Source organism: Dendropsophus ebraccatus, chromosome 5 (assembly GCF_027789765.1).
Source record: "Dendropsophus ebraccatus isolate aDenEbr1 chromosome 5, aDenEbr1.pat, whole genome shotgun sequence".
Classification (NCBI taxonomy): domain Eukaryota; kingdom Metazoa; phylum Chordata; class Amphibia; order Anura; family Hylidae; genus Dendropsophus; species Dendropsophus ebraccatus.
The window spans coordinates 13,790,419-13,862,507 of record NC_091458.1 but is presented as its reverse complement, the minus strand read 5'-3'; the positions used below and the strand labels follow the sequence as shown (position 1 = coordinate 13,862,507).

At 46.0% G+C, this 72,089-nt stretch overlaps 2 protein-coding genes and 1 long non-coding RNA gene across 3 annotated transcripts in view; 1 reads left to right on the top strand and 2 right to left on the bottom strand.

The window, feature by feature from the left end:
• The window catches only part of LOC138793387 (uncharacterized), a 9,979-nt gene extending 8,112 nt beyond the window's left edge, over positions 1 to 1,867 (top strand). Inside the window, exons 2-3 of the long non-coding RNA XR_011363250.1 lie at positions 1,376 to 1,548; positions 1,672 to 1,867. This is a non-coding gene — a long non-coding RNA (uncharacterized lncRNA). The remainder of the gene's footprint in view (positions 1 to 1,375; positions 1,549 to 1,671) is intronic.
• The window catches only part of GDPD4 (glycerophosphodiester phosphodiesterase domain containing 4), a 57,095-nt gene extending 48,397 nt beyond the window's left edge, over positions 1 to 8,698 (bottom strand). The window contains exon 1 of the mRNA XM_069969538.1: positions 8,616 to 8,698. The gene's annotated coding sequence lies outside the window, so the exon portion shown is untranslated. The remainder of the gene's footprint in view (positions 1 to 8,615) is intronic.
• A 34,365-nt stretch (positions 8,699 to 43,063) lies between these two features.
• PAK1 (p21 (RAC1) activated kinase 1) lies at positions 43,064 to 65,077 on the bottom strand. Its single transcript, XM_069971943.1, has 15 exons — positions 65,012 to 65,077; positions 64,704 to 64,913; positions 60,666 to 60,766; positions 58,683 to 58,830; positions 57,636 to 57,673; positions 55,171 to 55,287; positions 53,263 to 53,437; positions 51,458 to 51,521; positions 48,242 to 48,290; positions 47,907 to 48,019; positions 47,275 to 47,392; positions 46,310 to 46,409; positions 46,010 to 46,206; positions 44,247 to 44,384; positions 43,064 to 43,392 (listed from the first exon to the last, which is right to left on the bottom strand). Exons 2-15 carry the CDS (start codon positions 64,888 to 64,890, stop codon positions 43,306 to 43,308), a joined length of 1,632 nt encoding a protein of 543 aa, XP_069828044.1. The 5' UTR covers positions 64,891 to 64,913; positions 65,012 to 65,077; the 3' UTR covers positions 43,064 to 43,305.
• Positions 65,078 to 72,089: the final 7,012 nt, after the last annotated feature.

The window sequence follows — 72,089 nt, the reverse complement described above, 5'->3', positions numbered from 1 at the left end:
CTGTGTGGGTGCACAGTTACAGCTGCACAGTCCTCTCTATCCCCTCCCTGCACTCATCTCTTTTATCATAGAGAGAACTGTGTGGTCATACAGTTACAGCTGCACAGTCCTCTCTATCCCCTCCCTGCACTCATATCTATGATCATAGAGAGAACTGTGTGGCAATACAGTTACAGCTGTACAGTCCTCTCAATCCCCTCCCTGGACTTGTCTCTATGATCATAGAGAGAGCTGTGTGGGTGTATAGTTACAGCTGCACAGTGCTCTCTATCCCCTCCCTGTACTCATCTTTACGATCATAGAGAGAACTGTGTGGCAATATAGTTACAGCTGCACAGTCCTCTCTACCTCCTCCCTGCAATCATCTCTATGATCATAGAGTGAACTGTGAGTTCAGCTGCACAGTCCTCAGAGCTGGAAAAACCCTCACAGCTGGAATCATCAATGAGAACAAAGAACCCAGCCGGCGGGAAGGAAGCACTATAGAGACTCTACTGTGTGGGCAGAACAGAAAAAATGTACATGGCCTCGAAGCACCACCTGGCATTACACCTTCTATCAAATATGATACATAGAATAAATGACAGGTTGCCATATGTAATTTGTAGAGTGTGTACATCCATTGTGGAGTGTGTGCAGATGAAAATCATGCACAGCTCTGATTTGAGGTGATACACCAGCCGTCACGTCCCAGCCGTATCAAACGTAACATATAATCATATCATTAAAAACTAGAATCTTGCTCTGTATCTAAGATTAAGGCTGGGCTAGGAAGGTTCCGCCCACAAACTAGCACAATTGACATGTATAGGTAGCAGTGTACAGTAATGGGCCTTCCCCACATGCACCTACAAATGTTTACAACGTTTACATGTGTCTAACATATAGCACAGTACATTGGCAATAAAACAGAATAAATGTAATAAGGCACACTAACAGCACTGCAACAATACCACAATGTATATGTCAGCAGCGGGATACTGCATACTCCCCCTCTGTAACTCTGGATGGCATGGCATCTGTACACGGACTAAAGAGATAAACAAGCGCATAGCTTAAACCTGTAAAACATTACAGGAAATAAGACACCAGGTTAAAAGAGTCTTTGAGCATTTTTAGAAAGGAATTTCCATGAATAGTCTCTTTAGTGAGGTAATAAGAGATAATATGGCCAGGAATACAACCTGCAGTATATAAACAGGTTTTATCTATGATATGAAACTTTAAAAAGAATCTAGCACCAACCTTACAGGTATTAGGCGCCATAGTGAATCCTGTGACTAGCTTGACAGTCCAATTTAGCAAAAAAAAAAAAAAAAAACACGTTAAACTAGTTATGGGAAGTGGAGTTCCAATCATGGGACATCTCTTACAGGGATAGTCCTAATCTACACGAGGACATTGCCAGGATATGGCTTCCTACATGACTTATTGATATGAAGGAGAGAACCTGTTCTCCTGTGTACAACCTAAGAAAGTCCCTTCAGAAGTACGAGGCTGGGCCATGGACTTATCACAGTGCCCCAAGTCATAGACGGGTTGCCCTCAGTAAGTACCGGACTTTCCTCATTCTTACAAAAACACTGGCAGCGTTTCCCATCGTTCACATGAGATGTATCTTGAAGTCGCCTCATGAACTTTTAATAATTTCCTTGTCATTGTCTTCACTAGGAGGTTGGAGTAAAATCTCCAAGAACAACATTAGACTGCAGAGAGCCACGCCCCCAAAGTGTGTCGGATGCCCTCTGCCCCTAATATGGAGGACCCCTCGTAACTCATCATTGACTTGTCTACATTGTCACCTCTCATCTTTGTAGACGTCTTGGCCATGAGAGTAATAACATACGGGACTCCTCTTCATGTGGCAATGCCCTGGCCCAGCTGGACCCCAGAAGCGGAGTCCTGGTTTGGGGAGCTGTATAATAGGGGCTCTTCTTCCCCTCTAGGTGAACTTTAGGTATATATTAAAGAAGTACTCTGGGGAAAATCTTTGTTCTTTAAATTAACTGGTGTCAGAAAGTCATATAGATTTGTAAATTACCTCAATTTAAAAATCTCAAGTCTTAGATACTTATCAGTATTATATAAATACTTATCAGCTGCTGTATGTCCTGCAGGAAGTGGTCTATTCTTTCCAGTCTGACACAGCGCTCTCTGCTGCCACCTCTGTCCGTGTCAGGAACTGTCCATAGCAGCAGCAAATTCCCATAGAAAACCTCTCCTGCTCTGGACAGTTCCTGACATAGACAGAGGTGGCAGCAGAGAGCACTGTGTCAGACTGGAAAGAATACACCACTTCCTGCAGGACATAAAGCAGCTGATAAGTAATAGTGGTATTTATGGCGGAGGTATACTGACATTATGGTGGTGGTATTTATAGCAGAGGTATACTGACATTATGGCGGTGGTATTTATGGCGGGGGTATACTGACATTATGGCGGTGGTATTTATAGCAGAGGTATACTGACATTATGGCGGTGGTATTTATAGCAGTGGTATACTGACATTATGGCGGTAGTATTTATAGCAGAGGTATACTGACATTATGGCGGTGGTATTTATAGCAGAGGTATACTGACATTATGGCGGTGGTATTTATGGCGGGGGTATACTGACATTATGGCGGTGGTATTTATGGCGGGGGTATACTGACATTATGGCGGTGGTATTTATGGTGGAAGTATACTGACATTATGGCGGTGGTATTTATAGCAGAGGTATACTGACATTATGGCGGTGATATTTATGGCGGGGGTATACTGACATTATGGCAGTGGTATTTATAGCAGAGGTATACTGACATTATGGCGGTGGTATTTATGGCGGGGGTATACTGACATTATGGCAGTGGTATTTATGGCGGAGGTATACTGACATTATGGCGGTAGTATTTATAGCAGAGGTATACTGACATTATGGCGGTGGTATTTATGGCGGAGGTATTCTGACATTATGTCAGTATTATTTATGGTATTTACATTTTGGGTAGTATATTAATTTATGGAGTATACTATAGTATATATAATCTATACTATATATGAATATAGATTATTCTCCACACTATATAGTGGTATTATTTATAGCTCTAAATATTGAGGTGCAGTATGATTATATTGACAATATAGGCTATTAGGTACATGTTATGGTGGCATTATACCGCTACATATTTGGGCAGTATATATGAATACAGTATAGATTATTATGGACACCTTATGTAGTATTATTTATGGCCTCAAATATTGAGGCGCTATATGATTATCTGGGCGGTATAGATTATTAGGTACATGATATGGTGGCATTATTTATGCCCTTACATATTTGGGCAGTATATGATTCCTATATGGTGGTTATTTATGTGTAACATGTATGTAGCGGTGTATGTAGAGCAATGAGACCAATACCAGTTCTCACCAGTATAAACCCCCCCCCCCAAGGTCTAAGATAAAAGAGGTAGAAAATATTTACCCAACGCAAACTTACAGTTAATATCTGGAAATGTGGCGGCATGGCAGTACTGCATGAAACCTCAAGCTGAATTCCGTATTGTATCAGTGCAAAGACGTCATAAAATTGGCGTAACATTGTAATAATATATTCTGTGCTTCGGTCACCCAGCCCCGCCTAACCCATACAGAATGCAAAAACTTCAGCCCTACAAGTTCTGTATCTCTGGGCTAATCCCTTCCCGCTCCTCATCACAATACATCTATCATCTACTCATAGCAAACAGTAACTGCTGATCACGGGTTGTCCTGCTGTGGTCTCTCTGCAGCACCGCCACAGGCCAAACAAAGCATTACACAATTTACATTCAAATCAATGAAATGTCTGCGTCATGAATGGACTTGTTAGGTCCTCCAGAGCCACAGACACTCTTAACAGCTATGCTCACTCTTAAAGGGGTACTTCAGGGAATTTTTTAACACAGTGCCAGGAGTAGGACCTCCACAGATAATCTATCTTAATGGTGCATTTACACAGACAGATTTATCTGACTGATTTTTGAAGCCAAAGCCAGGAACAGACTATAAACAGGGAACGGGTCATAAAGGAAAGACTGAGATTTCTCCTCTTTTCAAATCCATTCCTGGCTTTGGCTTCCAGAATCTGTCAGATAAATCTGCCTGTGTAAACGCACCATAAGACTAGTCCATCAATTTTGTAGTCTTAAAAAAAACCTTTAAGAAATCTACAGTATCTGTTAAAGGGGTACTCCAATGAAAATCTTTTCTTTCAAATCAATTGGTTTCACAAAGTTATGTAGATTTGTAAATTCCTTCTGTTTAAAAATCTCAAGTCTTTCAGTACTTATCAGCTACTGTATGTCATGCAGGAAGTGGTGTATTATCTCCAGTCTGACACAGTGCTCTCTGCTGTCCAGGTCAGGAACTGTCCAGAGCAGCAGCAAATTCCCATAAAAAAAAAAAAACTCTCCTGCTCTGGACAGTTCCCGACATGGACAGAGGTGGCAGACTAAAAAGAAAACACTAATTCCTGCAGGGCATACAGCAGCTGATAAACATGGGAAGACTGGAAATTTTTAAACAGAAGTAACATACAAATCCTAATAACTTTTAAAACCAGTTGATTTGAAAGAAAATATTTTCTTAAAGGGGTTTTCTAAGACTACAAAATTGATGGACTATTCTTGGGATAGGTTATCTGTGGGGGTCCTACTCCTGGCACTGTGTTATATATGGGATGAGAAGGACTTTATGCCCTCATGAATTCTTAAAAAAAACCATACTCCCTTAAAGGGGCTTCATCCTTTAGAAATCTGATCCTGTACCCTGCAAGGGTTTGGAGTTGACAGAGGACAGCAACGTGTACCTCCACAGAGAACTCATTCAAAGAATACAATACAGACAGCACATTGATTTAGTTGTGGACTATGTAGTACTTTATATGCCCTGCGGAGGCGCTGTAGGAGAATTGATGCATTTCCCTCAGGTTTACAGAACACACTATAAATGGGTTAATTTCCACAAAAAGATGACACCCCCTTTAAATGTCCATATCAGGCCCTATGCTAGACACCCACCATGTCTATCTGCTCCACTTGGTTGGGAGCCATATCTGTCAATATGAGTTCATCTGATTTGAGGGAAACCTTAAAGGAGTTATCCAGGATTAAAAAAAAAAAAATGTTGCTGCTTTTTTTTCAAAAACAATGCCACCCCTGTGCTCAGGTTGTGTGCTGTATTACAGCTAGGTCCCATATACTTTAATGGGACTGAGCTGCAATACCACACACAACCTGAGGACAAGAGTGGCACTGTTTCTGGAAGGAAGAAGGAAGCATGCTTCTTTCTAATCGTGGACAATAACTTTAACGTCTAGGGCCGACAGTTATGAAGGTGGAGAGAGGAGTGTATATATAGGAGTTCACTACTATCACTGGGTCATGTATAAAGGTGGATAAGAAGAGTCTTACTGTCCTATATATCTCAGCTCATGTCTGCGGCTTCACATGCAAAATGCTCCAAAGAGTCATGCAAAGCACCATGTTCTTATTATACACTTTGCATAGAAATAGATCCATTGCGCTCAACTTGTCTGACTCTCCAGAGTAAGGCCGGGTTCACACACCGTAAGACACCAACCGTTACGGCCGGGTCAAAGAACGGCTGGTGACAGTGAAGATCATCATGGCCGGTAGAGCAGTACCGGCCGTATGATCTTTGTTTGTGTTGAATTGGGATGCGGTTGCATTTGTGTGCGCCTGCATCCCAATGCACCATAGCACACAATGGAGAGTGCGGACGGACTATTCAATGAATAGCAGCCGCACAAAGCTGACATGTCAGTTTTTTGTGTGGCTGCTAGGGATCCCGGCTGGAGTGTATACTATGTATATACACTGCGGCCAGGATTCCCTCTGACTGCAGTACATTACAACTTTTGTATTAAACATGGCCGTTGTTGCAAATCAGCAAAAGGGCCGTGATTAATACAAAAGTTACGTTGTGAGAACTTGGCCCAATGGCGTAAATGGGGAGAATTTATACTATACCGCCAGTAGTGCTGTGAGGTGATTTTATACTACACTTTCAGTAGTCCTGTGAGGAGAATATATACAATACCGCCAGTAATGCTGTGAGGTGAATATATACTATACCGCCAGTAGTGCTGTGAGGTGATTTTATACTACACTTTCAGTAGTCCTGTGAGGAGAATATATACAATACCGCCAGTAATGCTGTGAGGTGAATATATACTATACCGCCAGTAGTCCTGTGAGGAGAATATATACAATATCGCCAGTAGTGCTGTGAGGTGAATATATACTATACTGCCAGTAGTCCTGTGAGGTGAATATATACTATACCGCCAGTAGTCCTGTGAGGTGAATATATACTATACCGCCAGTAGTCCTGTGAGGTGAATATATACTATACCGCCAGTAATGCTGTGAGGTGAATATAAACTATACCGCCAGTAGTGCTGTGAGGTGATTTTATACTACACTTTCAGTAGTCCTGTGAGGAGAATATATACAATACCGCCAGTAATGCTGTGAGGTGAATATATACTATACCGCCAGTAGTCCTGTGAGGAGAATATATACAATATCGCCAGTAGTGCTGTGAGGTGAATATATACTATACTGCCAGTAGTCCTGTGAGGTGAATATATACTATACCGCCAGTAGTCCTGTGAGGTGAATATATACTATACCGCCAGTAGTCCTGTGAGGTGAATATATACTATACCGCCAGTAGTCCTGTGAGGTGAATATATACTATACCGCCAGTAGTCCTGTGAGGTGAATATAAACTATACCGCCAGTAGTCCTGTGAGGAGAATATATACTATACCGCCAGTAGTCCTGTGAGGTGAATATATACTATACCGCCAGTAGTCCTGTGAGGTGAATATATACTATACCGCCAGTAGTCCTGTGAGGTGAATATATACTATATATACGGTACTATGGAAGACATCTATGGCCGGTACTATGGGAGACATCTATGGCCAGTACTATGGGAGACATCTATGGCCGGTACTATGGGAGACATCTATGGCCGGTACTATGGGAGACATCTATGGCCGGTACTATGGGAGACATCTATGGCCGGTACTATGGGAGACATCTATGGCCGGTACTATGGGAGACATCTATGGCCGGTACCATGGGAGACATCTATGGCCGGTACTATGGGAGACATCTATGGCCGGTACTATGGGAGACATCTATGGCCGGTACTATGGGAGACATCTATGGCCGGTACTATGGGAGACATCTATGGCCGGTACTATGGGAGACATCTATGGCCGGTACTATGGGAGACAACTATGGCCGGTACTATGGGAGACATCTATGGCCGGTACTATGGGAGACATCTATGGCCGGTACTATGGGAGACATCTATGGCCGGTACTATGGGAGACATCTATGGCCGGTACTATGGGAGACATCTATGGCCGGTACTATGGGAGACATCTATGGCCGGTACTATGGTTGGCATGAGTGGCTTATAGTCTGTAGACCCTGTGTGGCAGATGTTATGGGGCACATCTGGTGCAGGTACCCTAGGGGGCATCTGAGGTTGAGACACAGTCTGTTACTGCCCTCCTCCCAGAAACAATGGGGCTAATAAACCATCTAAAACAAAGCTGCGGCTAACCCGTAATCAGTTATAATGCTGCAGGGTCTTTATTAATGGGACATTCTAATGCAGATGATGTAAAGGCTAAATGACCCCCCCCCCCCCCCCCCCCCCCCCCATGGCACCACAAGACAAAGGAAGACCTCGGGGGCAGGCGCCATGTGCTACTCACATAGAACACTTATAGGAAGTCTCCCCCTCCCCCTTTGGGCCTCTTAGTGAGTATTGATGGACCCCCGGACATAGATCCCTAGATTAGACAGGCCATATGGTGGGGGCGAATATCCTCCCTATATTCAGGGGTTTCATGTAATCGCACTGGGGATAGAGGTTGTGAACAGTCACTTTGTAAGGATTCCCCCATATATAACCAGATCACATGGTTTCCTGCAGCTGTAATCTGTGCTGGAACTCCACAAGAAGGGTTCCATTTCCCTGCAGCGCCCCCGCAGGTGTAATAAAGAATTACAGTGTGTATTGCAGTCAATGGTCAGTCCATGTAGTGTAGTCCCCCCAATTAAACAGTGATTTAAAGGGATTCTCCGGGATGTTAGAGCTCAGGACTTTTGTGTACATACATCTATATGTCTCTATGGATGGGACATATATAACTGTATATAACCTTAAAGAATGATGTTATATCTGTCACTATATATATATATATATATATCACACCGCAGCATTTGCCCGGTGTACCAGCTATGACTTGTAGTCCCCATTCAACTACCGCCACCAATTTCCATCGCATTCTGCAATCCCCATTGAAACCCCAGCTGCAATACAAGACATTGCCATGTGCGGCGCTGTATCTATCACATCCATATCTTTACCCTATCCTTTGTAGAGTGCAGAGAATAGGAGGATGCAGAATGAATGGGCCAGTAAGGGGTTAACTGTGAGAGGTAAAAGGAGACACAAAAGAGCGAGGACAAAAAGCAGCTGAGAGGAGACGTGCTATATCCACTCATTGTATATACCCCCCCAGTAATATCCATGCTCCTGACCTGCGCCCTGTGACTGTCCTCCGCTGGATCCCTCTGACCTTTGTCTGTCGGAGCCCTGAGAGTGACTGCTGCCTGGACTGTAATACTGGAGTGTAATATACAACAACACTGGCTGCTGGTCCGTCCCATAGAGGGAGGTGCCATAGCTGCTGCTCACAGGAGACCTCCTCGCTGTGCTCGGGCATAGTGCCCTCAGCCTGGCAATGGAGAGCCAAGCCCCCCGGCCTCGCCACTGACCTATATATAACATGACGGTTATTCCTAGAAATATATATCCTGTCTGATATCAGTAAAGATGGACGACCGCCGCCGCTGCTGCTGCAGAACAGCTTGTGTCCGAGTCTTCCACATCGTACAGAATAATTGGGACCATTCATACCAATTATACTGTATACGTTTCAATGACTTAAAGGGGTTGTCCATATCGTCTTATAAATAAAGTTAATTGAAAAGATCACAAAAGGCATATCCATGGACGGGGTCTGAGATCGGCCAAAAAGATGGTGGAGGCGTCTCTGCTGTATGATGGACACCAGGGGGGGGCCCGATGGACCTCATTAACTTTAATGGAGTCTGTCAGGTGGGCGTAAGGCGGACATAAACCAGACTGTTAGATGAGGGGGATCTGGGATGGAGCCTCGGATGTACGGATACATAGACGCTTATATATGCACGAGGGGAAAATCCATGGCTGGGACAATATGTATAATGGGGGTCTGACTACTGGGACCCCCTGCAATACCGTCACACCATGACCACGGACGTGGCTACTATGGTATCCAATGACTACAGGGGGCGGCTATCCCCCATGTAGGCACCCCCTGGTAGTTAGCCCTCCGAGTAAAAATTATCCTCAATGTAGGTAGTCCCCCTGTGTATGGTGTCCCACCCTGTAGGTATCCCCCCGGTAGTCGCCCCACACAGTACATAGTCCCCAGGTAGATAATCTCCCTGTAGGTAGCCCCCCTATGTAGGTATTCCCCCTGTAGGTAGTCCTCTGGTAGTTAGCTTCCCCTACCCCTGGCAAGTAAAAGCCCCACTGTTGTCCCACTGGTAGCTGCCTCCCCCACCCCATTAAAGAGTATCATGACTATAGGTAGTCCCCCCGTTAATTATTTCTCCCAGGTAGGTAATCCCCCATGTTGGTATTTCCTGCCTTTAGGTTGCCCCCCACCCCACCGGTAGTTGCACCCTGCTTGGCAAATAATATCCCCTTTGCAGGTAGTCCCCTTTGTTGTTGCACCCACCCTTGTTAGGAGTTTCCCTGATATAGGTAGCCCCCCCACCCCCATAAATAATATCCCCCATGTAGGCGTCCCTCTTTTTGAAGTGAAATGTAGCCGTCTCCTCTTCCTTTGAGCTGCCAGGGCACTGGTGGAAAGAGCGGCCACTTGTCCCGGGGTGTGAGTGGTATATACCGCCCCCGGGTCCCAGTCACACACTCTTTATAAGGGTTGTAGATGCAGATCAACCACAAAGTCCCGGTTACCCTAACCACTTGGATGCTTTACTGAACAGTTCTTAAAGAGACAGTACACGGTTATGTGTAAGAGCAGGTATGACTACAGCAGCTTGTGCTTGAATATGACGGCCACTTGGGATATGTGAGGATAGCTTCGGATAGGTTAGGTCTTACTTGTAAGAGTCTCTTTAGTAGGTTTAAGTAGGAGACTTGCAGAGTAGCTGGGGGGCTAACAGGGGGACCTGTCTAGGCAGTTCAGAACTCTGTCGGCGTAACCTTAAAGTGTCGCTGTTGTTATAACTTTCATAATCTAAATCAACAGTAGATGTGATATAAAGCAAGTTTGCAATATACATTCATTATTTTTTATGTTGTTATCATGCTGTAAAACAAAGTTGTACTTACCAGAAATCCAGGTCCAGTCTCCTGAAGGCTGCTATATAACAGCTATACTTACTGTATCCAGGTCCAGTCTCCTGAAGGCTGCTATATAACAGCTATACTTACTGTATCTAGGTCCAGTCTCCTGAAGGCAGCTATATAAAAGCTATACTTACTGTATCCAGGTTCAGTCTCCTGAAGGCAGCTATATAACAGCTATACTTACTGTATCCAGGTCCAGTCTCCTGAAGGCAGCTAAATAACAGCTTTACTTACTGTATCCAGGTCCAGTCTCCTGAAGGCAGCTATATAAAAGCTATACTTACTGTATCCAGGTCCAGTCTCCTGAAGGCAGCTATATAACAGCTATACTTACTGTATCCAGGTCCAGTCTCCTGAAGGCAGCTATATAACAGCTATACTTACTGTATCCAGGTCCAGTCTCCTGGAATCAGATTTTCTGACTTGCGCTGGTAGAAAATAACAGACTAAATACAGGAATTCCGGCAAGTACAGAGAGTCACGAGAGTCACGGCTCAATGTGTCCATCAGGCACATGACTTTTTTCTGTGAGCGCTCAGACGGCCTGGGATACAGAGGACTTCCTGTTTTCTGACTGTTTCCTGTATTTTGAGTAAAAAGAAAACTGACAGAAAACAGGAAGTGCCGTGTTCTCCATGATAACTAAAACAATAAATAATGAATGTAAATTGAAAGTTTGCTTTATATCACATCTACTGTTACTACTGTTACATTTTGAAAGTTATAACGACAGGGACTCTTTTGGTGAAGGAACTGTGAGGCAACTCCACGTTCCATTGCTGGGAACTTTCTAGAACAAATCCCTGATAGGCCAGGTAGGGGGGACTGTAGGCAATAACCCTCTGCATGTAAAACATCACACAGAAACACCAATGTATTAACCCCTATTAGCTTTAAAGTGCTGCAAAAGAATAAGCTAATACTCAGTGGCGGCATCTTGTGGCCAAATAATAGTAAGACATCTTTAAAACATAACACAGAAGATATCAGTGTAACAGTGCTAGGAAGTACAAGGAACCTTCCAGAATATGGAAGGTACCACAGCACAGTAATGTCACATTGGTGACGGGCCATTACACCTATACTGAAAGAATAAAATGAACTAATAGGAAATGCCCTAATACCGATTGCTGAAGGATTTGATGAAAGTGGGATCACTGGTCAGACACTGATCTGCACTGGATGCGGAGATGGTGCTGGACGGGTATGTTACCTCCAGTAGGGGGCACCAAAGAACAAGCTAATTTGCATATATATTTTCACAGTGGAGCATTGCATGGCCTGTGTCAGTATGGCGCTCTCCTCAAGGAGAGAGGCCTCACCCTTCATCTTACCTTATACACAGTAATATTACATGTCCTTACATAATCCCAGCACACACCCTCACCCTCTGCCGGGTCTCGCTGCACTAAGTCCTTATAAAGGTTACTAGACGGTTACTATAACAACGAGCCGAAACATCCGGCTATAATATCTCCTAATATAATGTGTAGCCCTGATCTCTGGGGAAAATACAGATTACATAATACTCTTTGCTGCAAACAGTCCATCTTCAGCCCCACCCCCAATATTACTACCAACTTATTATTTCAGTAGAGTATACATCTATCCTGAAATACTCTGTGTTGCTATTATATACATGTTACAAATAGCCCATCCCCAACCAAAAACATCATGAGTTACCCCTTGTATGTAGGATCCCCTGCTGTGCCCCATATAGTAATAATGCCCCCTGTGCCATTCATAGAGTAATAATGCCCCCTGTTTGCCCTCCATATAATAATTATGTCTCCTGCCGTTTCCCTATAGTAAAAATGTCCTCCTGCATGGCACCCATAGTAATAATTTTCAGTGCATCCTCATGACAGCACCTACACATGGAGGATGTCACCTTTGACCCTATCAGGAACAGGAAACACAAAGAGGTTAAAAGGGCACTTCCCACAATTCCCCCCAGTGTTTTTCCTGTTCCTGACAGGATCAAGGAACACAGAGGTTACCTGTGATCCTGTGTGGTCACGGGTCCTGGGACGGGGCTTGTGGAACGGCCTAAGGGTCCTTCCCGGTATCAGCCTGTGTCGATCGTATCTTCTGGGTGCCTCCGGTCCCCGCTCCCCCTGCGGCGCTCCGGGAGTTTATGCGCTCCCCCTGGCGGTAGTGGAAACTTCTGCGCATGCGGGCGCCGATGCGTGCACGTGTTACGGGCGAACGTTGATGACGTCACGTGGACGCCGGGGGAAGTCCTCAGCTACCCGGAAGTGAGGAGGCGGCGCGGCACCGCGATTTCGGCGCCAAATTTGAATCTCTGCAGCTACAAGATAAGGTAAGTAAGATAAGATAAGGGAAGTAACCCACTGTGTCCTGCTGTGCTTTGTGATGGACGCTGCTGGGGAGCGTGGGGAGGCTGCAGAGAGAAGCCCACCAGCTGGTTCAGTGAGTAGAGATACAAAATACTCATTTAAGGGCGACATGATAGTTAGTCCTCCAGGGTGATTCCTATCATATTGGTTTCTCCTTCTCTTTATAGGGAGATATGGAGGCTCCAAAAAAATCAAGGGACAAAGAGAAATGCTGTGTGGGATGCGCTGCTGTACTACCTGAAGTATATACTAAAATGCTATGTAAAATCTGCCTTGCAAAACTGAACCCTCCTGCACAAGTATCTGTCTCAGAAGAATTAAAGGCCATAATACGCCGGGAAATCCAGGCCTCTATGGCCGGCTTGGTTCCTAATAACTCAGCTGTTACACCCCTGGCCCAGCCGGGGTCCCCCACTGTTTCAGATAGAGCTCCACCTGCTAAAAAACGTAAAGCATGGGCTATTTCAGACTCAGAGTCAGAATGTATAACCGAAAACAAAGATGATGATGATAATAATGATGATAATGTTGATGATGCGGTTATGGAGTCGTCTCAGGGTACTTCCCAGAAGGAACCAGGAAAATTCTGTTTCTCTTCTGAGGATACTGACACGTTAATTAAGGCGGTCAGATCTCTCATGGAATTAGATGATATTGAACAAACCCTTTCTGCGCAAGACGCAATGTTTGCCGGTTTAAAACCAAAAAAGAGAAAGGTTTTTGCAATACATCAAAACATTAAAGATCTAATTTTTTCTGAATGGAAAGAACCTGAGGAACGACTTCAAATTTCCAAGGAATTTAGATCGAGATTTGTTTTTGATGAAGCTGATTCTGAGTCATGGACTAATATACCTAAAATTGATGTACAGGTGGCCAAAGTTGTCAAAAAAACTGATTTACACTTTGAGGACGCTACTCAGTTAAAAGATTCTATGGACAGAAAGATGGAGGGTCTTCTACGCAAGTCCTGGGAAGCCTCCACGGCTATTCTAAACCCAAATATCGCTGCCACTAGTGTGGCTAGATCACTATATATATGGTTAGAACAGTTAGAAAATCATATGGCAGGCAAAACGTCAAAAGAAGAACTGTTATCTACCATGCCTTTACTTAAAATGGCTGCAGGGTTCTTGGCTGATGCTTCGGCAGAATCCGTGAGAATGGCAGCTAAATCAGCGGCCTTATCCAATGCCACCAGAAGAGCATTATGGGTGAAACATTGGCATGGGGATATTGCATCTAAAAATAAAGTCTGCCAAATTCCATTCCAGGGAAACCTTCTGTTCGGACCTGTACTGGAGGACATCCTAGAGAAGGCGGCTGACAGAAAGAAAGACTTTCCATACAAGAAGGCACAAAAGGATAAGAAACCTTTTCGTCCCTATACCCAGAAAAAGCAGGAGTATAAAGGAAAGGGAAAAAGTGGCAGATGGTCCTACCCTAAAGGAGGTAAGGGAAGAGGTTTCCTCCTCAACCCCCTCCTCCGAAAATAAAGATAAGTGACTGTGTTCAGGTGGGGGGACGACGTTCTCTCTTCACCACCAATTGGGAGAAAGTGACAAAAAATCGATTCATTCTAAACATCTTGAAAGAGGGGTATCTCATCGATTTCTCTACTCGTCCCCCCCCAAAAAAAAATTTCAGGTTACCCCATGTCAATCCCGCACTCTGAGGAATCGCTTAATGTAAGGGGTAGAAGATCTAATTCACCTAGGTGCAATTGTTCCAGTACCTCAGGAGAAAATCGGGTTGGGGCGTTATTCCAATCTATTCTCAGTCCCCAAACCCAACGGGACCTTCAGGACAATTATAAACTTAAAATACCTGAACAGATTCCTGAGGCCCAAAAAATTCAAGATGGAGACGATAAAAACAACTATTCCTCTGATACATCAGAACGCAGCCCTAGCAACAATAGACCTAAAGGACGCATACTTCCACGTCCCGATCCATACCTCTCACCAGAAATTCCTCAGATTTGCAGTGAAAACAGAGAACCAGACCCTACATTATCAATTCAGGTGCCTTCCATTCGGGATCTCATCCGCCCCATGGTTATTTACCAAAATTATGCTGGAGGTGGTGGCACATCTGAGACAACGGGATATAACCATAGTCCCCTACTTGGACGATCTACTTATTACTGCCCCCTCTCCTCTAATTCTAAATGCGCACATTCAGGTTGTGGTAGAATGCCTTCAGGACCTGGGGTGGATAGTAAATTTTGCCAAGTCAGATTTGATTCCCTCCTCCAGGAAGAAGTTCCTAGGAATGATCCTAGACTCTCGAGTCCAGGTGACATTTCTTCCAGAAGAGAAAGTATACTCTCTAACCTCAAAGGTAAGAGATTTCAGAAAGAAAACCATGACATCAATCAGAAACGCAATGTCCCTCTTTGGGCTGATGACATCCTGCATCCCTGCAGTGCCTTGGTGTCAACATCACTCCCGAACTCTACAAAAGAGCATTCTACAATGTTGGGACAGGTCTCCGTTGTCTCTGGACAAAAAGATGACAATCTCGCAAAAGGTGAAATCCTCTCTTATCTGGTGGATGACAGAGAAGAACCTTGTAATAGGAATTCGGTGGAATCAAGAACCAACCATTCAGATTACCACGGATGCCAGCCTATGGGTTTGGGGAGCACATCTCATGGGCCTCTATTTTCAGGGTCAGTGGAAAGAGAATCACAAACGTCAGTCATCAAACTACAGGGAATTGAGAGCAGTGCTAGAGGCGCTGAAGAGTGCCGAATCCTTCCTTATCCAGAAAAACATCAAAATATTTACAGACAATGCAACTGTGGTGGCATACCTGAGACATCAAGGAGGCACCAGATCATCCCAACTCCAATCCCTAGCAGAACAAATTTTCTCCTGGGCAGAAAAGAAAGTGTCATCCATCTCTGCGGTTCACCTCAAAGGGACAGAGAATGTGGTGGCAGACTACTTAAGTCGTCACCAGGTTCTTCCAGGAGAATGGTAATTGAATTCCCAGATATTCTCCATGTTAGTAGACAGGTGGGGCTATCCAGAAGTCGACCTATTTGCCTCCAGAGCAAACAGAAAGGTAAAAACATTCTGCTCTTTGAATCGCCTTGATCACCCCATGGCCCTGGATGCACTTCAACAAGAATGGAGTTTCAAGCTTGCGTATGCGTTTCCCCCTCTCCCGCTCATTCCAAAAGCTTAGCAGAAGATACGGTCAGGTCAGACCACAGTAATCTTCATAGCACTTCCTGCTCCCTCTTCAGGAAGATCTCTTGACCCAGGGCCCTCTACGTCATCAGAATCTAGCAAATCTACATTTAGCGGCTTGGCTTTTGAAAAGTCCCTCCTATCAGCCAAAGGCCTCTCGCCAAGAGTGGTAGAGACTCTCCTAAAAAACAAAAAAGAAGTCACCTCCTCCATCTATCTAAAACAATGGAAAAAATACCAATCATGGTGTGGTGACTTTCCTCCGGACATGCTACATCCAGATATCCCCAGGATCCTTGATTTTCTTTAAGACGGGCTGGACAAAGGCCTTTCTATCAACACGCTAAAAGTACAGGTTTCAGCGCTAGGTTGCATTTACGATACTCAAATCGCAGATCACAGATGGATCAGAAGGTTCTTTAAGGCTGTGGCAAGAATTAAACCAAACATCAAAAATCTCTCTCCCCCATGGGACTTAAATATAGTTTTATCTGGATTATCAAAGGAACCTTTTGAACCCCTAAATGAAGTCTCATTAAGATATCTCACACTCAAAACAGCTTTTTTGGTAGCCATTACCACAGCACGTAGGGTGGGAGAGATTCAAGCCTTAACAATCATGGAACCTTTCTGTACCATCTTAGATGATAGGATAGTATTTAAACTTAACCCAATGTTTCTTCCTAAAGTGGTTACAGATTTTCACAGATCGCAAGATATTGTGATACCATCCTTCTGTGACAACCCAAAAAATGAGAAAGAAGAAGCCTTTCACCGTCTTGATGTTAAACGAGCCATCTTACAGTACCTAGATACTACAAAAACCTGGAGAAAGGATGAAAACCTTCTTATACAGTTCCAAGGCCCAAACAAGGTCAAGAAAGCGACATAAACTTCCATTGCTCGATGGATTAAGATGGCAATCTGTGAGGCCTACACTTCTATGGGGAAGGATCCCCCTACAGGTATTAAAGCACACTCTACAAGAGCTACGGCAGCTTCATGGGCAGCAAGATCAGCAGCCTAAAGCAGCAACCTGGTCCTCGCCTCACACTTTCTACAGGCACGATCGGTTGCACATTGGCACTTCTCAGGATCTGGCTTTCGGGAGAAAGGTGCTCCAGGCAGTGGTCCCTCCCTAAAAGTCTAAGTTGGTATGTCTCCATGTGTAGGTGCTGTCATGAGGATGCACTGAAAAGGCGGAATTACGACTTACCGATAATTCACTTTTCATTAATCCTCATGACAGCACCCTTATATTTCCCTCCCTTTTTGGTGTATAATCCTGTATGGGTTCGTTATAATTACACTGAGGGGAATTGTGGGAAGTGCCCTTTTAACCTCTTTGTGTTTCCTGTTCCTGATAGGGTCAAAGGTGACATCCTCCATGTGTAGGTGCTGTCATGTGGATTAATGAAAAGTGAATTATCTGTAAGTCATAATTCCGCCTTTTCTCCTGCATTGCCCCCAAAGTAATAATGTCCGCCTGCATTGCCCCCATATATCCCCCTTCATTTTCCATATAGGAATAATGTCCTCCTGCATTTCCCCCATGGTAATAATGTCCCCCTGCATTTTTCATATAGTAATAATGTCCCTCTGCATTTCCCATATAGTAATAATGTCCTCCTGCATTTCCCATATAGTAGTAGTGTCCCCCTGCTCTCCCTCCATATGTCCCTCTGCATTTCCCATATAGTAATAATGTCCTCCTGCATTTCCCATATAGTAGTAGTGTCCCCCTGCACTCCCTCCATATGTCCCTCTGCATTTCCCATATAGTAATAATGTCCTCCTGCATTTCCCATATAGTAGTAGTGTCCCCCTGCACTCCCTCCATATGTCCCTCTGCATTTTCCATATAGTAATAACGTCCCCCTGCATTTCCCATATAGTAATAATGTCCTCCTGCATTTCCCATATAGTAATAACGTCCCCCTGCATTGCCCCAACACGTAAAAAAAAAAAATTATACTCACCTAATCCTGGCATGGAGCCGCCCTTCCTCTCTTCTGACCTCTCCTCTCATCCGTCCGGAGGGATCCCATTACTGCGCCTGCTGGGGGATCCCTCTGCTGAAAAGATCAAGAGAGGCAGATGTGGGAGGTGAGGGTGAGATCTGGAGGGAGGGGGCGGTGCCGAGGAGGGGGGGGGGCGTTGTACCGCCCTCAGGGAAGGGGGTGGAGGCTGCCGCAGGGGGTGGAGCGGGGGTGCCGACGATGATGCCGTGGGTCTGGGTGGCCGGGTGCTGTCAGGCGCCCCCTCGCCTTCGGCACCCCGTGTGGTGGACTGGCTCGCACGGTCATCGAAACGGCCCTGCCAATACCACCCCCAATAGTCCATCCTCAACAGGGGCATTGCTCAGGTCCTAAACTCACAGGTCATGTCTTCTCTGATCTGAGTCGCTCACTTTTCTTTTTCTTTACCATCCAGCCCAGACTATGACTCTTCTGTGTAAAGTCTGCCAGAAAAACATATTAGTTTCCTTGCTCCAGCATCGATAGCATTAGGCCTCCTCTGTGAGCCAATATAGTAGTTAGGTTCACCCTGTTCCACATATAACAAGTGCCCTCTGAGCCCCCATATAGTAGGTCCCTCTGTATCCCATAAAGTAGTTAGGTCCCCTCCTTGCCCCTATATAGTAATTAGGCCTCCTCTGTTCATCCATATAGTATAGTAGTAGGTCCCCTCTGTGCCTACATATAGTAGTCAGGTCCCCTTCTGTGCCCCAATAAAAGAATAAGGCCCCCCCCAGTGCACCCATATAGTAGGGCCCTCTGTGACCCCATATAGTATTTGGGTGCCCTTTATTCCCCCAATAGAGTAGTAAGGCACCCTCTGTGCATTCATATAGTAGTTAGGCCCCACTGTGCCCCTATGTGGGAGTCAGGTCACCTCTGTGCCCCAATTAAGTAGTTAGGTCCCTTATATGCCCCCCAATACATACCTCCCAACTGTCACGGATTCCGCGGGACAGTCCCGTTTCCGGGGTGCTGTCCCGCGGTCCCGGAACGGCACCCAGTGTCCCGCATTATATGTGGCCCCACCGAAAAAAACAATAAACCAGTAACTCACCTGTCCGCCGGTCCCAGCAGCTCCTCTCCCGGCAGAGCGCGCACTCCCGTCATCCTCCGGGACGGGCAGCGGGGTACAGAGACACTGACTGTACCGGAAGTAATTCATGACAGAGGCTGCAGGTCAATTCCGGCACAGTCAGTGTCTGTATACCCCGCTGCCCGCCCCGGAGGATGATGGGAGTGCGCACTCTGCTGGGAGAGGAGCTGCTGGGACCGGCGGACAGGTGAGTTACTGGTTTATTGTTTTTCTGGTTGGGCCACACAAATGGGGGGATTGGCTACCATGTAGGGCACTATATGGGGGATTGGATAATATGAGGGGCACTATATGGGGGCATTGGCTACTATGTGGGGCATATATGGGGGCATTGGCTACTATGTGGGGCATATATGGGGGCATTGGCTACTATGTGGGGCATATATGGGGGCATTGGCTACTATGTGGGGCATATATGGGGGCATTGGCTACTATGTGGGGCACTATATGGGGGCATTGGCTACTATGTGGGGCACTATATGGGGGCATTGGCTACTATGTGGGCACTCTATGGGGGATTGGCTACTATGTGGGGCACTATATGGAGGGATTGGCTACTATGTGGGGCACTATATGGAGGGATTGGCTACTATGTGGGGCACTATATGGGGATTGGCTACTATGTGGGGCACTATATGAAGGGATTGGCTACTATGTGGGGCACTATATGAAGGGATTGGCTACTATGTGGGGCACTATATGAAGGGATTGGCTACTATGTGGGGCACTATATGAAGGGATTGGCTACTATGTGGGGCACTATATGAAGGGATTGGCTACTATGTGGGGCACTATATGGGGGATTGGCTACTATGTGGGGCACTATATGGGGGATTGGCTACTATGTGGGGCACTATATGGGGGCATTGGCTACTATGTGGGGCATATATGGGGGGATTGGCTACTATGTGGGGCACTATATGGGGGCATTGGCTACTATGTGGGGCACTATATGGGGGCATTGGCTACTATGTGGGGAACTATATGGGGGGATTGGATACTATGTGGGGCTCTATATGGGGGCATTGGCTACTATGTGGGGCACTATATGGGGGCATTGGCTACTATGTGGGGCACTATATGGGGGCATTGGCTACTATGTGGGGCACTATATGGGGCATTGGCTACTATGTGGGGCACTATATGGGGCATTGGATAGTATGTGGGGCACTATGTGGGGGATTGGATACTATGTGGGGCGCTATATGGGGGATTGGATACTATGTGTGGCACTATTGGGGGCATTTGCTACTATGTGGGCACTATATGGGGGCATTGGCTACTATGTGGGCACTATATGGGGCATTGGCTACTATGTGGGCACTATATGGGGCATTGGCTACTATGTGGGGCACTCTATGGGGGATTGGCTACTATGTGGGGCACTATATGGGGGCATAGGCTACTATGTGGGGCACTATATGGGGGATTAGCTACTATGTGGGGCACTATATAGAGGGATTGGCTACTATGTGGGGCACTATATGGGGATTGGCTACTATGTAGGGCACTATATGAAGGGATTGGCTACTATGTGGGGCACTATATGGGGGGATTGGCTACTATGTGGGCACTATATGGGGATTGGCTACTATGTGGGGCACTATATGGGGGCATAGGCTACTATGTGGGGCACTATATGGGGGATTGGCTACTATGTGGGGCACTATAATGGGGGATTGGCTACTATGTGGGGCACTATATGGGGGATTGGCTACTATGTGGGCACTATAATGGGGGATTGGCTACTATGTGGGGCACTATATGGGGCATTGGCTACTATGTGGGGCACTATGTGGGGCATTGGATAGTATGTGGGGCACTATGTGGGGGACTGGATACTATGTGGGGCACTATAATGGGGGATTGGATACTATGTGGGGCGCTATATGGGGGATTGGATACTATGTGTGGCACTATTGGGGGCATTGGCTACTATGTGGGCACTATATGGGGGCATTGGCTATTATGTGGGCACTATATGGGGCATTGGCTACTATGTGGGGCACTCTATGGGGGATTGGCTACTATGTGGGGCACTATATGGGGGCATAGGCTACTATGTGGGGCACTATATGGGGGATTAGCTACTATGTGGGGCACTATATAGAGGGATTGGCTACTAAGTGGGGCACTATATGGGGATTGGCTACTATGTGGGGCACTATATGAAGGGATTGGCTACTATGTGGGGCACTATATGGGGGGATTGGCTACTATGTGGGCACTATATGGGGATTGGCTACTATGTGGGGCACTATATGGGGGCATAGGCTACTATGTGGGGCACTATATGGGGGATTGGCTACTATGTGGGGCACTATAATGGGGGATTGGCTACTATGTGGGGCACTATATGGGGCATTGGATACTATGTGGGGCACTATGTGGGGGATTGGATACTATGTGGGGCACTATATGGGGGATTGGATACTATGTGGGGCACTATATGGGGGGATTGGATACTATGTGGGGCATATATGGGGGCATTGTCTACTATGTGGGGCACTATATGGGGGATTGGCTACTATGTGGGGCACTATAATGGGGGATTGGATACTATGTGGGGCGCTATATGGGGGATTGGATACTATGTGGGGCACTATAATGGGGGATTGGATACTGTATAGGGCATTTTTGGGGGGATTGGATACTGTATAGGGCACTATTCAGTCAGCAGCATGTGGTGACTGTAGGGGAGTGGCTATCGAGGGTCGCTATCGGGGCGTGGCTATGGAGGGCCGCTATGGGGGCGTGGCTATGAAGGGTCGCTATGGAGGTGTGGCTATGGGGACCGCGGCGCACATGTCCCTCTTTGCTCTTTGCAAAAGTTGGGAGGTATGCCAGAGTACCAGGCCCCTCATCTGTGCATCCATACAGTAGTCAGGCCCCACCTATGCCCCCATATAGCAGTTAGCTCTCTTTGTGCCCACATATAGTATAAGGACTTTCTGTGTATTCATCCAGTAGGCAGTATTTCCACTGCAGCCCCCCCCCCCCCCCCCAAAAAAAAGCAAAACAAAAAAACAAACAGATAGAACAAATAGAAGCCCCTATGTAGCTGTCCCCCTGTAGGTAGCCCCCTCCCCAAGTAAATGTTAGCTCCCTGTATGAAATTAGCTCCTGGCTCTTAATTGTACACCCCCATAGATAATAGTCTCCCCCAGGGCCGCCATCAGGGCAGTATTGGCGGTACAGCTGTCAGGGGCCCGAGGCAAAACTGGAATCAGGGGGGCCCGGCCATCCAGCCTCCCTGCATAGAGACTCCTGCCAGCTGTACCGCACACTGCAGCTCCCTGTCAGCCTGCTCACTGTCTCTATACAGTAATCGTACTATAAAGAGACAGGAGAGAAGGGTGACAGGGAGGTGTAGACACAAGCAGGGCCCCCTCCCCCACACACTCACTACTTTCTCTGCTAGCTTCCTGCTCTCTATGATGCCGGGACAGAAGAGGGGGAGGGGCCCGGAGCGGCTGTGAGGAGAAGAGCTGAAGCTGAGACCTGCACCACATGGACCCCCTGTAGCTTCCCTGCTGAGTAAGTATATTGGGTGTGTGTATATGTATGTCAGTAGTATGGATCATGGATATGTATTGTGCATAAGTGCATAAATCTGTGTAAAGTGTGACTGTAGTGTATACAGCATGTGTTGGGTGTGTATGATGGGTGTATGATATACGTGTGTATATGTGTGTATGATGGATGATATACATGTGTATGTGTGTGTATGATGGATGGATGGATGGACGATATACATGTGTATGTGTGTGTATGATGGATGGATGATATACATGTGTATGTGTGTTGTGTGTGTATGATGGATGGATGATATACATGTGTATGTGTGTTGTGGATGATGGATGGATAATATACATGTGTATGTGTGTGTATGATGGATGGATGATATATATGTGTATGTGTGTGTATGATGGATGGATGATATATATGTGTATGTGTGTGTATGATGGATGGATGATATACATGTGTATGTGTGTGTATGATGGATGGATGATATACATGTGTATGTGTGTGTATGATGGATGGATGATATATATGTGCATGTGTGTGTATAATGGATGGATGGATGATATACATGTGTATGTGTGTGTATGATGGATGGATGATATACATGTGTATGTGTGTTGTGTGTGTATGATGGATGGATGATATACATGTGCATGTGTGTGTATGATGGATGGATGATATACATGTGTATGTGTGTATGATGGGTGTATGATATACATGTGCATGTGTGTGTATGATGGATGGATGATATACATGTGCATGTGTGTGTATGATGGATGGATGATATACATGTGCATGTGTGTGTATGATGGATGGATGATATATATGTGCATGTGTGTGTATGATGGATGGATGATATACATGTGCATGTGTGTGTATGATGGATGGATGATATATATGTGCATGTGTGTGTATGATGGATGGATGATATATATGTGCATGTGTGTGTATAATGGATGGATGGATGATATACATGTGTATGTGTGTGTATGATGGATGGATGATATACATGTGTATGTGTGTTGTGTGTGTATGATGGATGGATGATATACATGTGCATGTGTGTGTATGATGGATGGATGGATGATATACATGTGTATGTGTGTGTATGATGGATGGATGGATGGATGGACGATATACATGTGTATGTGTATGATGGATGGATGATATACATGTGTATGTGTGTTGTGTGTGTATGATGGATGGATGATATACATGTGTATGTGTGTTGTGTTTGTATGATGGATGGATGATATACATGTGTATGTGTGTTGTGTGTGTATGATGGATGGATGATATACATGTGTATGTGTGTTGTGTGTGTATGATGGATGGATGATATACATGTGTATGTGTGTTGTGTGTGTATGATGGATGGATGATATACATGTGTATGTGTGTGTATGATGGATGGATGAAATACATGTGTATGTGTGTATGATGGGTGTATGATATACATGTGTATGTGTGTGTATGATGGATGGATGATATATATGTGCATGTGTGGGTATGATGGATGTATGATATACATGTGTATGTGTGTGTATGATGGATGGATGATATACATGTGTATGTGTGTGTATGATGGATGGATGATATACATGTGTATGTGTGTGTATGATGGATGGATGATATACATGTGCATGTGTGTGTATGATGGATGGATGATATACATGTGCATGTGTGTGTATGATGGATGGATGATATATATGTGCATGTGTGTGTATGATGGATGGATGGATGATATACATGTGTATGTGTGTGTATGATGGATGGATGATATACATGTGTATGTGTGTGTATGATGGATGGATGATATACATGTGTATGTGTGTGTATGATGGATGGATGATATACATGTGCATGTGTGTGTATGATGGATGGATGATATACATGTGTATGTGTGTATGATGGGTGTATGATATACATGTGTATGTGTGTGTATGATGGATGGATGATATATATGTGCATGTGTGTGTATGATGGATGGATGCATGATATACATGTGCATGTGTGTGTATGATGGATGGATGATATATATGTGCATGTGTGTGTATGATGGATGGATGGATGATATACATGTGTATGTGTGTGTATGATGGATGGATGATATACATGTGTATGTGTGTGTATGATGGATGGATGATATACATGTGTATGTGTGTGTATGATGGATGGATGATATACATGTGTATGTGTGTGTATGATGGATGGATGATATACATGTGTATGTGTGTATGATGGGTGTATGATATACATGTGTATGTGTGTGTATGATGGATGGATGATATATATGTGCATGTGTGGGTATGATGGATGTATGATATACATGTACATGTGTGGGTATGATGGATGTATGATATACATGTACATGTGTGGGTATGATGGATGTATGATGTACATGTGTGGGTATGATGGATGATATACATGTGTATGTGTGTGTATGATGGATGGATGATATACATGTGCATGTGTGTGTATGATGAATGGATGATATATATGTGTAAGTGTGTGTGTGTGTGTATGATGGATGGATGATATACATGTGCATGTGTGTGTATGATGGATGGATGGATGGATGGACGATATACATGTGTATGTGTATGATGGATGGATGATATACATGTGTATGTGTGTTGTGTGTGTATGATGGATGGATGATATACATGTGTATGTGTGTTGTGTGTGTATGATGGATGGATGATATACATGTGTATGTGTGTTGTGGATGATGGATGGATGATATACATGTGTATGTGTGTGTATGATGGATGGATGATATACATGTGTATGTGTGTGTATGATGGATGGATGGATGGATGGACGATATACATGTGTATGTGTGTTGTGGATGATGGATGGATGATATACATGTGTATGTGTGTGTATGATGGATGGATGATATACATGTGCATGTGTGTGTATGATGGATGGATGGATGGATGGACGATATACATGTGTATGTGTATGATGGATGGATGATATACATGTGTATGTGTGTTGTGTGTGTATGATGGATGGATGATATACATGTGTATGTGTGTTGTGTGTGTATGATGGATGGATGATATACATGTGTATGTGTGTTGTGGATGATGGATGGATGATATACATGTGTATGTGTGTGTATGATGGATGGATAATATACATGTGTATGTGTGTGTATGATGGATGGATGATATACATGTGTATGTGTGTGTATGATGGATGGATGATATACATGTGTATGTGTGTATGATAGGTGTATGATATACATGTGTATGTGTGTTTATGATGGATGGATGATATACATGTGCATGTGTGTGTATGATGGATGGATGGATGATATACATGTGTATGTGTGTGTATGATGGATGGATGATATACATGTGTATGTGTGTGTATGATGGATGGATGATATACATGTGTATGTGTGTTGTGTGTGTATGATGGATGGATGATATACATGTGTATGTGTGTTGTGTGTGTATGATGGATGGATGATATACATGTGTATGTGTGTTGTGGATGATGGATGGATGATATACATGTGTATGTGTGTGTATGATGGATGGATGATATACATGTGTATGTGTGTGTATGATGGATGGATGATATACATGTGTATGTGTGTGTATGATGGATGGATGATATACATGTGTATGTGTGTGTATGATGGATGGATGATATACATGTGCATGTGTGTGTATGATGGATGGATGGATGATATACATGTGCATGTGTGTGTATGATGGATGGATGGATGATATGCATGTGTATGTGTGTGTATGATGGATGGATGATATACATGTGTATGTGTGTGTATGATGGATGGATGATATACATGTGCATGTGTGTGTATGATGGATGGATGATATACACGTGTATGTGTGTTGTGTGTGTATGATGGATGGATGATATACATGTGTATGTGTGTGTATGATGGATGGATGATATACATGTGTATGTATGATGGATGGATGATATACATGTGTATGTGTGTGTATGATGGATGGATGATATACATGTGTATGTGTGTTGTGTGTGTATGATGGATGGATGATATACATGTGTATGTGTGTGTATGATGGATGGATGATATACATGTGTATGTGTGTTGTGTGTGTATGATGGATGGATGATATACATGTGTATGTGTGTTGTGTGTGTATGATGGATGGATGATATACATGTGTATGTGTATGTATGATGGATGGATGATATACATGTGTATGTGTGTTGTGTGTGTATGATGGATGGATGATATACACGTGTATGTGTGTTGTGTGTGTATGATGGATGGATGATATACATGTGTATGTGTGTTGTGTGTGTATGATGGATGGATGATATACATGTGTATGTGTGTTGTGTGTGTATGATGGATGGATGATATACATGTGTATGTGTGTTGTGTGTGTATGATGGATGGATGATATACATGTGTATGTGTGTTGTGTGTGTATGATGGATGGATGATATACATGTGTATACACAAGCACACAGCAAAGAATGTACATCCAAGCAAACTCAGGAAAAACATATATAGCTTTATTATACATACAGAAAACTCACTAGAAGTCTGATACTTGGTTCCATAACAAACAAAAGAACCCAATGACCAAATTCCGCATCCAGGATCCTTTTACAGTGTGCATGCGGCTATCACAACTGACAGCGGCCTCTAACCGCTCCTGAGCAGCTTCATATGCAGCAAGGGTCTGCTGCATATGAAGCACCCACCACTGCTGATGACTGTGGCCCACGATCATCTAATCATTGCAGTCCCGTCCCCTATCATCTCCCTCTTGGATATGCCGCTGGCACCCCAGGTCCACTCCCATCCTCCCCTGGAACCGTCACAGTAGCCTGCTGTCCCTCGCACCTCCAGGCCCACCCCCCACCCCCCCCAAAACAACTCAACAACTACCAGCCCAACAACTCCTAGCATATCATGGAGGTATGCTGGGAGTTGTAGTGCACAAAGAGGTATGCCAGGAGGTGTGTTGGGCGGCTGCTGCTGCACAACTGCTACTCCCAGCATACCTACTTGTGCACTACAACTCCCAGCATACCTTCACATGCACTAAAACTCCCAGCATACCTTCTTGTGCACTACAACTCTCAGCATACCTTCATGTGCACTACAACTGTTGTGGTGCACAAGGAGTTATGCTAGAAGTTGTAGTGCACAAGAGGGTATGCTGGGAGTTGTAGTGCACAAGGAGGTATGCTGGGAGTTGTAGTGCACAAGGAGGTATGCTGGGAGTTGTAGTGCACAAGAAGGTGTGCTGGGAGTTGTAGTGCACAAGGAGGTATGCTGGGAGTTGTAGTGCACAAGAAGGTGTGCTGGGAGTTGTAGTGCACAAGGAGGTATGCTGGGAGTTGCAGTTGTGCAGCAGCAGCCTCCCCATACAACAATAACTCCCAGCATATCCTCTTGTGCACTACAACTCCTAGCATATCTTTCTGTTCACTACAACTCCCAGCATAGCTCCTTGTGCACAAGGAGGTATGCTTAGAGTTTTTGTGCACAAGGAGGTATGCTGGGAGTAGTTGTGCACAAGGAGGTATGCTGGGAGTAGTTGTGCACAAGGAGGTATGCTGGGAGTAGTTGTGTCACTGAGCCAGTCTCACTTTACACCATGTCTGATAAATCTCCCCCATGGTGCTTGTACACTGACCGCACACAGGTTTGTAGAATCATTGTAAATTATTATTGCGGTACTGTGTAAATAATGGACCCAATTTAGTTTATGACTTAGTGAGACGATACGTGTGGAGTCTCATCCACTCATGGCAATGTAACTCCATGTACTTGTCCTGCAGATGCCTGAGTCACATGGTAACTGGCAGTGTCTGATATCTGGTCAGTGTAGGGACCTTTATCATTGTTTGTGACAGTGTCAGGTGGGTCTGTGGTACTGTGCCCACCCTGCTCTTCAACTATGGCGCTGTCATTATGCTGCTGCTTCCCAAAACGATTGACAGCCGGCTCATCTTTGGCTATATTGAAATCCTGCACAGCCAGCTGCCAATCATTCTTGGAGGGTGGTCTGGAGGCAGAGCAGTGGTCCAACAGCTGGGCGGGTGTGAACAGTGTCATAGATCCGCCTCATTCCTAGTCACCTAGAAAATGCAATGCAGGGAACTGGAAACTGGCAGCTCTAATATGTGCATATCCGTACTTATATAATAGGGCTTGTGCATGGAAATTGGCTGGTGTGAGACATATCCGAAAAAAAACAATCTTCCAGTGGCATCTGCCTCTGCACACCGCTCCGGAGACGTCAGTCAAAGATACGTTTCAGATTGTTTTGTTAATGGGGGGCCCAGACACTTCAGCTGTATAGGGCCCTGAAATTCCTGATGGCTGCCCTGGTCTCCCCCACACAGAAAAAACACACCCACACACACAAAATACATCTATACTTGACTAGCTTGTGTGGGTCTCCCCTTTGTGAGTGACGTCATTCGAGCACCGGGGGGAGAGCGGCCTCTGCCTTCTACCACAGGCAGACTGACAGAGCGGGGAGCCAATAGCATCTGCTCTGTCAGTGTAACGCATTTACCTATGAGCGCTGGTTATAAGCAGTGGGGGGGCACGGACATTGGCCCGGCTGGGGGCAGCATGGATGGATGAGTAGATATATCAGCTGATGGTGCCCCCTGATAGTCTAGTGCCCGGCGCCTTGCACGGATACGGAGCATCATTAAGAACAGAGACATTCAGGAAATTTTGTGGAATTTTAGGGGCTAAAATAAGGAGAATTTCTACAGAAAAGAAGAAAAAAAATGTAAGAAGAAATTCTTTAGAAATGCAAAACATGGCAAATCTGTGAGATCTGGGATCAATTATACGATTATAGCAGAAAGGACGGCAACAAAAGTCAGGAGGAGCAGTGAAGGCAGAGCAACAATAGGAGCCATAACAAGCAAGCGCTGGTGCCACCCTCACATGACCAGGAGAGCGATTTATCTAAATGGAGCTGAGTGACAGCAAGCAGAGATCTTGCAGCAGGTTGGAAAATTGCATCAAATACATGGAGGTTAACATACTGGGAAGATCTAGGGGTAGAGCGTCAGATCTAGGGGTATAGGGTCAGATCCAGGGGTATAGGGTCAGATCTAGGGGTATAGGGTAAGATCCAGGGGTATAGGGTCAAATCTAGGGGTATAAGGTCTGATCTAGGGGTATAAGGTCTGATCTAGGGGTTTATGGTCTGATCTAGAGGTATAGGGTCAGATCCAGGGGTATAGGGTAAGATGTAGGGGTATAGGGTCAGATCTAGGGGTATAGGGTCAGATCTAGGGGTATAAGGTCTGATCTAGGGGTTTATGGTCTGATCTAGAGGTATAGGGTCAGATCCAGGGGTATAGGGTAAGATGTAGGGGTATAGGGTCAGATCTAGGGGTATAGGGTCAGATCTAGGGGTATAGGGTCAGATCCAGGGGTATAGAGTCAGATCCAGGGGTATAGGGTCAGATCTAGGGGTATAGGGTAAAATGTAGGGGTATAGGGTCAGATCTAGGGGTATAGGGTCAGATCTAGGGGTATAGGGTCAGATCCAGGGGTATAGGGTCAAATCTAGGGGTATAGGGTCTGATCCAGGGGTATAGGGTAAGATGTAGGGGTATAGGGTCAGATCTAGGGGTATAGGGTCAGATGTAGGGGTATAGGGTCAGATCCAGGGGTATAGGGTCAAGTCTAGGGGTATAGGGTCAGATCTAGGGGTATAGGGTCAAGTCTAGGGGTATAGGGTCAGATCCAGGGGTATAGGGTCAGATGTAGGGGTATAGGGTCAGATCCAGGGGTATAGGGTCAAGTCTAGGGGTATAGGGTCAGATCCAGGGGTATAGAGTGAGATCCAGGGGTATAGAGTGAGATCCAGGGGTATAGGGTCAGATCCAGGGATATAGGGTCAGATTTGGGGGTATAGGGTCAGATCCAGGGATATAGGGTCAGATTTGGGGGTATAGGGTCAGATCTAGGGGTATAGGGTCAGATCCAGGGCTACAGGGTTAGCTCTAGGGGTAGAGACACTGGTGTACTCAGCTGCAGAAATGTCATCTGAAACCTCCTCCAAATGAATTGAAGATCCCAGCGATCACCTGATTTTCCAGGCAGAGTTCAAGCAAAGCACACATCGCCAACAGTGACCACTACAGGAGAAATTTGGTATTACACTGTGGTTTTTAAAAAGGGAATCTGGAGATTTTTAAATACACTGGAATTCTGCAATCTTTCAGTACTTATCAGCTGCTGTATGTCCTGCAGGAAGTGGTGTATTCTCTCCAGTCTGACACAGTGCTCTCTGCTGCCACCTCTGTCCATGTCAGGAACTGTCCAGAGCAGGAAAGGTTTTCAATGAGGATTCATTTAAAACCAAAACAAAGTTCCTGTCTTGGCCAGAGATGTCAGCAGAGAGCACTGTGTCAGACTGAAAATAAAACATTTCCTGCAGGACATACAGCAGCTGATAAATATGGGAAGACTTGAGATTTTTTAATAGAAGTAAATGAGAAATCTATATAACTTTCTGATAGCAGTTGATTTGAAAGAAAAAGATTTTTGCTGGAGTACCCCTTTAAGTTTAGGAGCGGCAATTCTACAACTGCCAGCATGTCCAGATAGATGGAGATCACTCTACCTACATGGCCATCAGTATACAGGATGCTCCTTCTCTCACACCTCAGCTCCTCGATCTCTCATGTTGTATAAGGGATCAGCAGACTGACTACAGACTGAGACGTCTCCTGCACTCACTGCTAATGGCTGATCTGTATGTACACAGTCTCTTTATTACTCCACATAGATAAACAATAGAGACTGCAGCCAGGAGGAAACCACCAGATCCCCGATCATATGGGACGACTAGCAGATGAGGAGGGGAAGACTGACACAGGGCTATACAGGAGAGAATAGAGAGTGTGTGGTGATCCCCAGATGGTGTTATAGCGGTGGGATGGAAGTGTGACGTCACTACTAGGGTGGATAGCTTTCCTATAGCCTTCACACCGCCTTATGCCCACTAGCTTTGGCTGAACCGTACTAGCAGGTGACACAGGCCCCAGACCTTGTTACCTGGGATGAGCATAGTGCTGAGGGTTTCCTGCTGACACTCGCGCTGCGAGATGGAATTCATAGACTTTCCAGTAACTTTGCTTCACACGGATCAGTTCCTTGCTCTTTGGCTCTCGTGTTCTGCACTGTGGTTACTCCTAGTCCTCGGCGTGGGTTGAGATGATCTGTTGGCTAGTCCTCTCCTGAGGGGTTTAGCACTGCATCATGCAGGGTACAGGCACTTCAAGAAAGAAGTTTGTAAGAGGGCACTGTCCTGCGTCCTACCCATGTGGGGTACTGACTAAGACTAACTTTTCCTCCTTCCCGCGTGACTCACTTCCCACCCAGCATGTAAGGTGCGCTGTGGTTGGGTGGAAAGAGTGCAACAGGAGAGTAGAAAGGGAAGAGGTAATAGGACAGAAGAAAGTAAAGATCCGACTGGTTCACGGAATCTGGTACACACAAATACAATAACCCTTTGAGACACTTCAGCCGTGCAGCTTCTATACTTCAATATGCAATACAGCGACATCTAGTGGTCATCTTTAGTAATACTTTGGCTGCAATAAGACCACAAGAAATACAGACTTTTACGAAGGGGGTGAACAGCAGTAACACCCCTAGTGGGACACCACAGGTGCAGCTCAGGAGGATAACACAGGATAAATAATGTAATATATGTACACAGTGACCCCATCAGCAGAAGAGTGAGTGCAGCTCTGGGGTATAATACAGGATATAACTCAGGATCAGTAATGAAATTAATGTACACAGTGACCCCACCAGCAGAGGAGCGAGTGCAGCTCTGGGGTATAATACAGGATGTAACTCAGGATCAGTAATGTAATGTATATACAATCACCCCACCAGCAGAATAGTGAGTGCAGCTCTGGAGTATAATACAGGATGTAACTCAGGATCAGTATTGTAATGTATGTACACAGTGACCACGCCAGCAGAATAGTGAGTGCAGCTCTGGAGTATAATACAGGATGTAACTCCGGATCAGTAATGTAATGTATGTACACAGTGACCACACCAGCAGAATAGTGAGTGCAGCTCTGGAGTATAATACAGGATGTAACTCAGGATCAGTAATGTAATGTATGTACACAGTGACCCTACCAGCAGAATAGTGAGTGCAGCTCTGGAGTATAATACAGGATGTAACTCAGGATCAGTAATGTAATGTACACAGTGACCCCACTGTTTTCTTTTACATATATAAATAGTATGAACCCCAGAACATTTCGTATATTTCTCCATTATATAGCGGTGTTATTAGCGGAGCCACGTGCCCTTGCCGGGTGAGTATCCATTACTGCAGAGTACATTATCCCGGGTAATGGTCACCGGATAGCTACAGATCGGAACTGTACATTTAGGGAAATATCCATAGAAATTTGATGCAGTCATTTGCAGATCCCTTAAGACTTCAATGAGCTCATAAAGTCTCATCTGTAACAGAATAACCAAGTGAGAAATCACAGGCCGGGGGTGGTGGGGGCTGATGGCTTTTTACAATGTAAAGATGCTTTTCCACCAGAAACCTTAATGGACAATGGACCTTATTACTGAATAATGATCATGTTGCTGCACAGAAACCATCAACAAGCAGGCCAGCTGCTGTTGATGGATCTTCGAATGTCCTGGGGCAATAGTGGCCCCAAAACATAACAGTGCTACATGTAGTGTCCCCCAAACAATGACAGTGAGCACACAGGTGCCCCCCAAACCAAACAGTGATGCACAGCACTCCATAAAAACAGATAGGAGGACTACACAATGTCCAACTCCATTATCCATGTATTTATTCAGGGGATGTGCTCTCTTCCGGCCGGGGCCTGTCCTCTCTTCCGGCCGGGGCCTGTCCTCTCTTCCGGCCGGGGCCTGTGCTCTCTTCCGGCCGGGGCCTGTGCTCTCTTGGTAAGGCCTAAGGTCTCTTCTGGCCGGGGCCTGTGCTCTCTTCTGGCCGGGGCCTGTGCTATTTTTGTAAGGCCTAAGGTCTCTTCTGGCCGGGGCCTGTGCTCTCTTCTGGCCGGGGCCTGTGCTCTCTTCTGGCTGGGGCCTGTGCTATTTTGGTAAGGCCTAAGGTCTCTTCTGGCCGGGACTGTGCTCTCTTCTGGCCGGGGCCTGTGCTCTCTTCCCGCCGGGGGCCTGTGCTCTCTTCCCGCCGGGGGCCTGTGCTCTCTTCTGGCTAGGGCCTGTGCTCTTTTGGTAAGGCCTATGGTCTCTTCTGGCCAGGACTGTGCTCTCTTCTGGCCGGGGCTGTGGTCTCTTCCAGCCGGGGCTGTGCTCTCTTTTGGTAAGGTCAAACGTCTCTTCTGGCCAAGGCTGTGGTCTCCTCTGGACGGGACTGTGGTCTCTTCTGGCCTGGGCCTGTGCTCTCTTTTGGCTTGGGCCTGTGCTCTCTTCTGGTCGGGGCCTGCGCTCTCTTGGTAAGGCCTAAGGTCTCTTCTGGCCAGGACTGTGCTCTCTTCTGGCCGGGGCTGTGGTCTCTTTTGGTAAGGCCTAAGGTCTCTTCTGGCCAGGACTGTGCTCTCTTCTGTCCGGGGCTGTGCTCTCTTCTGGCCTGGGCTGTGGTCTCTTCCGGCCAGGGCCTGTGCTCTCTTCTGGCCGGGGCTGTGCTCTCATCTGGCCAGGGCTGTGCTCTCTTCTGGCCGGGGCTGTGCGCTCTTCTGGCCGGGGCTGTGGTCTCTTCTGGCCGGGGCTTTGCTTTCTTCAGGCCGGGGCTGTGCTCTCTTCTGACCGGGGCTGTGCTCTCTTCTGGGCGGGGCTGTGCTCTCTTTTGGTAAGGTCTAAGGTCTATTCTGGCCAAAGCTGTGGTCTCCTCTGGACGGGATTGTGGTCTCTTCTGGCCTGGGCCTGTGCTCTCTTCTGTCCGGGGCTGTGCTCTCTTCTGACTGGGGCTGTGGTCTCTTCTGGGTGGGGCCTGTGCTCTCTTCTGGGCAGGGCTGTGGTCTCTTCTGGGCGGGGCTGTGGTCTCTTTTGGTAAGGTCTAAGGTCTTTTCTGGCCAAGGCTGTGGTCTCCTCTGGACGGGACTGTGGTCTCTTCTGGCCTGGGCCTGTGCTCTCTTCTGACCGGGGCTGTGCTTTCTTCTGACTGGGGCTGTGCTCTCTTCTGGGCGGGGCTGTGGTCTCTTTTGGTAAGGTCTACGGTCTCTTCTGGCCAGGACTGTGGTCTCTTCTGGCCAAGGCTGTGGTCTCCTCTGGATGGGACTGTGGTCTTTTCTGGCCAGGCCTGTGGTCTCTTCTGTGGTCTCTTTTAGTAAGGCCTAATGTCTCTTCTGGCCAGGCCTGTGGTCTCTTCTGTGGTCTCTTTTAGTAAGGCCTAATGTCTCTTCTGGCCAGGCCTGTGGTCTCTTCTGTGGTCTCTTTTAGTAAGGCCTAATGTCTCTTCTGGCCAGGCCTGTGGTCTCTTCTGTGGTCTCTTTTAGTAAGGCCTAATGTCTCTTCTGGCCAGGCCTGTCTTGTGCAGAACTCTTCAGGAGGTTTCATCAGGTCATCTTCAGACTGAAGGCAAGGGCATGGACCCCAGGGCTCCTGTGCACCTACCACCCCCTGTTCAGACACTTTAATCAATATTGATGACATTCTTTGGACATATCATTAGTAGTAATACCCCTTTTAAATCAACCTCTGTGGCTCAGGTCACATGGATGTTGTGTATGAGTTAGTCATATAAAACCATAATATAATATATATATATATATATATATATATATATATATATATATATATATAAATATATATATATAATGTATATAAACCATAATAATAAATAATATATATATATATATATATATCAACATCATTGGTGAAACTGTTATCACAAGAATGATCAGGTCGGTATTGCTCTAAGTTCCTAGGTTTCCGCTCTACGATATGACCTCTGATCCTGGGAGAGTCAGTGTCATCCTCATTTGTGTTAATTTTTAACATCACCTCCATCTAAACAATCCCGACTCGGATCATTTTCACGTCTTTAGGACGGTCACCTGACAACCAGGAATGGAATGACTCAACATTCATTTAAGCTGCATGAGCACATCAGACCAGGCAGTACCCTTCAAGGACTGCGGAGGCAGCATTTTAAAAAGATTTTTTACTTAGGGGTCTGGTCTGGGGTCTGAAATTTTTTATGACCTTAGTCTAGGGCTTGCTTTTATTTTTAGGACTAATCTAGAGTTCTGGATTCTTTTAACACCTGTGATGTGGTGGCTGTAGTCATTTCAGTTCCTTCTAAGCATGAGAGACAATATGTACAGACAGCATATGGTTATGGTGGTCTGGGCCAGATAGAGACGAGTAATAAGAGTTTTCACAATCAGAGATCATTGGATTGAAGAGTCTGGTCTAGGGGTGTGAATTTATTTGGGAGCCTAGTCTGGAGTCTTAATTTATTTAAGGGGAGACGTGGTCATGGCGGTCTGGGCCAGGCAGAGAAGAAGAGTAAAGAGAAGGTCTACAATCCGAGATGTCACTGGATGTGTGAAGGAGCCGTCACCTCTCCCGACCTGTTTGTTATAGTAAATTCTTATATCACCTCGCGAACTCTGTGCTGTCACATTCCTCTGTTACCCCTCCATGGTGTGACCTCTGAACCCTGGACAGTCACCATCATCATTATTGTTAATTTTTAACATCACATCCTTGTAAACAATCCCAACTCATATTTTTCACATCTTCCACAGAATAAAGAACCATTCGGTCAGCCCATGCAGAACCCCTCCTAAACTGCGGGGGCAGCATTTTTTTGCAGATGGTGGGTTTCTCGCTTGGGTAAATGCTATTACTGCCCTCATGGCAAGGCTGGACATAGGTTGGTTGTTTCCCTGCGCACCCCTATAACAATCCCTTATAGCGTCCTATTAGCAGTGTTATGCCTTAGTAGTTATTATTTATACTGTATAATTCCACCACTGTACATTGTCTAGTAGTAGGGCCGCACAGTACCATAATACAACCACAGAGTGCTCCACCAACACACTGTGGGTAACTAATTCTCCTATACATGATCCCTTACATACACAGCAATGGCGGCTCATGTTGGCAAATACGATAAATTCTCCGACATCTAACACACTAAAGAGAACTGCAAGGCGGCCATTATTATAAGGAGTGTATGAAGCCATTTTAGGGTCTGGATCTAGGGTCTATAATTATATTGGTGTATTCTCTGGGGGCTGAGTTTATCTTGTGGTCTGGTCTGGGGTCTAAATTTCTGAAGTGATTACACTATCTCAGTAAGTTATATACCTCGTGGTGATATTTCTGATACTGGGAGTACCCCTTTAACCATATCCTGTATATTAAAGCCCTTACGGAGAGGTCGTTTCCCAGTACAGGTGTGGCACCAAGTCCTGTATTCCAGCTGTCCAAAGGTAACACGGTCAGGTGTCACACACTGGGATGATAGGTGCCTTTCCGCACCATCACCACTTGGTGTCTCACTCTGCCTTGATTGTTGGCACAGCTGAAGGTATGTTAAGGGTTAACTCTTTTCACCAATCACTAGTTTGGGTGCCACACACTTTCTTTACCTATCACAATAGGAGGTTAGTCACCCCTATTTAAGAAAGTCAGTTCCTGGTGGGAGGGTTTTCTTTTAGGTGGAGTTGGAGAGAGAAGATAGTTTACTCAGAGTCTGTGAGAGAACCACTATGCAGTGCTAAACCCAGAGGGGGGTAACTGTAGCCTGGGTCCCCCCCCCCCCCCCCTTGCCTACACCAGGGATTCCTATACAGTGGAGCAAATTGCATAAGCTGAAGTACTCCATTGGATCTTGCTTGGTATACTTGGGTAATCCTGAAAAGTTAACTTCCCCCAGTCAAACCTGACATGCGCTGGACCTGTTTGCCATAAGGCGATCTTCTCCTATCTTCTGATTTTAAGGGCACATTCACACTTACCGGATCCGCAGCTGATTTCATTTAAATAACTGACCACAGCATCAAATCTGCTGCGGATCCTGTAGGTGTGAACACACCCTGAGGGTAGGTTCACACTACAGAATCCGCACTGATAAATTCTGTACCGGTTCCTTTTCAAGAGTCATAGGTATATTTCATAGGACTCTTGAAAAAGGAACCAGTACGGTTCTGAAACGCATTGGGTCCTTTTAATAAACTTTTACAGTTTTACATTATTCATCTGGTCACCATTAGTCGCACCTGCGCCTGGATCCCCGTTGTTGGAGTTTGGTGGTGTTTTCCTCAAATGTGCTTTGGAACACTGTTCCTCTTACCTAATTATACTGAAAAACGGGGGGAAAAAAAAGAAATTTTTGCACTTTACTGCACCTTATTGATCCTGTATAAAAAAAAATAAAAAAAACCCACCTGTCCAAACACTCAACCAATCACACTCCACCCTCTCCACCATGGCCAACACCAAAGAGCTGTCTAAGGACACCAGGAATCAAACTGTAGACCTGCACAAGGCTGGGATGGGCTAGTGGACACTAGGCAGGCAGCTTGGTGAGAAGGCAAGGCTTATTTCATGAAATAAAGTCAGCAGTGTATCATATACTTATTTCCCCACTGTATGTAGTGAGCGTGCATACATTTACCTCCATGTATGTAGTGAGCGTGCACAAGAGATCAATGTCGCACTTATGGACTGCACAGGTCAACTACCTCTTCGCTCTATTGGTTCAGCCTGCAATGGTTTCCATTTAGATACAAATGCTTGATCATCTTGGAATTAAGAGATTTCTTTGTACATTCTTAAAGGTGTAATAAATAAAACATGCAGCAGAAGCACAGGGCATTGCTTACCTGACCTGTCAAGATCTGAAGCCACCAAAAATCCATTTCTTTTGGGATCTTAGCTCTGTGCTGTGTTGGTTGAGCAGTTGCTCAGTACTACAATTCCCAGGATGCATTGCTTTCCCTCAGCTCTCCCACTCTCCCTACTCCCGGCACTCCTACCAGTTCCCAGCCTAAAGATGTTGCAGGACATTTCATCACACTGCAGACTATTGCACATACACTCACTCCCTGTTTGCTCCTCTTTCTTTGGCGTCATTCACACAAGGCAGCATTCTGTAATTACTCCTCACATTTGCTTCGCTTTGGCTGTCCAGGCATGATGGGAATTATAGTTTTGCAACAGCTGGAGGGCCGCAGGTTCCCCATCTTTGCCTTAGAAGGTGGGTGAACAGCTCTGGCCATGGGCTCGTTTATTTGCCTTCCAGTAGTCGTGTCCTCCGTCCCCCAGTGTAAACTCTAGGATCGGCAGGGATTTCCACAGATTTTTTTTTTTTTTTTTTTTTTTTTTTTATAACAAACATCTCCCTCTAGTGGCCACAAGGTGTAATGACCAAATTCAGTATTTTGTTTAGAACAGGAGGCTACAGACCTAATACTTCTCCGAGCTGAGGGTTTGTTACACCTGCACACAGTATATTCTACACATTAGTACCACAAGCGCTGATAGTTTGTTACAATGTATCAGTGGATATAGCGGAGTTCTGGGTACCGTAATCTGATCTCCCCGCCTCACATAGAAGACTGTTCTGTATAATCCCATGCCTTTGTGCTCGTCGGAGCAGGAGGCCTGGATACTACATACGGGAGATTATATTACTGCAGCTGAAAGAGGTGACGAAATCTGGGGATGGGCACAACGTCCTAATTCACAACCTGCATAGATGCAAACAAGTGCACCCTCACTACATACATGGAGGCAAGCGTGCACGCTCACTACATACATGTATGTAGTGAGCGTGCAGGCTTGCCTCCATGTATGTAGTGAGCGTGCACGCTTGCCTCCATGTATGTAGTGAGGGTGCACGCTTGCCTCCATGTATGTAGTGAGGGTGCACGCTTGCCTCCATGTATGTAGTGAGGGTGCACGCTTGCCTCCATGTATGTAGTGCGTGTGCACGCTTGCCTCCATGTATGTAGTGCGTGTGCACGCTTTCCTCCATGTATATAGTGAGCGTGTTTGTTTGCTTCCATGTATGTAGTGAGGGTGCACGCTTTCCTCCATGTATGTAGTGAGCGTGCAGGCTTGCCTCCATGTATGTAGTGAGCGTGCAGGCTTGCCTCCATGTATGTAGTGAGCGTGCAGGCTTGCCTCCATGGAGGCAAGCCGGCACGCTCACTACATACATGGAGGCAAGCCTGCACGCTCACTACATACATGGAGGAAAGCGTGCACCCTCACTACATACATGGAAGCAAACAAACACGCTCACTATATACATGGAGGAAAGCGTGCACCCTCACTACATACATGGAAGCAAACATGTGCACACTCACTACATACATGGAAGCAAACAAGCACGCTCACTATACACATGAAAGCAAACAAGCACGCTCACTATACACATGAAAGCAAACAAGCACGCTCATTAAATACATGAAAGCAAACAAGCACGCTCACTAAATACATGAAAGCAAACAAGCACGCTCACTAAATACATGAAAGCAAACAAGCACGCTCACTAAATACATGAAAGCAAACAAGCACGCTCACTAAATACATGGAAGCAAACATGTGCACACTAACTATATACATGGAAGCACACATGTTCAAGCTCACTATAAGGCCCCCTTCACACATTGCAAGAGCGGTGGAATTCCTCTGCGGAATGGTTCGCCGCGGAATGCCGCCAGCCTCCGTGTCATAATGACAGTCTATGGGAGGCGCGCTGCATCTCTCTTCCCTGAAGAATGAACATGTTCATTCCCTGAAGAATGAACATGTTCATTCTCCAGCGCAGAGAGATGCTGAGCGATTCGGAACGCGAGCCTCCCATAGACTGTCATTATGACACGGAATGACATGGCATTCTGCAGCGGAGTTCCACCGCTCTTGCTCTGTGTGAAGGGGGCCTAAGGGCTCATGCACACTGAGCTGCCATAGATGAGGAATTAAAGAGGAAAGATTTCTGCTTGAAAATTCATCTTCTATTCTTCTGTGGCAGAATAGGAGCAGAATGAGGGTATGTGCACACTGAGGAATTGTGACGGAAACTCAGTCACGTTTCCGTCACGCTCGCGCCCAGGGACAGCGGCAGGTGGGCACGTGCATCTCCGTCCGTGTCATAGACTTCATTCTATGCACGGGCGGATTCCTTCCTCCGTCCAAAGAATAATCAAGTTCATTCTTTGGACGGAGGAAGGAATCCGCCCGTGCATAGAATGGAGTCTAAGACACGGGTAGAGATGCGGGGGCGAGCTGAGAATTCCGCAACGGAGTTTCCATCAGAATTACTCAGTGTGCACATACCCCAAGAGCTTAATTGCACGGGCGGATTCCGCCAAAAGAACAGACATGTCAATTCTTTCGTCGGAATGCGGAATCCGCCTGTGCATAGAATAGTGTCTATGGCATGGGCGGAGATGCGCGCCGCGGCGTGCGGGTACAAGCGATGGGATCCACCGCGAGTCATACGCGCGGATTTCGTAGTGTGCACGCACCCTCACACTGAGTAAAAACGGCGGAATTCCGCGGCTTCCTCCACTCTCCGCTCAAAGAAATGATGTCATTTCTTTGAGCGGAGAGTGGAGGAAGCGGACGCGCACTTCCTCCCTTTCACTCACTGCAGGACACTGAGCATGGCGGGATTACACGGCGGAGAGCTCTGCTGCGTAATTCCACCGCTTAAGAGCAGATTCCTCTTCAAATCCTCGCCTTTTGCTCAATGTGCATGAGCCCTATACATGGAAGAACATGTGCACGCTCACTACATACATGGAAGCAAACGTGCACACTCACTACATACATGGAGGAAAAAGTTAAGCACGCTCACTACATACAGTGGGGAAAATAAGTATACGCTGCCAATTTTGCATGTTTTTGCATGAAGAAACAGGCAATATCCTTAAAGAAGGTAAAAGAGCAACCAAGTATTGTTCTGATCTATAGAGAATTTGTGTCCATCAGAATTAGAGGGTGTAATTCATAGATCCTGACACTAGATGGTGCTGTGAGGCAACAGTAAATTGTTCTGTGTAGTACATAGAAGAGTAACCGGATGACAAACACGTCCTATCTACATGGAGGCTTCTTCTTCCCCGTATGACAGATTTACAGGGTAACAATGAAGAATTCCCTGCGGACTAGAAGCTTATGTGATCATGGTATAAGGAGCAGTCCCAGTAATACAGCAGCGTATAGCGGTCTTATAGTATGTGCCCTCCTGATCAGTGAGCCGTATCCAGTGCCCTCAGCTATATGCCACGTGTGAACAGACTCCGTTTTCTGAAGAGTAAAACAATAGTTCATTTTGGACAAACAATCCAGCATTAAACCGAAAATAGTTTCACAGCCGGTTGGAGAGTCACAGGTTGGACACCAGCGTCTTAAAGGAGTTATCAAGATTTAGGAAACCATAATTGCTTTCTTCCAGAAACAGCGCCACCCCGTCCTCAGGTTGTGTGTGGTAGTACGTTATGTTCACACTGAGTAAAACAGGTGGAAATCCCAAAAGGAACCCCCTGCCATAAACAGTGAGGCAGGCGGGATCCGAGCAATGTGATGTATAGTGCGGCCTCCGCTCTCCACTCGCGGGACTTTAAGTGGAGGCAGCGCAGCGGAATCTGCTTGAAGTCTCTGTGTGCATTTTGCAGTGCGAACGTACCCTTCATAGGAACATAGAAGATAGTCTGCAGAAAAAGTCCACTGGGTCCATCTAGTCTGCTGTCAGACACTGCCAGAGATTTGCAATTTACTTCTATTAAAAATCTGTAGTCTTCCAGTACTTATCAGCTGCTGTATGTCCTGCAGGAAGTGGTGTATTCTTTCCAGTCTGACACAGAGCTCTCTGCTGCCAACTCTGTCCATGTCAGGAACTGTCCAGAGCAGCAGCAAATCCCCATAGAAAACCTCTCCTGCTCTGGACAGTTCCTGACATGGACAGAGGTGGCAGCAGAAAGCGCTGTGTCAGACTGGAAAGAATACACCACTTCCCGCAGGACATACAGCAGCTGATAAGTACTGGAAGACTACAGATTTTTGATTCCTCTAGAGTATCCCTTTAAGGGATCAAGCAACATTCCGTATATTCGGTGGTGAAAATCTATAGATACATTTACACCCATAGATTAAAGGGGTTTTCCCAGACTTAACACTGATGGCCTATCAACAGGGTAAACCAGCCATGACTGCAGCCTATACACATTAGAAGGCCAGGTCCTTGTGTAGTGGTGTCATGTTATTACAGCGCAGGCCCTATTGCAGTTATTAGGAGCCGTACAGTTACAAATCCTGCTCCTCTCTGCTTTTATGACAAAACCAAAAGTGCACTGCCCCTTTAAGGACTCCCATATCACTTCCACGACCCTCCATATTTACTGCAGACGACTCACTTGGAGAACAAAGATGTTTCATTTATTCGGATCACAAGTCGCCGGAGCTGCAAACCATAAAAAAGAGAAGAGAAACGTCATCCATCCGTCTTGCCGTGTCCGTCCCATAGAGACGTCGCTCACAGTTCACTATGGTGGCCGGTTCTGCAGTCACAGCGCCGGATAAGAACAGGCAGAATAGGCGGCTCAGTGGGCGGCCATTACACCCAGGCCAGGAGTCCATCACCAATCAATCCCATCGCTCAGCGGTTCTTCTTGGCGGCCTCCTTGCTTGCGATTATGAGGTGCGTCAGGCTGGAGAGGGGTTCGGCGGTCTTCAAGAAGGGGTGCTGCCAAAAACACAAGTACATTGGAGGGATATTATATATATATATATATATATATATATATATATATATATATATATATATATATCATAAATTCCTATAACTTCTATTCAACAAACAAGCCTGCTTATAGATTTCTGACTGAAGGTCTCCCCCTAGTGGTAAGAAGTGTTATTACGCCACGCTCAGCAGTATGATGTGATGGATCAGCACCGGGTGCACTCCGCTGGGTTCTGCATTATTTCTATACAGAGACTATTTATATACCATGCGCTCAGCGCTCGCTCCCACTCCCATCAGTCACCAGAACACAAGCCGGTCTGCAGGAGAAACCACCTGCTCAGCGCAATATGGTCAGCGGAGGAGACGCCAAGCATTGTGCACCACGCAGGGACGGAGAGGATGAGAACATGCTGCAAATGTACAGCGAGGTCACAGCATCATCTAGAATCTGCATAATCTATATCATCCGTATATTCTATGATATATATCATCTCCATAATATATCATCTTTATCATCCATATACTTCATAATATATATATAATCCATCATTTTTAGAATATATAATCTATATCTGTATACTCTATTACCTATCATCTCTAGTATATAATCTATATCATCCATATATATCTTCTATTATTTCTAGATTATATTTATAGCATCCGTATACTCTAATATATATCATCTATCACCTCTAATATATAATCTATAGCATCTATAATCTATCACTCGCACAGACAAAATTGAGTGTTAAGACGACATGCGGACCCTCATCTATCAGCAGCGGCTCCAGAGATTCCACACAGTACAATGCTATAGATTATAAATAGTGCAGAGGTCTAGGAGGGCGGCTCACCTGTAAGAGATCCCTGGCTGATCCCCTCTTCTCTACATCCATCTCCAGACACTGGTTGAGAAAGTCTTTAAATGTAACAGACAACTTCTCTGGTTCCTGAAGTTCTGGGGTCCCATTTGTAGCGATAAGATAGAGTGCCTGTATATATAACAATTAGAAGCTGAGAGGAAGTGTCCTAAACAATACTGCTCCTATATACAAGAATATAACTACTATAATACTGCCCCCTATATACAAGAATATAACTACTATAATACTGCCCTCTATATACAGGAATATAACTACTATAATACTGCTCCTATATACAGGAATATAAATACTATAATACTGCTCCTATATACAGGAATATAACTACTATAATACTGCTCCTATATACAGGAATATAAATACTATAATACTGCTCCTATATACAAGAATATAACTACTATAATGCGGTTCAGGGAAGAAACAGAGTGCTGCACCTCACACCTATGGCTGATACTAGTGCCGCTAGGCTAAATAAAAAACACATCAGAATTTTGTGTATGAATTGATCAAGCCATACTGCCCCATGTACCTCGTGCCGGTATCTGATACACATGGGTCCCTACACTAAGTCCACACCGTGCCAGTCAGTGGCCACCAACCCCGCAGCCGTGCACAGCCAGGGAACGGGGGCCATGGGACGGCCCTGCGACCCCCATGCCACAGGACCAGACCCAAAAACACCACACCAGAACCCGGCCAGCACCACCGGCGGAGAAGGTCGCCCCCAAACAGCACAAGTCTGGATGAGGTATTGCGCTCACCATAGCTGCAGCAAACAGATGGGAAAAAACAGGAGGGATTAAAACCATGCGCACTCAGGTGTCTCCTGCTAATTGCGGTCATGTGGGTCTCACCAGGAGGAGTGCAAAACACGGAGAAAAGAGAGAAACAAAATGCGGTTGTGCTGGCTGGGTTTTGGTGGGGCTTTTTGAGTCTGGTCCTGTGACATTGGGGTTGCAGGGCCGTTCCATGGCCTCCCTTCCCTGCACGTGCACGCTTTGCGGGGTTGGCGGTCGCTGACCGACACAGTGTGGAGTTAGCGTAGGGACCCGTGTGGACCAGAGGACCTGCGCGGTGGTACACGGGGCAATATGGCTTGATCAATTCATATACAGACACTCTGGTGTTGATTTTTAATATAGGCCTAGCGGCATTAGTATCAGCCATAGATGGGATGTGCAGCGGTTCCATTCTCTCCAGTTTGATAGTTACTATAATACTGTTCCTATATACAGGGATATAACTATTATAATACTGCCCTTATATACAGGAATATAACTACTATAATACTGCTCCTATGTACAAGAATATAGCTACTATAATACTGCTCCTATATACAAGAATATAACTACTATAATACTGCCCCTATATACAGGAATATAACTACTATAATACTGCTCCTATATACAGGAATATAACTACTATAATACTGCTCCTATATACAGAAATATAACTACTATAATACTGCCCCTATATACAAGAATATAACTACTATAATACTGCTCCTATATACATGAATATAACTACTATAATACTGCTCCTATATACAAGAATATAACTACTATAATACTGCTCCTATATACAGGAATATAACTGCTATAATAGTACCCTCTGTGTACACGTCTATAACAGGCAGAGATATATATATATATATACACACATATACATATACATATACACATACATATATACACACACACACACACACACACACACACTATATTACCAGCACTTACTCGGAGAGGATTCTCATTCAGGTATGGCGGTTCTCCTTCCACCATTTCTATGGCCATGATCCCCAGAGACCAGATATCCACCTTTGGTCCGTACGCTTTGCGGGTCACCACTTCAGGCGCCATCCAGTAGGGGGTTCCAACCATTGTGCTGCGCTTACTTTGTTCTGGGGTGATCTGGGCACAAAACCCGAAGTCGGCTGAAAGAAGACGACAGAGCGATAAGACTGAAGCCTCAGCCCCCGGCTCCCCCCTCTCTATATACGGCTTCTCCCTCCATATTACCGCACCGCTGTCACCTACTTAGTTTCACAGATCCGTCCATCCCCAGCAGGATGTTGTCGCTCTTTATATCCCGGTGGATGACCTGGTTGGAGTGCAGGAATTCTAAGGCCTGAAGACACTGCAGAGAAGAGGAGACACTGAGCGGATAGCTGGAGAACACTCATGTATATACACAATGTATATAGTGATGTGAGTATATAGATGAGGACACTGATTTATATAGTGATGTGAGTATATAGATGAGAACACTGATGTATATAGTGATGTGAGTATATAGATGCTGACACTGATGTATATAGTGATGTGAGTATATAGATGGACACTAATGTATATAGTGATGTGAGTATATACATGGTGATACTGATGTATATAGTGATGTGAGTATATATAGATGAGGACACTGATGTATATAGTGATGTGAGTATATATAGATGAGGACACTAATGTATATAGTGATGTGAGTATATATAGATGAGGACACTAATGTATATAGTGATGTGAGTATATAGATGGTGATACTGATGTATATAGTGATGTGAGTATATAGATGGTGACACTGATGTATATAGTGATGTGAGTATATAGATGGACACTGATGTATATAGTGATGTGAGTATATAGATGGACACTGATGTATATAGTGATGTGAGTATATATAGATGAGGACACTGATGTATATAGTGATGTGAGTATATAAATGCTGACACTGATGTATATAGTGATGTGAGTATACAGATGAGGACACTGATGTATATAGTGATGATACAAGCACTTACCTCCCTGCACACGGCTGCGATCTGTCCTTCGGCCAGTGATGTGCGTATATATGAGAACACTGATGTATATAGTGATGTGAGTATATATAGATGAGGACACTGATGTATATAGTGATGTGAGTATATAAATGCTGACACTGATGTATATAGTGATGTGAGTATACAGATGAGGACACTGATGTATATAGTGATGACACAAGCACTTACCTCCCTGCACACGGCTGCGATCTGTCCTTCGGCCATGCAGGTCTCGGTGACCACGTCTGTGAGGGAGCCTCCGGCCAGGTACTCCATCACCACCCACAGCTCCTCCCCCACCAGGTAACTGCAGCACAAATAGTAAGAGACATGGGATCACAATCACGGCGGACACAGGATCTCTCAGGTGGCGTCCCTTGGTTAAGCGGCGTAGCTATAAAGGTCACAAAGGTCGCAGCTGCATCGGTGGGCCCCTATGCCAGGGAAGCGCTGAAGGGGGTCCCCCTCACCCCATCTTGGACAGCTCCCCACACATTAGGTCAGGGATGGGCAACCTTCGGCCCTCCAGCTGTTGCAAAACTACAATTCCTATCATGTCTATAGAGCTAAAGCTTCGGCTGTCTGGGCATGATGGGACTGTAGTTTTGCGACAGCTGAAGGTTCTCCATCCCTGCAGTAGATGGTCGGCCGTCCCCACAAAGACCAGACTAGTGTCATTTCTGCCCCCATATAGAGGATACACAGGAGGTGGATGGGTTTGCACGGTACACATGCGCACACTCCGCTCAGCTAAATGTCCATATATTCTCATTGGGGGGGAGGGGTGTGATGCTGACCCCACCCCACCCCACACACCCCACCTGTCCAGGTAGTTGACGATGTTGGGATTCTTGTTTTCCCTCATGACCAGGATCTCGTTGATGATTAACTCTTTCTTCGGCTGCTGCTGTAGATTCATCTGCTTTATGGCCACCTGTACAATATGACAAGGAGATGGGTCACCAAAGCAGCTCCAATCCTGACAGACACAGCGGGGGCCCCATGGCTCAGGCTATGCCCATCCCCATAGGTGCAGTGGATAACACTAAAAAGAGGGGCCCCTTTAAGCAGAGGAGTATGGGAAGAGGAAGAATACACATAGATGTCACACACCGGCCCCCAACTACATCCTATATTATAGACAGGGGCTCTTTACCTCTTGTCCGGTGGCCACATCCAATGCAATGTAAACTGTGCCCGATGCCCTGCGAGGAACAAAAGACAAGAAATATTCTTAAAGGGCATGTCCAAACAGAAATAAAGTCCTCCAGTAATCATACATCCGAGACTCGGTCAGTAGGTTTGTGGTGTCCTATCTCAGGGTAGTATAAACTAGTGACAGAGAAGCTGAACAGGATGATGTATCACTTACATTGTTCTGTGCAGCTGATCCAGAGACCTTTTCCTGAATAACATGGACAATAAGTAGTCCTCTCCATTATGTGCATGAGCCCAGTAGTCCTGGATATTCATAAGCAGTCAACTGTCAATCAGTTGCTGGAGGGCAGGGGGAGGGGTGTGGCAAGAATCCTATTCTCCTGCATATTAGGAGAACGGCTAAACAAAATGATGTAAGTAATACACCGATCTGTTCAGCATTTCTGTCACTAGTTTATGCTGCTCTCATTTAAGGCGGAATAAACCTAGTGACAGATTCCCTTTAAGTTTCGTAAATTTATTTTCAGCCGTTTGTTCATTACAGCTGTTTAATCTCTAAACAAGAAATGGCAGCCATGACAACTTCCTTCGAGGTGGTCACCCATGTAACCTACAATCCTGGGATGATAAATGTACCTAATTTGCCCCTTCACTGCAGGAGTTTAGAGCAGTAGGTGACCACCTCTGTAGGAGTCATAACGGCCGCCACTTCCTGTTATAAAGAAAGTGCTATAAGTAGAAAACGTCTGAACAGAATGGTAAAAATTCTGAGGGAATACAGGTGTAATAATTTATGAAATCCATCTCCAAAAAACACTGTCGAGAAATTCTGATGGCCACACAGGAAATATTGTCATTGAGAACTTGTATAGCCTCAGATCACCATCCACATGAGGATCTACATCCTTACTGGCTTCATGTATATACGTAGACATTGATATGGATGGTTATCCAGAATTAAAAAGAAAATACTATAGAAGTAAAAAAATAAAAAAAAAAAAAATTATAATTATAATTATAATTTATATATATATATATATATATATATATATATATATATATATATATATATATATATATATATATATATATATATATATATATATATATATATATATATATATACACACACACACACACACACACACACATTCTTCCATAAACAGTGCCACTCTTGGCCTCAGGTTGTGTGTGGTACTACAACTCAACTCCATTCCCTTCTTGAAGAAGTTTTTTTTTTCCAATTCTGAAGAGTCCCTTTAAGACAGAGGGAGGAGGTCCCTCCATCACCCATAAGTCTCTACATTACAAGATGCCAATAGAACACTATATTGGTAAGTCTAGAAGGGGTTAATTAATGTCTTTCATGGCACTCTCTTAGGTATACGGATGGCACCCTGTGGGAGGATCAGATGGACGGCACTATATGAGGTAGGAGCTGGCATCCTGTATGTTGACCCATTTATGTCGGAGGGCACGGATCATCTCCTGCCAGGTTATACCAGGCTGACAGGAACACAAAGAGAACGTTCATGCGGCTAATCTCCCGCAGGGCATTCCCCGACTGTGAGCGAATGCAGAGTGCCCGCTGGCCCATGACCAGCTGTGTGTGTGCCAGGCTCGGTGTAGGAATGTTACACTACTGATGGCGGCTGCCAGCGTTCTGCATCACCTATCAGCCAGCCCCCAGAGAGGGCAGCAATGTGAGCGGCAGAAGACAGGGCGGAGATGTCCTGATGACTGTGCCAGGGCGGCATCTCCTGAACGTGCCCACCACCAAAATCCCATAATATCTGTTTCCTAGGAAAGCTGGGTTAACGCTACAATGGCCATCCTCTCCGCTCCCACACAGCTGTCCTAGAGTTCTCCTTTATGTTTCATTAATGGTGATGGCGGCCTCTGGTGAAAGGATTTCAACTCAAAGTTAGATTCTGCCTTTCAGGGCTTTGGAAAAGCCGAGTAAGGGTTGGAATGGAGGCCACTTTCTCAGGCTACAGAATGTCAGATTTACTCCTAATCACAATCGTTCTATAACAAGGTCGCTTTGCCTCTCTGGCCTTTAGGAAAGCTGGGTGGAAGCTAGCCCGACGACACTTTCAGATGTCACACAGCTTTCTCAAACCCCAGTGTTAACCCATGCGCTCTGGACCACATTACCGCAACATGATTTGCCTTACAGGGCTCTGGGAAAGCTGGGTACAAGCTGCCCCTTTTATCATTCAGCTTTTGGTGGTGACCTATGGTTACTATTCACTGGTACAGAACTAAAATCATCACTATTCCAGCTACTAACTCAGCTTTCCCAGAGTCCTGAAGGGTAAAACTCCTCATGTGACAGTAATGTAAAGGCTGCATGATGAGGGGTGAGAAAGCTGTGTGACAACTGTCCCTATAGCATCTGCAATGCAGCTTTCCTGGGGTCCTGAATGGCAGAGCTAGTCTATACTGTAACACGAGGTAGAGGTGTCACTATACAGGGGGCCTGACAACTGAAACGTCTCCCATTACAGCTACTACCCAGCTTTCCCAAATCCCTAAAAGGCAAATCTACCTTTTTATGTAACAATATTATAATGAGACATAAAGAAGGTGTCATCCAGGGGTCTGAGAAAACTGGGTGACAACTGACGTGATGGCCTTTCCTGAAGTCATCTGGGGTATTGCTTTGCAGAGTGACAACATGGACTCCATTCCAGCCCCCACCCAGCTTTCCTAGAAGCCTGAAAGGCAAATCTATCTTTTAGTTACAGCACTGTAGTCTCCTGTACACTGGATGCCATTCCAGGGTCTTAGAAAGCTGGATAACAAATGAAAGGCTTTCCATTCTAGCTTTCCTTGAGCCCTGAAAAGTAAACCCCTCTGTCTACTGTGAACAGAGGGTAGAGGCTCCATCATTAGGAAAGGCTGCCTTTCAGGGGTCTGAGAAAGCTTTGTAATAACTAAAACGGTCACCATTCCTTCTCCAACACAGCTTTCCTAGAGTCCTGAAAGGCAAATCTGTGCATTACCTGGGCCACCGTGGCGCCTGGTGCCCAAATGCCAACATTATAGGGGGCTGTGCTCAGAAAGATGGGTGACAAACCAATCCTGCCCACCTCCATCACCCAGCTTTCCCAGATTCCTGAATGTAACATTACTTAGTCATGCCCCTCCAGAAAACCATGTGGGAGTGGTGGTGGCGGCCATATTGATCTTGCCAAGTCATCATACTCACCCCTGCCCGATCTTCTCGAACCTGGTGTACTTCTTCTTGGGGTCCCCGATGCTGACGATGCTTCCTGTGAACACATCACAAGAGGTCAGACCCTCCCCGTTATATCTCTGGATTCCCTGCGCTTCCCCTTTAAGGCCACATGGAAGCCAGATACAAGCCCTAGCTGCGGTGGGGACAGATCTCACAGGCGCTGAGTCCAATCCCCGACATGTTCGCTGCCAAATCCATCACTGTTACATGTGCTGCGCTCTGCAGGATTACATGTGCGATGTTCTGCAGGATTACAAGAATCCCACATGAAAGAGAAGCTGCTACATCTATATGTAATGGGAAATGGACGTCACCTACCCAAAATAACCGCGGCCCCTGACAGCGCGGGATAGTACAGCCCCCCCCCCCCGAGGAATCCTGACTGTGTCCTCACCGGCCACAATATCTCCGCCTGCTGTCAGTGAACAGGGACATCGCTAATACTGAGGTGCTGGAAATCATATCCAGCCTATAGAATCCCTGCACTGACACACTGTTACAAACAAGGGGGGCTGCCAACTGCTCCTCCTTCTCTACCTTACAGAATGCTACTCCTAAAACACTCTGTGCTGCTGCTGGGCACTGCTCCCTCCATGTAACTCACAAAGACCTCCTTCTCCCTATTCCCCTTCTCACATTATGACACCCGGCCCATGAACTCTTCCTGAAATACTCTGTGCTGCTGGTGGACCATGCCCCCTCTATTCTACTCCTCACATCATAATGCTGTTCCTGAAATACTCTGCGCTGCTTGAGGACCCTGCTCCGTCCATATAACTTTCCTCCATTCTCCTTTTCACATCATGCTGTTCCTGAAATACTCTGCGCTGCTGGTGGACCCTGTTCCATTTATGTAACTCACAGTGACCTCCTACTTCTCCCCATCCCCCTTCTCACATTATGACACAGCCCCGGCCCAGGAACTGTTACTGAAATATTCTGTGCTGCTGGTGGACCGTGACCCCTCTATTATACTCCCCACATAATGCTGTTCCTGAAATACTCTGTGCTGCTGGCGGACCCTGCTCCCTTCAGTACGTGTAATCCCCACCATCAGCTTCCTCTTAGAATATTCGCTCACCACCTATTAACATATAATGATACCTCCTGAAATACTCTGTGCTGCTGGTGGACCATGACCCCTCTATTTTACTCCCCACATAATGCGGTGTCTAAAATACTCTGTGCTGCTGGCGGATCCTGCTCCCTTTAGTACATGTGATCCCCACCATCACTTTCCTCTATTCCTCTCAGAATATTTGCTTACCACCTATTAACATATAATGATACCTCCTGAAATACTCTGTGCTGCTGGTGAACCATGCTCCCTCTAGTCTACTGCCCACATCATGAGGCTGTTCCTGAAATACTCTGTGCTGCTGGTGGACCAGGGCCCATCTATTCTACTGCCCACACCATGAGGCTGTTCCTGAAATACTCTGTGCTGCTGGCGGACCCTGCTCCCTTCAGTACCGGTGACCCCCACTTTGCTCTATTCCCCTCAGCATATTCGGACGCTGACGCCTCTATACGTTCGCTCACCACCTATTTACATATAAGGAAACCTCCTGAAATACTCTGTGCTGCTGGGCTGCTCTATTACAGCAGGAAGTTTTATACTCTGCTCAGACACCTCCCAGAATAAGTTAAGCATTCCCAGTAACCTTCTCTGACCCGTCGCTATACGGCACCCAGAGACCAGTGCCGGATTATTGGACTTGTGCCGGATGATAGAGCACAGGGCTATAGCAGGGAGGCGTCACACTCATACATACTCAGCTTCTCCAGGATCTCCTCGTCTGACATCTTGGCCTTCTTCTTGGTTTTGTCGGAGGGTTTAGCAGAGGCATCTGCGGCCGGCTGGCTGGGCTCCGGAGGTTCGGGGGGCGGTGAGGGCTCCTCTTCTTTGACTGTAGGGGGCGCTGGCAGAATGACCGAGCGGGTATGTACCTGGAGGATATACAGTCTCTGTTTAACTGGAAGCCTTTACCCGCAGCCTCTGAACATTGAGCTCTTATATATAGTCACCTGATCGGCTGCTATACATACAATGAGGGAAAATGACGCTAAGAGGTAACGACACAAAAACTCATTGTATTCAGATAAACTAAGTAACAAGACAAACTACTAGTGTAGACGAGAGTCTGCTCCTCGCACCCTGGCAATGGTGGAGGAGACCGGCTGCGGACCCCCTCATTACCTTACACCAATGGTCTACAACACATGGAGCAAAAACTACAACTCCCATCATGGGTCGACAGAAGATCAGAGCATCAGGGGTTAAGAGGACAGAGACTATAGGAACGGGGAGACTATGTATATTATGTGTGATGGAGGGGGGAGAGGGATGTGTAGTATCTGGAGGGGGGGGGGGGGGGGAGACTCAACAGGAAAGAAGTATTTATGATGAATGAAACCAATTCACGGCCAGCAGGACGGTTATTACCACTAGACATGAGGAACAGCGAAACCATTATCAGAGAGGAGATTACAGAAGGGGAAACTACACAAAGATTATAAAGGAGGCGAAGATCGCAACCCGACACCTGCAATCATCTCCTGTATCTAACTACAGAGCGGAACATGGTGTCTGTATACTACTATAATACTGCTCCTCCTATATACAGGAATATAACTACTATAATTCTGCTCCTATATACAGGAATATAACTACTATAATACTGCTCCTATATACAAGAATATAACTACTATAATACTGCCCCCTATATACAAGAATATAACTACTATAATACTGCTCCTCCTATATACAGGAATATAACTACTATAATTCTGCTCCTATATACAGGAATATAACTACTATAATACTGCCCCCTATATACAAGAATATAACTACTATAATACTGCCCCCTATATACAAGAATATAACTACTATAATACTGCTCCTATATACAGGAATATAACTACTATAATACTGCTACTATATACAAGAATATAACTACTATAATACTGCTGCTATATACAGGAATATAACTACTATAATACTGCCCCTATATACACAAATATAACTACTATAATACTGCTCCTATATACAAGAATATAACTAATATAATACTGCTCCTATATACAAGAATATAACTACTATAACACTGCCCCCTATATACAAGAATATAACTACTATAATACTGCCCCCTATATACAAGAATATAACTACTATAATACTGCTCCTATATACAGGAATATAACTACTATAATACTGCTCCTATATACAAGAATATAACTACTATAATACTGCTCCTATATACAAGAAAATAACTACTATAATACTGCTCCTATATACAAGAATATAACTACTATAATACTGCCCCTATATACAAGAATATAACTACTATAATACTGCTTCCTATATACAGGAATATAACTACTATAATACTGCTCCTATATAAAGGAATATAACTACTATAATACTGCTCCTATATACAAGAATATATCTACTATAATACTCCTCCTATATACAGGAATATAACTACTATAATACTGCTCATATATACAGGAATATAACTACTATAATACTGCCTCCTACATACAAGAATATAACTACTATAATACTGCCCCCTATATACAAGAATATAACTACTATAATACTGCTCCTATATACAGGAATATAACTACTATAATACTGCCCCCTGTACATAGGACACATAGGTTGTAGTTGTTGTACTCACCGACATTGTATAGAAAGGACGTGGTGCCACAGCAGGAGGAGCGGCGGGCTCTTCTTCGTCGTCTTCATCCTCACACACTGGGGGGACATCGGGGACTTCGGAGACGACTCTTGAGTTCTGCAGTGATATGTAGGATTATTCTAGTATAATGTAAGGTACATTACATGTAAAGGTTTATCTCCAGATAAACTTGTAAAACTTCAACCCCCATGATGCCAGGACAGCCTTTGGCCATCCAGGCATCATGGGGGTTGTAGTTTTGCAACAGCTGGAGAGCCGCAGGTTCCCCATCCCTGAACTAAGTGGTCAAACAGCAGAGCTAAGACTTATCTCTGATCCCGGCCACTGGTAGCTGCCACCTGCCGTGTATGTACAACATTAATGATGTCGGGAGCCCCCCATACACCTTATACTGTCGGCTAAAGGTGCAGGTTTGTCAGACTTTTGTATAAAAGTATATGGGCTGCCTCAAAGGGGCGGAGCGGTGACCACTTCAGTTTTATTTAATGGGTTAGTTCAGCCAAAAAATGTTTTTTTTTCTTTCATATCAACTGGTGAAAGAAAGTGCCAGAGATTTCTAATTTACTTCTATTAAAAATTCTCAAGTCTTTCAGTACTTATCAGCTGCTGTATGTCCTGCAGGAAGTGGTGTATTCTCTCCAGTCTGACACTATGGCCACTATGGCCTAGCTACCAACAGCCCTGGGAAACATGAAGGATGAAACACAGCTAGTTTCCTGCAAAAACAGCGCCACCCCTTGTCCTCAGGTTGTGTGTGGTATTACAACCCATTCACTTCAATAGAGAAGAGCTGCAATACCCAGACTGAGGATGATGATGGGGAGGATCCTGGTAGAAAGCGGCCGTGTTTTTCCTAAGCCTGGACAGCTCATATTTCTTTTTTAAATAAAATCCCTTCATCTACATGAAAGTTATTTTAAAAAAGAAATAAAATTACAAACGGAATTGTAAATTCTTAATTCTAAGGGAGAAGTCATGAAAGTGGAAAACCCCCATGAGGCGGCGGCGGTAAATGTTCAGCACATGTGGCGGCCGACGCCAAGTTCCTGTGGTCAAAGGACGTGGAGATCCTGTTCGCTGAACATGACGGGGTTAATCCTCTGCCAACAATATGGCCGCCATCTCCTACATAAGACCAGATACATCCCATTCACATAAGGAGCCGTTGTGGTTTACTCATCCAGCTTTTCCAGACTCCTGACTGTCAGATCTGCCCAGTAATCCGGCTCAGCAGGGCTGCACACCTAAGGCGCCATTCAGACACCTGGGAAAGGAGTCATGGGAAAGTGAGGGAGCTATGACAGCTCTCACCCAGCTTTCCTGGCCCCTGAATGACATACTGTATACGCCTGGTATTATAGCAATAGTCGCCTGGGAGATGACGCGTGGAGCAGAAAGGGTACAGCAGACACCATGGAGGTTGTCACTCAGCTTTCTAAGGCAACTGAACGTCAAACCTTCTCCGATATCTATCAGTATGGCGGTAGGGGACCCATCATTGCGTTAATAGGAAGAAGTCTAAAAATTGGGTGTGGGAAAGTGAAGCCATTCGGTTCTTTAACATATTGACTATCTAGAAAGGCGAGCCATTGAGGAGCCTGGGAAAGCTGGGTGACAAGCAGAAGGATCACTATTAAAGGGGTATTGCAGTCAAACATAACTTTTAATATGCTGCTGCCCATGGTGAGACTAACAATTCCTTCCATACTTGTTATTATCAATTAAGTCTCCTTCCCCCAGTTCTCAGCTGCTGCTTTCTGCTGAAGACACAAAAATCTGTGCGTCAGTTTTTCTCTCCATCTCCCCCTTCCGAAACGGCTGATGTAAACAAGTCCCTGGCAGGCTTTATCTGCAAAATTGTAGCTTCTTTGTAATGCTGGGAGGGTTAATCACAGTGAGTTCATCAGCAACTCAATAACCCCCCCCAGCAATACAAAGAAGCTACAGTGTTGCAGATAAAGCCTGCCAAGGACTTGTTTACATCAGCAGTCTCAGAAGGGAGGGGGAGACAGAGAAAAGTTCACACACAGATTTTTCTGTCTTCAACAGAAAGCAGCAGCTGAGAACTGGGGGAAGGAGACTGAATAGATAACAACAAGTATGGAAGGAATTGTTAGTCTCATCATGGGCAGCAACATATCAAAAGTTATGTCTGGGCGGAATACCCCTTTAAAGTTCCATACACATTTTATCACAGAAATCCACCATCAGGACTATAGATGGCGCCATATTATATACAGCCCTGCCCCCGCCAGGATCAAAGAAAACTCCTGTCCTGGTGGTTTAACCCCCGAGATGACATGGTCAATAGTGACTGTAAATGATAGGAACCTCTCACTGTCAGCCATTTACCATATGGCAACAGACTGATTGTTCGCTCTGGGGGCCAATGACCCCCCAGGTCTGCCATAGGATTGCAGCATATTCTTTACTGGTGAACTTACCGCACTGTCAGACGGCTTGTAAGCATCGAGATCATTATCTGCAAAGTAACAAGAAATCCCATTACACGTCCTGTTTATACCCAGTTACCTTACACCCCCCGGCCTAATCCTCACGGTCTGTCTGCTCATCCTCAGAACACCATCACATACAAGACAGTGCTGAGCCATGCCGGTAGCCGAGTCAGCTGCAGGAGAACCGCCAACACAAACAACGCGGACACGTCTGAGACCGGCAGAGGGGGGCGACCATGACTCATAGCGGAAACAATTACACTGTATTGCTGGACAGTGCACAAAAAGAGTGGAAGCTTATCAGTGACTAACTGGGATATAAACCCGCTGACAATACCGCTCAATGTGAGATATTACATCATCCTAACAAACAGATACTGACTGCTATGTACAAGAATATAACTACTATAATACTGCTCCTATATACAAGACTATAACTATTATAATACTGCCCCTATATACAGGAATATAACTACTATAATACTGCCCCTATATACAGGAATATAACTACTATAATACTGCTCCTATATACAAGAATATAACTACTATAATACTGCTCCTATATACAAGAATATAACTACTATAATACTGCTCCTATATACAAGAATATAACTACTATAATACTGCCCCTATATACAGGAATATAACTACTATAATACTGCTCCTATATACAAGAATATAACTACTATAATACTGCTCCTATATACAAGAATATAACTACTATAATACTGCTCCTATATACAGGAATATAACTACTATAATACTGCCTCCTATATACAAGAATATAACTACTATAATACTGCCCCTATATACAGGAATATAACTACTATAATACTGCCTCCTATATACAAGAATATAACTACTATAATACTGCTATATACAAGAATATAACTACTATAATACTGCCCCCTATATACAAGAATATAACTACTATAATACTGCTCCTATATACAGGAATATAACTACTATAATACTGCCTCCTATATACAGGAATATAACTACTATAATACCGCCCTCTATAGAATATACCGCTACCTGTGAAGCTCATGTATTTCTGGCTGTTGGTGGTTTTCTTGGAGTCATAGAACTTCAGTACATCCAGCACAGCCTGAGGATTCTTTTTCTGTTCTTCTTCTGAAATTTGGGAAGTCTGTAACAATCGTGCCCATTGTTCCGGCATTCCCTGCACAGGTACAGGATACAAGGAATTAAATATATAAACAATTTAATAATAATAACAATCACTTTCACTGTAAACATACAAAAACCTTCTATGTCCCTACAAACTTTTACTGTAATATATTGGCAGAGGGAAAGAGGGGGATGAAGGTGCAGCCGACTTCTGACCCAATGCCAGAATGGGTCCTAAAGCCCCTCTAGCCGTTTTACATAAGACCACATCAATATGAGAAATGTTACTCGGCGGTGACTATGCTGGCATCTATAAAACACCAATACAGGATCTCTGCCAGGAACCAAGACCTTGCCTGGCCAGGAGCACCTGTAATGCTCCACCCAGCAGTCCCTTCCAGCAGGATGCAGGTGCCACTCTCCTAAGGCTCACCCATGTAATGTGTTATGGGCACAGATGCCTTTACAGCTTGCAGTATTGGTAACACATTCTTCTCCTGCCTTCAGTCTCAAGAACTACAGGGCTGCTCAAGCCCTAGTCCCAGCTTGAGCAGTCCTGCAGTTCTCGATGCAGCCACTGGAGGCATTAGAGGGGCCGTGCTGCCCACACTGCAGAATCTATAACAATGGATGTAAGACGTACGAAGTCATGTAATAATTTCATCTTGAGTCCAATCTACAGCTTAAATGAAATAAAAAAAATAAAAATAAAGATCGGAATTCTGTTGGATTATTTTAGCCAGAGAGCAGTGCATCATGGGAGCTCAGATGCAGAGTTGTTACATCACATGACTGACAGCAGCGTGGAGCTAAACCGCTGTCTGTTTCCAAGGACAACCAAGAGAATTTCAAAAGCAGCTCTAGATGAGATTGAGGAAAAAGTCAGAAAATCACAAAATCTGTTAAAACATTTTGAACCTTTAAAGGAGAAGTCAGGTGAAATTTTTTATTAAAGTAAACTGCCGCTGTGAACTGTATTGCCCCCCCCCCCCCCCCAAGTTATACAAATCCCCAATATACACTTATTACAGGAAATGCTTATTAAGTGCTTTTTTTTCCTGCACTTACTACTGCATCAAGGCTTCACTTCCTGGATAACATGGTGATGTCACTTCCTGGATAACATGGTGACGTCACTTCCTGGATAACATGGTGACGTCACTTCCTGGATAACATGGTGTTGTCATGACCCAACTCCCAGAGCTGTGCGGGCTGTGGCTGCTGGAGAGGACGATGGCAGGGGGATGCTCTGTGTCCCTCCAGTGCCCTCTTTCCCTCAGTGTCCCCCAGCCATCATCCTCCCCAGCAGCCACAGCCCGCACAGCTCTGGGAGTCGGATCATGACCACACCATGTTATCCAGGAAGTGACGTGACCATGTTATCCAGGAAGTGACGTCACCATGTTATCCAGGAAGTGACGTCACCATGTTATCCAGGAAGTGGCGTCACCATGTTATCCAGGAAGTGGCGTCACACCATGTTATCCAGGAAGTGGCGTCACCATGTTATCCAGGAAGTGGCGTCACCATGTTATCCAGGAAGTGGCGTCACCATGTTATCCAGGAAGTGGCGTCACCATGTTATCCAGGAAGTGACATCACCATGTTATCCAGGAAGTGACATCACCATGTTATCCAGGAAGTGACATCACCATGTTATCCAGGAAGTGACATCACCATGTTATCCAGGAAGTGACATCACCATGTTATCCAGGAAGTGAAGCCTTGGTGCAGTAGTAAGTGCAGGGAAAAAGCACTTTATGTGCATTTCCCGTAATAAGTGTATATTGGGGATTTGTATAACTTTTGGGGGGCAATACAATAATTAAATAAATTTATTTGCCGGACTTCTCCTTTAAATTCCCTTTTTCACCATCCTCTACTTACAGTGAACTTTCCCGTCACGGCATCAAAGCCAACATGGAGGGTGTGCTCAAAGTCTGACGGGAGGGAGATCTCTGGCCTTTCCTTCTCCTTCTTCTTGTTAGCTGGAAAATACAAGCCGAGGATCCTCACACAATGGTGAAAGTGGATGCCCATAGCGACCAATCAAATTCCTGCTTTAATCTTTCCACAGCAGGTTAGAAAACAAGGCCCATGATCTCATTGGTTGTCACTAGTCAGCTGTTCCATTTTTTTTTTAATCTTTTTTCCCCCCCTCTAACTCAAGGTCAAAGTGTACAAAATGGCCGCTTCCGCGAACAATAAAGCAGGTGCATAATTAGATCTCACTCGTAAACCTTCAAATAAACAACGTTTGCAGGATAAAGATTCTGGAGCTGATGTCATCGCATCGATGAATCAAACGACCGTAGAGAGTTCATCCCGTCAAATCGGACCATAAAGAATTTACAGGGCTTGTAAAACGGTGGAAAAAAAGTGAGGTGGTGTGTTATACTATAGACGGGAGGTCGGGAACCGCCATGGGGACTGTCTTTTGTCGAAAGTTTTTATCAGTTGGGGTCTCAGTGACAAGACCCCCACTAATCACTATATATAGGCGAGAGGTGAATGTTAGGAGTGTTCTCTCCCAGTTCTGTCCACATGACCAAGACGGACTGCTATAAAAAGTCTATAGGGACATCTGCAGTTTCCCCCTTTATTCTGGAGATCAGTTGGGGTCTGAACACTCAGTAACCCACCGATCATAACATTTGGCACGTCTGTACAACATGTCAAAAGTTTTTTGAAGTCACAGGTTTGCTTTAAAAGTTGCAGTCCCCATTCGGGCCACCAGGCCCCGTACCGTCCCCATTCGGGCCACCAGGCCCCGTACCGTCCCCATTCGGGCCACCAGGCCCCGTACCGTCCCCATTCGGGCCACCAGGCCCCGTACCGTCCCCATTCGGGCCACCAGGCCCCGTACAGTCCCCATTCGGGCCACCAGGCCCCGTACCGTCCCCATTCGGGCCACCAGGCCCCGTACCGTCCCCATTCGGGCCACCAGGCCCCGTACCGTCCCCATTCGGGCCACCAGGCCCCGTACCGTCCCCATTCGGGCCACCAGGCCCCGTACCGTCCCCATTCGGGCCACCAGGCCCCGTACCGTCCCCATTCGGGCCACCAGGCCCCGTACCGTCCCCATTCGGGCCACCAGGCCCCCTACAGTCCCCATTCGGGCCACCAGGCCCCCGTACAGTCCCCATTCGGGCCACCAGGCCCCCGTACAGTCCCCATTCGGGCCACCAGGCCCCCGTACAGTCCCCATTCGGGCCACCAGGCCCCCGTACAGTCCCCATTCGGGCCACCAGGCCCCCGTACAGTCCCCATTCGGGCCACCAGGCCCCCGTACAGTCCCCATTCGGGCCACCAGGCCCCGTACAGTCCCCATTCGGGCCACCAGGCCCCGTACAGTCCCCATTCGGGCCACCAGGCCCCGTACAGTCCCCATTCGGGCCACCAGGCCCCGTACAGTCCCCATTCGGGCCACCAGGCCCCGTACAGTCCCCATTCGGGCCACCAGGCCCCGTACAGTCCCCATTCGGGCCACCAGGCCCCGTACAGTCCCCATTCGGGCCACCAGGCCCCGTACAGTCCCCATTCGGGCCACCAGGCCCCGTACAGTCCCCATTCGGGCCACCAGGCCCCGTACAGTCCCCATTCGGGCCACCAGGCCCCGTACAGTCCCCATTCGGGCCACCAGGCCCAGTACAGTCCCCATTCGGGCCACCAGGCCCAGTACAGTCCCCATTCGGGCCACCAGGCCCAGTACAGTCCCCATTCGGGCCACCAGGCCCCGTACAGTCCCCATTCGGGCCACCAGGCCCCGTACAGTCCCCATTCGGGCCACTAGGCCCCGTACAGTCCCCATTCGGGCCACTAGGCCCCGTACAGTCCCCATTCGGGCCACGAGGCCCCGTACAGTCCCCATTCGGGCCACGAGGCCCCGTACAGTCCCCATTCGGGCCACTAGGCCCCGTACTAAGCTGAGACTTCCTAATCTATGCAGATCACTTTCAGCAGTCTCCTCCTTATCACACGCAGGAGTACCTTCATAATACATCGCATCTCTCCCCCTCCCACTCCTTCTGCCTGGATCACACAGCATGTCTAAACAACCTCTCCCATAGAAATGAGCAGGGTCCCCTCTAGTCCATTGTGTCCATGTCCAGGTGCTGCTGTAATACAGTCACTATAACGCACAGGGTTTATTTAAAAAAACGGCAACAAAGACAAATTACAAATAAACACAAAAATACAAAAAAAACCTCAGACAGTGATGTGAAGCCTTGTCATAGCCTCTGCCCCCTGCCCATCCCCCCCACAGAGCAGCACATGTGAGCAGGCGTAATATCACAGGGTGTGAGAGCGTATGTACACCTGTTCCATCTGTGCGGAGGAGAGGGATCACACCATCACAGATATATAACACCTTGTGTATATAATAGATATATAAAGCCTTGTGTATATACTATACTGTACTGCCAAACCCATAGGGGGCGCTCTATATCTATATACTGTACTGGCACACCCATAGGGGGCGCTCTATACAATACTGTACTACCACACCCATAGGGGGCGCTCTATAACTATATACTGTACTGCCACACCCATAGGGGGCGCTCTATATCTATATACTGTACTGGCACACCCATAGGGGGCGCTCTATACAATACCGTAGAACCACACCCATAGGGGGCGCTCTATAACTATATACTGTACTGGCACACCCATAGGGGGCGCTCTATACAATACTGTACTACCACACCCATAGGGGGCGCTCTATATCTATATACTGTACTGGCACACCCATAGGGGGCGCTCTATATCTATAAACTGTACTGGCACACCCATAGGGGGCGCTCTATATTTATATACTGTACTGGCACACCCATAGGGGGCGCTCTATACAATACTGTACTACCACACCCATAGGGGGCGCTCTATATTTATATACTGTACTGGCACACCCATAGGGGGCGCTCTATACAATACTGTACTACCACACCCATAGGGGGCGCTCTATAACTATATACTGTACTGCCACATCCATAGGGGGCGCTCTATAACTATATACTGTACTGCCACACCCATAGGGGGCGCTCTATAACTATATACTGTACTGCCACATCCATAGGGGGCGCTCTATAACTATATACTGTACTGCCACACCCATAGGGGGCGCTCCATAACTATATACTGTACTGCCACACCCATAGGGGGCGCTCCATAACTATATACTGTACTGCCACACCCATAGGGGGCGCTCTATAACTATATACTGTACTGGGACACCCATAGGGGGCGCTCTATAACTATATACTGTACTGCCACACCCATAGGGGGCGCTCTATAACTATATACTGTACTGCCACACCCATAGGGGGCGCTCTATAACAATATACTGTACTACCACACCCATAGGGGGCGCTCTATAACTATATACTGTACTGGGACACCCATAGGGGGCGCTCTATAACTATATACTGTACTGCCACACCCATAGGGGGCGCTCTATAACTATATACTGTACTGCCACACCCATAGGGGGCGCTCTATAACTATATACTGTACTGCCACACCCATAGGGGGCGCTCTATAACTATATACTGTACTGCCACACTCATAGGAGGCGCACTATATCTATATACTGTACTGGCACTCCCATAGGGGGCGCTCTATACAATACTGTACTACCACACCCATAGGGGGCGCTCTATATCTATATACTGTACTGGCACACCCATAGGGGGCGCTCTATACAATACTGTACTACCACACCCATAGGGGGCGCTCTATATCTATATACTGTACTGGCACACCCATAGGGGGCGCTATATAACTATACACAATACTGTACTACCACACCCATAGGGGGCACTCTATAACTATATACTGTACTGCCACACCCATAGGGGGCGCTCTATAACTATACACAATACTGTACTGGCACACCCATAGGGGGCGCTATATACAATACTGTACTTTTGTCTCCAGTCCTGGGCAGCATGTTCAGCAGCCTGTCCGCCTTCTTCTTCTTCTCTGGGTTTGGGGGAAGTGGCCGTGATCCATGGTTGACTGTGTCCTTCACGTTTCCTCCAATGAATGTGCTGGTGTTCCTCAGGGGCGGGGCTGGAGGTTTATCATCGATGTCTATACCATTGTCAGACATCTTCAGCCGTCCCAGAGCGACTCCTGGGTCAGAAGAGAGGACATACAATTATTCCCTCTCTATACCCTCTCTATACAGTCTATTCAATGGGCTGTCTATGAGCTGTAGTACCACACTCCACCTCTGGCCAGGGGTGGCGCTGTCAGACCTCCAAGAAATGAGATTCCACAAGTATACAGAGACTCCCTTAGACCAGATGCTACAAGATAATTTTAAGGGAAACACCAATTTCTTCTCATATGTTTAAACCTTGGGATTACCCCCTTTAAGGAATCGCCTACACACAGGTTAGATGATAACTAGCCGGTCAGTGGGAGTCCGACCCAAAGGACCCCCATCATGCAAAAGAACAGAGGTCCTTTGTTGCCTAAAAGATGGCAAGAGACCAAGTTATTGGTAAGGGGCCCAGGGTCAGCAAGGTATACCCCCATTACAGCTTTTAAAGGGGTGTTCCACTCAAACATAACTTTTGATATGTTGCTGCCCATGGTGAGACTAACAATTCCTTCCACACTTGTTATTATCTATTCCGTCTCCTTCCCCCTGTTCTGAGCTGCTGCATTCTGCTGAAAACACAAAAATCTGTGTGAGCCTCTCTCTGTCCCTGGCAGGCTTTATCTGTAACATTTTGGGAGGGTTAATCAAAGTGGGTTCATTAGCAACCTGACCTCAGAATAACCCTCACAGCATTACAAAGAAGCTACAACGTTGCAGATACAGCCTGTCAGGGTCACTGGTTTACATCAGCCTCAGTCGCAGAAGGGAGCGGGGAGGGACAGAGAGAAAGGTTGACAGACAGATTTTTGTGTCTTCAGCAGAAAGCAGCAGCAGATAACAAGTATGGAAGGAATTATCATTTTTTTTTTATTGCAAATGGATGCCAGCAAGTAGTAAAAGGAGATCGGTGTATGACTGCAGGATCTGACTACACAGGGGGCTGTTTGTAGTCTGTTACCATAGAGACACATTGCTCTGCATAGAAGCTGTATACACAAAACAGAGAGGAGATTTTATACAAATATTCGCTATTTAGATCCACTGTAACAATAAAATATGGCTGTAAAGCTGAAAGTTCCCTTTAAATACACCCTGGCACACCTTAAATACCATCATAGGGTAAGATTGTGTCAACACTGCATTCCTGGCCATAGGCGACACCTTCACACCGACTGGAATCACCCCATATATCCAGATCTGTGAAGTCTACAACCAAGAGCTTATCCTAGGAGTAAGGCTTATTAGGAGCTAGGACCCAGGAGACAACTGACACCTGATATGGTAGAGATACAGGAGGGACAAATGACGAAACAACATTTTTTCTTAAAGGGGTAGTTAAAAAAAAATGTTTTTCTTTCAAATTAGATGGTGCCAGAAAGCGCAAGAGATTTGTAATTTACTTCTATAAAAAAAAAAAAAAATCTCCAGTCTTCCAGTACTTATCAGCTGCTGTATGTCATGCAGGAAGTCTGACACAGTGCTCTCTGCTGCCACCTCTGTTCATGTCAGGAGCTGTCCAGAGCAGCAGCAAATCCCCATAGAAAACCTCTCCTGCTCTGGACAGTTCCTGAAATGGACAGAGGTGGCAGCAGAGAGCAGTGTGTCAGACTGGCGAGAAAACACCACTTCCTGCAGGGCATACAGCAGCTGATAAGTACTGGAAGACTGAAGATTTTTTTTATTTTTTTAATAAAAGTAAATTACAAATCTCTGGCACTTGCTGGGACCAGTTGATTTTGATGAACTATAGGAACATTACAGGTAATATTGTCACACTGTGTATGGCCTGGGAAGCAGAGCATGACACAGGGATTCAAATCCACCCAAAATGGGGTCTGTGTCATGCTCCGCCCACAAAGGACCTTGCACGTCGTTCCGTTTTTCACTTAAAGGGGGTGTCCATTTTGCTGTCACTTCTTGCAGTCGGTGAATGGAAATAACCTATTTAGGTCTTGTCAAACGAATATATGAGTGGGGGTCCCATGGGCGGAGACCACCACCAATGTGCAGGAGGAGGAGTGTCATGTCTCCTTATCCTTCTATCAAGCCCATTGAGTGCCAAGAAGAGAGGTCCCGACCAGAGGAGCCCCCCTGTTACTACAAGACCCTCACAGGTCACCTATTCCAGGCCATTCCTTATTACAAGACTCCAATAGGCCACCTAATAGAGGGGTTAGATTACAATAGTGGTCCAGTGCCACCATAGTCAGTGTTTGGTCTGACTGCAATACCACCCCCCCCCCCTAAGGACAAGGGTGGCGCTGCTTCTTGTGTCGGTCCTTTTATTCTCTCTCATGTTGGTTCTTCTATGGTTGCAGGGAGGTTATCCCATTCACCATCACTAGGACTGTGCCCGGGCACCATCTGAAGTCCTCACAGCCGCGGACCAGTAACCAGCCCCGGGGGGTTGATGGCTTATTAAATATTTAGTATAAAATAACCGTACAGATGACGCCCCCCCGGGGACCCTGCTCCTCGCTGCAGCCCGGGGACACCAGATGGCACACGGAGGGTGGAGGAGGCGCCACACAACACAACAATTTACATCTAAAAAGGTGACCGGGCGGCGGAGAGATCACCTGCTCCCTAATCCCTGAAGACGGTGTGTCAGCTGTCTGCAGAGCGTCACTCCACCCCGCAGAGCATTACTCCCCAATGCAGAGCCTCCTGGAAAATCTTATCCTGATCATCCAAAACTGGAAACATTATGTATCAGTCTGGAGCTCACAGAGCATTGTCTACACTGGATATAACTGAGAGCAAGACTAGCTATGTACAATGTATCAGTCTGGAGTCCAGGCTGTAGGGCTCACAGAGCATTGTCTACACTGGATACAGCTGAGAGCAGGACTAGCTATGTACTATGTATCAGTCTGGAGCTCACAGAGCATTGTCTACACTGGATACAGCTGAGAGCAGAACTAGCTATGTACAATGTATCAGTCTGAAGCTCACAGAGCATTGTCTACACTGGATACAACTGAGAGCAGGACTAGCTATGTACAATGTATCAGTCTGGGGTCCAGGCTGTAGAGCTCACAGAGCATTGTCTACACTGGATACAGCTGAGAGCAGGACTAGCTATGTACAATGTATCAGTCTGGAGCTCACAGAGCATTGTCTACACTGGATACAGATGAGAGCAGGACTAGTTATGTACAATGTATCAGTCAGGAGTCCAGGAAAATCCCTATTGTCCCTATATGCGGCTCAGATAAGCAATTACAGAGAGATGAAGCAGAGCCGAGCAGGTTGCCATGTGTCACAGTTCCTGGTTATAGTCAGTCGGTGTGCCGGGTTCCATAGAACTACAGGTCAATCAATCATTCTCAGTGATCAACAGAAACAGCTCTGCTACATCTCTACATATGTTGGGTGGCTCCAGCAGCTCTTCCTATAACACACAGAGCGCTCCTGTAAGTGTCACAGAGGTTATATATTATGTATGGAGAATGCTGGATTACCTACAGTCACATGTAGCATACATACTGCCATATAGGCCGCCTCCGCATTCATCCGGTCTCCATCCTAGTGCAAGGTATACAACCGTAACAAACACCGCACACAACAACGCAAAATGACATATGGTGGCTCTCTGGGTGCTACAAAACTACAACTCCCAGCATGCCTCTACAGTCACTGTATCTGCTATATCCGCACAGGTCGGACGTAACGTGACGCGTATTCTCTAGAGAAATCGGACGCCGGCGGTCGGATTTCTGTGCAAGGATTAGAGTTCGAACGATAATCGTACGTGTAAACGCAGCGAACGATCAAGCGACGAGCGAGAAATCGTTCATTTTGATCTTACATGTTCTAAAATCGTCGTTCGCAAAAAATTCGCAGATCGTTCCGTGTAAGCAGTCGTTCACTGATTTGACCTATGCGTGACCTTAAACGATCGCAAAACGATTTTTCTATACGATAAATCGTTCCGTCTAAACACTGATTGTTCTAAAAAAAAAAAAAACATTGTTCTTTCGATATCGTTAATCGTACGATCGGGCGAATTATCGCTCCGTGTAAACGCAGCATAGGTGAATATAAATCTGATTTCATGTTGGAATCTGTATGAAATTTGAGACCCATTCACCTCAATGGGAAATCTGGTTTCGAATTTCAACGACACGGCAGCACAAAAAACGGAGCGTACACTGACAGCAAGCAATGGTCAGGAGCTGACACGTGACCCCCCGGGGCGCTGGTCACCTAGGGAGCATGTATAAGGAACAAACACACACCGAGGAGGTGGCGGGTGATGGATGGACGGGAAGAATGGCGTACGTGATAACTGAATGTCCCCTGCTGACGTTTCCTGGGTGATGAGAAACTACAACTCCCAGCGAGCAAAGGCAGCTTTTGGCTGTCAGGGCATGCTGGGAGTTATAGTTCCACAAGCGCTGAGAGCCCCAGGTTAGGGATCACCACATGTTGACACCACATGTTTTTTTTTTTTTGGAGATTTGTCACTTCTATTAATAAATCTCCAGTTGTCCAGTACTTATCAGCTGCTGTATGTCCTGCAGGAAGGGGTGTATTCTTTCCAGTCTGACACAGTGCTGCCATCTCTGTCTTTGTCAGGGACTGTCCAAAATACACCACTACCTGCAGGACATACAGCAGCTGATATGTACTTGGAGACTGGAGATATTTTAATAGACAAATGACAAATCTCTGGCACCAGAGGATTAAAAAAAAAAAAAAAAAAAAAAAAAAAAGTTGAAATTTTGGACTTTTCATCAAAGTGACGGCACAGTGTGAACACATCCTGATGCCAACGGTTCCATCATATTGCATGAAATATCCCATTACCAAAACAGGAGGTGCCTCAAAACGGAAGGAGTTTAAAAAAAACGCTAAAATTAAATCTGACCGTTTTCTTCCCCGCAACAAGCGCTGCACTAAATATAACCGGTGCTGAGCTATGTGCTATGCAAGTCATTATAACGTTATATAAAAGGTGTCAGTGATGGTGTCAAGCCCAACACGTGTCATGCAGGCTGCTGCTAAGCTAGGACTCCCACGATGCATGATGGGAGTCCTGAGAAGAGAGCACTGGGGGCACCATCACTGCATCAGGACAGCATTGCCATCATGGGCCGACGAATGGTGTAGATCTGAACGTCACCCAGCTTTCCCATAGCCCTGGGAATCTTCCTTCTTAAAGGGGAAGAGGTGATAAAACACTCCTGGCTGGATTAACCCTTTAAGAAGGCCCCATTACAATGTAAAGGAAACCAGGTTAATGAGCACTTAGCGGGGGTCCGGGGCTGTTTTACGGGATTAGGGTCTTAAGTGGTCTTGAGAGCTCGGCCATTAGTTGGCTAATAAACAGGTCATTTGGGCTCCTCATCCGCCTGAACGCTTCCCGTCTACCCGCCATCAATTATTGATGGACACGTTTAGGATTAGAGGAGCCTGGAAATGACATAGGAGTAAGAGAGGGTCGACTAGTCTGGGGGGCGGAGTTAGAAGGGTCAGGAACACTTCAGATGACAGCGGGGGGTGGGGGGGCACGATCAGGGACTGTCGCTTTAGGGTTCTATGAATCTGATCGTTCCAGATCAGTTTTGCGCCAGGCGCGTCGCAAGGGATCAGTTTTGCGCCAGGCAGAGCGCAGGGGATCAGTTTTGCGCCAGGCGCGATGCAAGGGATCAGTTTTACGCCAGGCACGACGCAAGGGATCAGTTTTGCGCCAGGCGCGATGCAAGGGATCAGTTTTGCGCCAGGCACGGCGCAGGGGATCAATTTTACGCCAGGCAGAGCGCAGGGGATCAGTTTTACGCCAGGCAGAGCGCAGGGGATCAGTTTTGCGCCAGGCACGACGTAAGGGATCAGTTTTGCACCAGGCAAAACGCAAGGAATAAGTTTGGCGCCCAATAGATCACAGCAGATTCATTTAGCTTGGAGTGTAGTAAAACTATAGCAGAGACTTGCAGAAAATATAATTACACCACCATTAATCTTCATCCACAAAGTAGGAAAATTCCTCGAATTAAGAAATTCCAGGAAACGTTCCGACCATGGATGCTCTGGAAAATTACAGATTTCACATCTGATCTTCGATGTTCTGGATAAATTATGGTCCGCAAGAACTGAAGGAACCCCCAAACCAGCCCAACCCTGGGGGGCTCCCCTTTATATCTATAGATCCAGATACAGGAAGATGGAGAAGCCCCCCCAGTCACCGGTTGTCACTGACACATTGCCCACAGCCATGGCGTCTGCTGAACGGCCGGTGATGTAACAGACAGCAGAGATCTCTATGTATGGTGGAATTGCTCTGATCTGGGGGCAGGTTCAGGGGAGGTGAGGCTGAGATCATCGGTCAGAATAACCAGAAGCCGACGTCAGCAGATAAACAGCAGGAAACATTAGGGAGGCTCATCAATATGGTGAACGTGAGATGACAGCTGCTGCGGTGTACCAGCGCCAACACCTTGTTCCTGGTGCTGCCGTCCATCAAGGATCTCCAGGTGAAGAGAGGATGATACTGATGATGGTGCAAACAATGGCGATCACAACCCCCACCCTCCAAATCACTGCCGTCCTGATGGGATAATCTATAGCAATACTCAATACCTGGCTGGTGGGGAGGATGATGGGAGTGATGACAATCCAGCACCTGCCGCAGATGGTCGATGGGATGGAGATCTGGGGAATCTGGAGGCCGTCCTGTACAATGTCTGCAGTGTGGCCCCCGGGGGATTATCTGCTGCCATTACGGGGTCCGGCTGCCATGATGGGGGGGCTTGGTGTGTACAATGGTCAGGTAGGTGGTCGGTGTCACAGTAACATCCACATGATGCCAGGACACAAGGTCTCCAGCAGAACATTGCCCATCACACTGCCCCAGCCATCTTGTTTTCTTCCCATAATGCATCATGGTGCCATCTCTTCCCCAGGTAAGTGACACAAACGCACCCAGTCATCCACATGGTGTAACGTGATCCCTCAGACCAGGTGGCTTCCTCCAATGCTCCATGTATGATGACCAATGTAGACACTTTCAGGGGTGACTGGGCTCTGACTGGTCTGCAGGACCCCATACATGACCTGTAGAATCTGATCTTTCATAGACAGCAGGAAGTTTTTCAGCAGTTTGCTTTATGGCATCTCTTCTGTGGGATCGGACCAGACTGAAGTATATCAATGAGCTTATACAGTATACAGCCCATCCGCACACAGTATATACAGTATAC

Coding starts and splice junctions, on each gene's coding strand:
- PAK1 (XM_069971943.1), bottom strand. CDS start 64,890: ATGTCTGACAATGGTATAGACATCGATGATAAACCTCCAGCCCCGCCC. Junction 58,831..60,665: donor CCGTGACGGGAAAGTTCACT/GTAAGTAGAGGA, acceptor GTACCTGTGCAG/GGAATGCCGGAACAATGGGC. Junction 43,393..44,246: donor CAGCCAGGGATCTCTTACAG/GTGAGCCGCCCT, acceptor TGTTTTTGGCAG/CACCCCTTCTTGAAGACCGC.